Here is a 70838-nt window from a genome sequence, read left to right on the forward strand (position 1 = left end):
TTGGAAGAAGAAGAGGACAGCTTGAATGGGCCAGAGCATGCTGAAAAGAGGATGGGCAATGTGGGTTCTCCAACTTCAGGAAAATGATAAGAGCTTCTGAACCTTTTAAAGCCACTTTTGCTTCTTCACTCCAACTCAATCTCCTTATTTGACCCACTTTTGACCATGCTGTTTCCTTGTCTCTTAGAGCTACCATGCATGAATAAGGAGGAGGAATATGGACTTAAAGGGTCTTAAAGTTAACTTGATGCTTCAAAGATGGGTATATCATATATTCCCTATATGGATTGAGATCTGGGGACACATGTTTGGAGGTAGTAGTTGGGGAGGAGAACACTAATTAATAATCAAATTAACTTTCTCATTACTGTATTCATGCATGAAGAAAGAATCAACCGTCAATTATATGTTGATGTATTCATGCATAAAAAGAAAATCAACCATCTATTATATATTATATCAAAAATAAAGTTAATATATAAATAAACGGAAATTTTAGTTTAAAAATTAATTTTATAAAATTGAATTAGGTTTAAAATTTATTTTTTAATATAGAAATATATGTTTGTGTCACTGTTTACCATGATTTTACCTTATCTGGCTAGAACAAAATTGTTTCTTATATAGAGAGATTAAACGAGTGTTATACCAAAAAAAGTTGGGCAAGTTCAAGGATCCAAGGAGAAGTACAGTGGGCTCAGAAGTCACTAGCAAGGTTGTGAAGTGAAAGTGGAAGTTGCTAGCTGGTGAGGTATACCATAACCCCACCAATTATGCAAAAATGGAAGCAAAAGCATCAGTATCTGTTTGTATGGTCTTGATTTAACATTGAAAACAAAGTTGATGACTCTAGAATTGCAACAAACACTCTCACCACAACTTTGTTGTTATCTTCTTAAAACCAACATGTTCATCTCCCTCTGTTAAAGTCAAGTGGTGTTGACTTGGCAAGATAGGCTTTGGACCAAAATCAAGACTGCTGTCTCTTCACAACACTGCTCAGGGATACTGAATTTCTAATCTGCCATTCAGTTCCTGCTAATTATTCACTTCACATCAGCCTCCGTTTCCACAGAGGTTTTTGCACCTACACTTTCTGTAACTGCTATTCACATAATTCATTATTCCTAGTCACATATACAGCCAAGACAATAAGTTATAACATGTTCTTCAATTCCAATTACCAACTCATCAATTACTCATTCTTTTTTTATTTTTTTTCGGTTCAATAAAACATCGCCATTCAACATTTTTTGTTATTTATAATTTACTGCACCCTTTTAAAGAAATTGAAAAATAAAAAATTCTAAATATCATTGGGTACAATAGTAAGTGAATAATGCTTATTGAAGTCAGAAGTTTAAATCTTTTTAATGGCACTTGTACGAAAGTTTTTGTGATGAAAGGAACTGTTGTCAAAGATTATGATTTGATTTTGGCAGCTTATTCCTCCACCTCCATGAATTTTCTCTTGATGTAAAAATAAATAAATAAATAATTTGTTTTTGCCTTTTCTAGATTATAAAATTTGAAAGTCATTTTTACTAGGATTTCTTAATCTGAAAATGAAGAAGGACTTTGAGAAGATAGGTAAAAAAAAAATAGTTTCCAAATTACATACTTTTGAAATTATTTAGCTTTCAAATTACATAATTTTAAAGACTTTTTTACTTTCGATTTTGTAATTTGAAGGTTTTTTTAAAGATAAAAAAAAATTACTTCCATATTATATGATTCGAAAATCATTTTTGACTTTCAAATTGTATAATTTAAAAGTTATTTTTAATTTCTGAATTGAAAATTCTCAAAATCATTTTTACGCTGAATTTTAACTTTTGTAAATTACTTTCTAATTATACAATTAAGAAAAAAAGGAGAAAAACGAAATTTCTTATATTTTGTGGAAATGCATGAAGAAACATGTTTTATACAAAAAATTTGGGGAACGGAATTTTCAACAATGTTAACACCATAGCAAAAAGGCCCAAAACGAGAAGCCCATAGTGATACATGACAAACCGAACTATTTCTTACTCCATTTTTCTATTTTCTTCTTTCAACCTTATAATATAAAAAAAAAAGAGACTAATTTATCATTATTATAATATATTTGAAATATATTTCAATTGAACAAGTCACATAATATTACATAATCATCGATATAGTTATGAATCACGTAATAGAAAAGTATAATTATTTTGAATAGTGTTGAATTATAATCTAGAAATGTTCTACATTATTTATTTTAAAATATGATTTTTAAATTAATTATCAAATATTATGACAGATATATGTTGTCCATTTTTTTTATATTATAAGGATGAGAAAATAGAATATTACAGTGCGGGAAGAAAAACCCAATCAACAGAATATGAACTAGAGGAGGGATGCTCCCTCCACCACCATATCCTTCTTTTTGCACCTCCCAAATTTATTTTTTTCCCAAAAACATCTTTAGGTTAATCTTTTTTTTACTTTTACACTTAACTTTTTATGTTTTTAATTAAAAACCTTAATTCCTTATCCTCACCTTGTACAAGGTATCAAAATTATGTTTTTTAATTAAAAGTATAAAAATTTAAGGGTAAAAGTAAAAAAAATTAACTTAAGGATATTTTTGAAAAAATAAATAAATTGAAGAGGTGCAGGAAGAAGCTATGTGGTGGTGCAGGGAGCAAGACTCAAACTAGAGTTGGTCAAAGCCCAATGTACCAAGTTAAAGCCCATACAATAGGAATTACTTCCTACACCTTATCGTTTTTCTTCCTACATCGTAACACTTCCATAATATATTTTCCGAAATGTAAAATCAATTTTTAAATTTCAAAATGTATTTCATATATTTAGAAAACATATTATCCTATGTTTTTTTTATCAAAGTTTGAAAAAAAAACAAATTGGTGATATTTTATACTTTATAAATAAAAAAATTTCCAATACCAAATGATTCCTTCAAATTCTATCAAAACTTTATTTTATTTTTTCATTACCTAAGTTTAGAACTTAATGAGATAAAGGTATACCTAACTCATTAAGGTGAGGTGGTAGATAACTATAAAACCTAATTTTTAACTACTTCATATGCAGTTCTATTCTCACCTTCTTTTTCCATTTATTTAATTATTTTCAATCTATTTTAATGTTATAAGTTATCAATCTTTCTTTTGTCACTTTCACTTTTTCTTTTTCTGGTCATTTTTTATTATTTGTTTATTGGATGAGATCTACTTTAATTTTTTTAATCTTATTTTCTTTTTCTAAGTACCTTTTTCTTGTTACTCTTTTATTATATCTTTAAGAAATCTAAAAATTGGGGATTTATAACTTTTACTCTAATTTAATACCTAAAAAAGTTGTGCTATCACGTATATAAAATATTTAAATGATAAAAAAACATAGTGGAGTGCATTTTTAATATGAAAATAAAACATAATAATGTGGTTACGGTATTAGTTACTCATAGAAAGTATAAAAAGTGAGTTTGTTATAACCATAATGATAAGGATAAACAATATCACATTATTCAATTATTTGATTTATTTATAGTGAGTGTTGAATAATTTTTAAAACATATTAAGTAAAGTTATATTATTTGAATAATATATAAAAAAAAATTCTTAATCAGTAATTAAGTTTAAAAAAAAATTAATAGCGATTAATTTAAAATCTAATTGATAATTAATTATAATTTTTATTTATTACTATTTTAAAGATTAATAATCATTAATTTATAAATTAATATTTAAATTAGTCATTTTTTAAATTAATTATTATTTAATAGCCAACTTTGTCCCTAGTTTTGTTTACAAATCTCAATTTAGTCTCTCTTTAGAAAAGTGTTTGAAATTGGTCTTTACTTTTAAATTTGAGTCAAAATAGTCACTTCCGTTAAGTATAACCAAACAAAGTTAATGGGTTAATGATGTGGCACTACTTATTGATTACGTGTGAAAATATATTTATGTGTGTGCTTACGTGTTGGTTAATTAGAGAAGAAAGAATTTTATTCAGAAATTGGGTTTTCATACTCGGCCCATAACCCCAATCTATCTTCATCCTCTTCTCCCCTATACGCCACCCATCTCAACACAGAACCATCATCATTTTCATACCCCTTCTTACGCTGCCACCAACCATCACACTCTTCATCTTTACGTACCTTCACATACCAGTGCTGACAGCAATCCAGAACTCCCCTGTCAATAACTACATTCATACATATTCCACATCTTTCCCCTTCAATAGCTACATCATCCTGTTCATTAAGAAATACTGAGTGTTCTGGTGAAAGAAATATCGTAAGAAACCAACCAGTTGCTATACACGATTCTATCTTAGGCAAACATGTGAATCATTAAACAACATAAACGAAATTAAATTTTAAGATAACTTGAGATTATCAAAACCACAAAACAAGTGTAAGCAAGGGTTTAAGCAATACTTCATATAAAAAGCGAAAACCTACAATAATACAATAACTATAGGTGCAAGCAAAAATCGACAAGCTTACATTATTGTTGGCATCAAAAGCATCGTGTGTGAGTGCAAGCATATCATTGGTCACGAAATCCGCCTTCATTGAGAAGTTGATTTGAAGGCAGAAAATATTACACCGTGAGCTTGGCGCCAATTAAAGATATGGCCACGAGACTTTGGCACCAAACTTCGGCACAATTCAATTTGTGAAAGTTGCAGGACCTTGAAGAAGCGCCAACAGGATATAGACACAGAAATTGAAGGCGTAAAAGGAAAAAGAATGCGATGAGAAGAACTAATCACACGATAAGATAGTAGGGTGCTAAAGCGTCAAATGACTTAATCAATTGCTCGTGAAAACCCCAATCTATCTTCATCCTCTTCTCCCCTCTATGCCACCCATGTCAACACAGAACCATCATCATTTTCATACCCCTTCTTACGCTGCCACCAACCATCACACTCTTCATCTTTACGTACCTTCATTCACCAACATCTCTTTAACCTGAACTCAGAAAGCAAAGCAATATCCAGAGAAGAAAAACATTAAGTGGAGAAGACTAGCCAATAAACATTACACTCCCCAAAAATCAAATTCAATCTGCTTCATTTTCTTAATCCAATAAAAAATGAGGCAGAATCTACTCCCATCATCTTCATCAAATTTTAATGCAGGAACTCATTCCCCATTTCTCCAATTTCGTTTTGGTACGCAAAACCCTAATCTGCACCCTTTAGTGAAGAAATCCGCTGTCCAACGATATCAGAGACCGATCCTTATTAGATGACTGCTGCGTTCATTCGTGTCATTGGTGCTGAGGTTGTTGCGACGAGTTCCCTCGCCCAGAAGATTGGTTCCTTCTTCATTCTGAACCGCGACGTCGTCGGCGACAGCCCGACGAGTAGTATGGTGGTGCTCTTGGTGGCGGCGTCAGCGTGAGTGGTTGGCTGCTGCAACCGGCGCGGGTCTCAGCCAGCCGAAGGAGATGCAGCGGATCGAGGCGGAGAATCGCGACGGTGTCGATCCTGGTTCATGCCGTTGGCGTCGCAGGAATAGACGAGACTCCTCTCGCGCGCGAAAAGCAGGGACGAAGGTTTCGAGCTGTTGCGTCTAGCGTAGGTGGCATCGGCGGTGATGCTCTTGGCCGGTAGAAAAGAGGTGTGACGCCGCGAGTGGGGGAGAAGATTGCTGCTCAATTAAAAAACCCAATTTCTGAATAAAATCATTTTTTCTCTTATTAACCAACACGTAAGCACATTTTTTGACACGTAATCAAGAAGTAGTGCCACATCATTAACCCATTAACTCCGTTTGATTATATTTAACGGAAGGGACTATTTTGACTGAAAAATGTAAAAGTAAGGACCAATTTCAAACACTTTTCTAAAGAGGGACTAAATTAAGATTTGCCAACCAAACTAGGGACAAAGTTGGCTATTAAACCAAAAAATTAATAGCGACTAATTTAAAATCTAATTCATAATTAATTATAATTTTTATTTATAATAAAGACTATTTTAAAGATTAATAATCATTATTTTAATTAATATTTAAATTAGTCATTTTTTAAATTAATTATTATTTAATGATTTTTATAGTGATATAATTTAATGCTTATGTTATTCATTAGAGTTAAATGTCTTGATTAATCTTATAACTTAATATTTACATGAAGGTATCTCTTTTATAACTATTTACATATTTAATATGATAACCTTACACATTAAGTACTCTTACATTATTCATATTCACAATGTATAATTAATGATTTATGATTTATCATTAATCACACAAAATATTTATCAACTTATAATCAAATCAAGTTTATCACATGGAACCACTCAAACGAAATTCATGCAGAAAAAAAAAGTTGATATTTGCCTCATTCTCACCTGAATAAGATCACCATAACTTATGTAATCTTTATCACTTAAAAAGATGTGTTTGAATTTACAATTTTTTTTATGTAATTCAGACTAATATTTTATGTGCAATCTATAATTCAAGTTTAAAAATTTTGTAATTTTTATAAGTAATTTGTAATTAAAGCTTAAAAACTTTAATGATTTAAAAATAATGTATTGGTTACTTGACTACTTCTCGTCATCCTTTATTTATAATATATTAGTTTGAAAATAGAGAAATTAAACTCAAACAGAATTATAAAGCTGAATCATAATTATGTAAAAAGAGTTATTACCATTTAATCTTAATTTATTTAATATGATTTTTAAATTAATTAGTGAAAATATTAATAAAATAAAATACCCTACATAATAAGTTATAATTATATGAAAAATGTTAATATTTAAATTATCATAAATTGAAATAATATCTAAATTTTTCTTTTCCTGCATCTGGCTCCTGCTGATTATGTCCTTGCACACAGGGTACGGGCTCCAATACTTCTCTCAGAAAGATAAAACCTTTCTCTCTCTCTCTCTCTCTCTCTCTCTCTCTCTCTCTCTCTCCCTCTCTGCTTATCCATCACTGAACATTCTTTCTTTCGTCAGCCTCAATCAATCCAACTTCAGATTCTTTTCTTTCTAATGATCCAAGTTTTCCACTTTTTCGATTGTTTTGTGGCAATGAGGTGGTTCTCAATTCCTTCGCTATCTGAGATCGTAAAAAATGTGTCGATTTCAAGCTAGCCCATATGCCAAAGTTGAGATTTTTATGCGGTTAGAGGTAGGTCACTTGGGTTTTGTTCGGTGCAGCTTGTTGGGGTCACCTCTGATTCAATGTCGGTCTGATTGAATGTCTGTCTTATTCATTTGTTTGTATGAATTTAGGAGGGCGATGATAATATATGAGATTGTTCAAGTGAAATCAAAATTGTGCGTGTTTGTTTTCTCTCAAAATTGAAATAGTTAAACACTCTTTTTGTGATGCACCCCTCGTGGTTTATTTATCCTCAATTTGCATTTTTGATTCTGTTAGTTAGTGATACCTTGATCTTTTAGAAATTACAGTACCTTTGAAATGCTTCACAGATTAACTTATGGACTTCAATTCTGTGGCAACGTTCTCATCCGACTTCTCGAAAAGATGAAGATGAGACGAATTAAGTTTTTTTAATGGAAGAAGTCTAGTTCATTTTATTTTTCTTGAAGTGTTTATTAGAATTTTGTTCTCCGTTGTAAGAATTGTTTGTAGTGTGAAAGTGTGACCACTTTGTTCCAACTGAAATATCTTTAAATCATGCAGATGGGGTTGGATAGGTTGAGCGATTTTGGGTTGGTACTTGGTAGTTTGGTTTCATAGTTTTGAGGATTCAATGTGGTGGGACTTCTTTATTGGTAACCTTTATGTTTCAGTAAAGACAATAACTTTAAGATCGATTGATATGGGATATCTTTTTTGCCAGTCCCGATAAGATCGTGAGGCGAAAACAGATGGCTGTAGGCGGCAAAACCAGAAATATGTTTGAAGGTTTGGTAAAAGAAGGGTCATTTAAATGGTTGCTTGGCAAGAAAAGTTACTTTGATGAAGAATTGGAAGAGATGGAACATTCTCCTTCTGCTGGGAGGAATTTTATACGAGAGCTCTCTCCTGTTGCAAACCTAGTTGTTCGTAGATGCTCAAAGTAAGTGCGGTTCTGTACAAATTAGCTTGTTTACTCGGGAATTGTTGCTTCATAATCATTTTTCAAATTTTAGTTATGTTGGATTTTGTATGAGTATTTGGTAGCATTGGACCTTTCCCTGTTTTTTGTTTGACACAAGTTGATTGGAAATTCAACTGTAATGCAGAATCCTTAAGACCTCTTCAATTGATCTTCAGGAGAGCTTCAATCAGGAGGCTTCTGATTCTATAAAGCATCCATCACGATATGCAAGGCATTTATTGGAATATTGTTGTTTCAAGGCACTTTTCCTGACTACACAAATGACTGGTCATCTCTTTGATAAAACATTCCGGCGTTTGACATTCGACATGATGTTGGCTTGGGAAGTCCCTGCTGCTGACAGCCAACCTTTAACCAGTGTATGTTTTTCAGACTACACAAATGCCCTTTTTGCTGTTAAGACTGGTGGGCCTTATACAATAAAATGCAGAATATGGATCAAAGAAATGAATAACTAGAATTCTTAAGTGAATAATATATTTCTTTCTTTGTTAGTTATCTCTGTTCATTTCTATGGATGACCAGAAATTATACTCAAAATATCTTCTTTGGTCTTCTCTGAACTTGATAGTTTGTGAGTTTCCATTGTTATATGCATACAAATAGATATAATTAATAAGTTTGTATCCTCTTATTGATCTATATATGTCTCTTATATGCATACCATAGGTTAGTTTGTGTTATCTTTAGTAATTTGGTCTTTCTGAATATTGACGGGTGTCAAACATTCTAGAAGGTTGACGAGGAGGTATCAGTTGGTTTAGAAGCTTTCTGTCGAATAGCCCCTTCAATTCCTATCATTGCTGATGTCATCATTAGTGAAAATCTTTTTGAGGCGCTGAGTTCATCAACTGATGGTCGCCTTCAGTTCCCCATCTATGACAAGTACCTCAGTGGCTTAGAAAGGTTTGAAATTATTCCTTGAAAGTTAAAAATATAATGTATCTTTTTCTTGTCTGGTATTCCTTTGACTTCCAAGTTTCATTTATACTGGCCATTTTTCCTGCTTTTTATGTATGGGCATGTTTGATTCTTTTTTTCTCATTTCCTTTCTTCATTTTTTTGGGGGGCAGGGCATAGGACATATTTGTCAGTAGGAATGTTGACAAATACTCTTTCAGACATGATTCATAGTTTAAAAGGAAATTGACTGGATATATAGATGGGTAGATCGATTATCAACTCTTACCCTAGTTTTATAAAATTCTATTTAGGTAGTGTTAGACCTAGCAATATGGGCTTTATTTCTTTAAAATATAAACTCCTATAATTAGCTTCTATAGCAGCTCTGTTTTTTTTGGGCTTTTGTTCACCAAAAAACTACTTTTATTTTTTAAGAGCTTTGTTAAATTGTTTTTTGGCTTAATTTCTGCTTCTAAGGAGGAGGGAAGCGCAAAAATGTTGGCTGAGTTGCTACCCTGGCTCTAATAAGGATGAAGACATTTTAGTTTTTAGCGCGTGAAAGTGAAATTTTCGGGCAAAATTTAGACACAATTTTTACTTCAAGTATTATAGTTTAAGTGTTATGCATTGTTTAAGTTCCTTCTAATTGTTCTTAACTTTTTGAAGTGGTCAGTGGAATCCCTCCCATCTATTTTCTGCAATGATTATCCTATGAATTTGTAAGAGAATGAAACTGTGGGAGGATTGACTTACAAGAATATAGATAGTACTGCTCAGTTTTACTTATTCTTGTTGATGTTTCAAGTAAATTTTTCTGAAACAATTTAGTGGAATCCCTTCTGTCTATTCTTTGCAATGATTATCCTATGGATTTATAAGAGAATGAAACCGTGGGAGGGTTGGCTTACAAGAATATAGACAATACTATTCTTCTTTACTTATATAGGTCAGTAGTAAGGCTTTGTATAGCTATGATCGAAGGCATGACATTGACATCTCTGCAATTACCCCTTCTACTTTGGCTACTCTACTAGTAGCTATATGCACTTAATCGGGAAGACTTTCCAAATCACACAAGAATATACTACATAAATCAGCAATTTTTTTAGTAAGGCATCTTTGCTTTCCAAGTACTCCTTCTATTTCTTGTTCTTTTCATCCTATTTAATAAAATCTGAAATTTCTTTCCCATTCTCATTTCTTGGTTCCTATCAACATTAATAGCATAGATATTGAAAAAAAATCATTAAATTTTTTTAGTTTTACTTAAAATTAAGTGCAGTTTTTCAGAAGTAGTTTTGGAGAAATTTATGGACCCTTAGATTTAATGTTTGTGCCAACAGCACTCGGAAGATGATAGATTAGAGTAGTTGGTAATTAGAAATAGTTGTTGGTTAAAGTTGTAGAGGCAGGGAATTAGGTTAAATGTAAGACCCGAGAAATTTAGAGATTATAAATAAGAGGGTAGAAAATAAAGAAAGGTACTTTAAATAATAGAAGTTGAAGATTAGAAAAAAATAGAACGTTATGTTTTAAAATCACTTGAGATATTATAGAGATATTATAGGGAGCACACCTAGTTGGTTTCTTTTAGTTATAATATAATTTAATTTTAAAAGATAAAAATGGATTTATAAAATGAGAAATAGAAATAGAAGAAAGGGAAAGGGGAGCGTATAGTGATAGCTACGGAAAAACTGAGAAAGAAAAAGAGAGCACGATGAGACACATAGACCCAAGAGGAGAAAATTATTTTTGAGAAGATAGCAAGAATCTGTGATTGATTGATCTTTATCATGAAGTTTTATAATTGACTAAGTATGGGAAGCTTAACTTTATTTTATTGTTTTATTGTATGATGAATTTGGGGATATCTCAGATTTTTTTGGATGTATGGGAAGCTAATCCTATTTTATTATTGATAATTGTAATTGCTAATTTTAAATGCTTTGAAGAACAATGTGATGTGTGTGCTCTAATTGGATGATTCATGATGTTTCCTTTTTCTCTCTAAACAAATTTGAAAAGATAAATTTTTAAGAAGACATTTAATTAGATTTTTAAGAAGACATTTAATTAGATTTATGAACAGATTAAGGTTATGATTACTTTCTAATTATAATAAGAAATAAATTAAGGATTAAAGTTTTTATTTTATTTTATTGTAATTAAAAGTTGATTAGGAACTAGAATTTTTCTCATGATTATAATTTGACGAGTTAGGATTTTCGGTTTAATCACAATTATAATTATATTAGGAATTAGGTTTTTCTTCTGATTGTAATTAGGAATTAAGTATGGTTAGAATTTCAATTTGTAATCAATTGGATCCTAATTAACTCTATCATGATTAGAATCCAATTGATAATCAATTTCAATTTCTAATCGTGATAGGGTTAATTAGATCCAATTGATTACAAATTGAAATTCTAACCATGCTTAATTCCTAATTACAACCAGAAGAAAAACGTAATTCCTAATATAATTATAATTGTGTTTAAACCAAAAATCCTAACTCGTCAAATTATAATCATGAGAAGAATTCTAGTTCCTAATCAACTTTTAATTACAATGAAATAAAAAAACTTTAATCCTTAATTTATTTCTTATTATAATTAGAAGGTAAATCTGTTCATAAATCTGATTAAATGTCTTCTTAAAAATTTATCTTTTCAAATTTGTTTATAGAGAAAAAGGAAACATCATGAATCATCCAATTAGAGCACACACATCACACTGTTCTTCAAAGCATTTAAAATTAGCAACTACAATTATCAATAATAAAAGAGGATTTTCCCATACATCCACAAAAATCAGAGATATCCCCAAATTCATCATACAATAAAATAAAGGTAAGCTTTCCATACCTTAGTCAATTATAAAACTTCATGATAAAGATCAATCAATCGCAGATTCTTGCTATCTTCTCAAAAATAATTTTCTCCTCTTGAATCTATGTGTCTCACCGTGCTCTCTTTTTCTTTCTCTCAGTTTTTACGTAGCTATCTCTCTACGCTCCCCTTTCCCTTTCTTCTATTTCTATTTCTCATTTTATAAATCATTTTTATCTTTTAAAAATAAATTATATTATAACTAAAAGAAACCAACTGGTAGTGCCCTATAATATCTCAAGTGGTTTTAAAACATAACGTTCTATTTTTTTCTAATCTTCAACTTCTATTATTTAAAGTACCTTTCTTTATTTTCTACACTCTTATTTATAATCTCTAAATTTCTCGGGTCTTACCTTCAATGCATAAATAGAAGGAGGGGATAGAAGCGTGGGCATTCTGTTTGGTCATCATTTGAGAACTGGGCTTTAGCTCTATTGTTGAAAGGGAAAATCCTTAGAAGGAGAATTTATCCGTAGCTTCTTTGTTTATAATTCAATAAAGATTACTGAAGTATTTTTTCCCATCTTTATATTTCTTTCTCTGAAAACTGAGAAGCCTCTTCTAGGTTCCTTAACAACAGGAAAAGGGTTAGTGCAGTTTTACTGTATCCTTTAACATCGGTAAAAGGTGATGGTGTTGTTTAAAGACTCACGACAGTCATGCTTATTATTTGAGAAAGCCTTTCTCCCCTATTAGCACTTGAACACCTTATTAAGTTTGTAATGAAAATTTAGGCTAGTGTATGCACATAATTGTGATGGTTATTCTGACTCCGGCTTGTGGACTGAAGTTCAGGTTCATTGCTTCTAATCACACGCCAAAATTATTCAATAACATTTTCAGTTTAATTTTTTATTTTATATTTTGTAATTTCAGAGAGGGAGCTTCTGTATTTATCTGCGTCAGTCTCTGATGCAACAGTCTGTTGTTTTCTTGCATTATTTAGTATGCGATCAGTGGTATGCACAATTTTTTTTTTTGCATAACTTATTTAATTTTTATGTTTATTTAACAGAGCTATAAGAAAAATGAAGAGCAGTTCTGAGTCGTCTCTATTGGCTGCTGTAAGATTCTCTAGAGAAGAGAAGATTCTCGAGGTTGATGGAACAGTCACAACACAACCAGTCCTTGAGCATGTAGGAATATCAACCTGGCCTGGTAAGTGTGGGAAAAGGATAAATTTATTAGCTATGTTTCTTAAGCACATGCCCCACCAATTTATTATATATACTTAGTGATAAAGTACGAGTATACATTGTTTATTCTTAACTTTTCTCTTTGTGGCATGATGCAGGAAGGTTAATCCTGACAGATCATGCACTTCATTTCGAAGCACTTCGTGTTGTATCATATGATAAACCAAAAAGATACGACTTGTCAGAAGATCTTAAACAAGTTGTTAAACCTGAGTTGACTGGACCATGGGGTACTCGACTTTTTGACAAGGCAGTCTTCTATAGTTCATCGTCCCTGTAAGTAATTTAACAATTATAACTGCTGAAAATTTATCTTGTTATTAACTTTCAAAAGTACTTCTCTTGTAGATCAGAACCTGTTATACTAGAGTTTCCAGAACTTAAAGGTCATGCACGTCGTGATTATTGGTTAGCTATCATCCAAGAGATTCTGTATGTTCACAAATTCATAAGCAAATATGGAATTAAAGGGGTTGCACGGGATGAAGTGCTTTGGAAGGCTGTTTTAGGAATTTTGCGTTTACAAGCTATTCAGGATATTAGTTCCCCGATTCCTGTACAGAATGATGCTCTTCTCATGTTTAATTTATGTGATCAGCTTCCAGGTGGAGACTTGGTATTAGAAACCCTTGCAAATATGGCAAACAGAAGAGAGTCAGATCGTGAGAATGATTTCAAGGATGGTGGTGGAATGCGTTCTATCTCAGCCTTGGACATGGTTTCTAACTTAGGATTTGTATTTGGAACAAGTTCAAACAACTCAAATGAGAGCAGGATTGCTGTGGGTGAAATATCTGTTGGAGAAATGACTGAATTGGAAATAGCGATTAAAGAATCTAAGAACAATCATAAAAAGGTTATATCTGCACAAGCTACAGTTGATGGTGTTAAAGTTGACGGTATTGACACTAATTTAGCTGTCATGAAGGTACTATTTTAGTATGCTCTTTATAACCCTTTAGTCAAACTGTTATACATTGTAGAATGATAAATTTTAGAATAGTTAACCTAGCTTAAGTATTATCCTATTCTGATACTGATAATTTCATCTACTTTCAGGAGTTACTTTTTCCTATAAATGAACTTTGGAAGTCTCTTCAAGCTTTGGCATATTGGGATGATCTAAGGAAGTCTTCAGGGTTTTGTTTGTTTTTCAGTTACATCATTTACCGGTAAAACTTCTTTAAATCAAGTAATATTCTGTTGATCTGTTTTTTGTCAAGAGGCAGGAGATAGAAAATATATTTTTTATGAAATTGTTATAGAAATTTGACAAGTTATTTTCAGGGGGAAATTCTGGATGATTTGCTATGGGATACTATTGTAATAATAAATGGTGTTGAGAATAACTCAATAAACATTGAACACGAATAACTCAATAAGCATTGAACAAGAATTCTTTCTTGGGTTTGTTTTACACCATATTTGGACTCCGCTTAGGTAGAACTATGACCAGCAAAACTTTTCCTACCAAGTATCAACATTGAATAAGCATGTATGTAGCTTGGTAAGAATTCATAGATTCTGAAGTTATATGTTTGGTTTGTTGAAATTGTAGGCCTTTAATATAGAGGGGGGAAGCGTAATAGAGATTGAATAATTTGAAATTGTTGTTGATCTGGACTGATGCAATTTGATGTAATATAGAAGACAGCACCAGCGTCTAATTATATATTAATCTTGGGTTCCTTGAGAAAACCCATGCTAAAAGATCATGTAAAAATATTCTGATACATTAATAGTATTACAAAATGTTTTCTTGATATTTTAACATGATTCATATGAATCATATCTAAGCAATTTTCAAACTAATTTATAACAACTGTGATATTCCCTTACAATGATTTTCTCATAAATTGATCTGGAAACCAATGTTATCTGCCTTACCAGTACACCTCTCCATTTAACATGCCAGGCTCTAACACACCCTCCTCCTCTCTACCTCTTCCCCCCGAACTGTCTTCATTGCAATCATAGTGCTACACACGAATTTGGTGTACTCCATTTATCTAGTTCATAATCTTTGGTATGTATTGCCTAGTCAGTATTTTTGTACATGTTTTCATATGAAAAGAACTCGTTACAATGATCGAAACTTCCTTTATTTATAACAAAAAGAAGGTGAAAAATCCTATTCTAGGTGGTGTTCCATTGCCAGCCGAAGATCCGTTGTGGTTGTTAAAGTTGGAGGGTGGAAAAGATTTTGTTTTAGGGAGGCATGATACGCTTGTTTGCACCTTCTGAGTTGGCATATTTAGTGATTCATGTGAAAATCCAATTGTATTTGCTGTTTCATTGTTTTGATAATTTAAACATATAAGAAATACCAAATATTTTATGTGAGTGAAAAACACAGAAATACTGAATACTTCAGAACTTGTTTGATTTTTAAAAAATTACTTTTCTCTGTTTTATTCAAACAAAATAAGCCCTTCGGTTCTCATTTTCAGCTTTCTTTTTGGTGCTTGTTGTGATGACAGATTTCCCTTGTTTCATTAACTTAGATAATCGGATTATTGCAGGAATTGGCTTGGCTATGCTGCATCACTGATGCTTATGTTATTTGCTGTTTTTATGATAATTACCCGATGGTTTAGCCAAGGTAGGTCAGTTCCTGAAGTTAAAGTAATTGCTCCTCCCCCAATGAATACAATGGAACAGCTTTTGGCCGTTCAGAATGCTGTCTCTCAAGCTGAACAATTCATCCAGGACGGCAACGTAATTTTGCTCAAGCTTCGCGGCCTGTTGCTGTCCATTTTTCCTCAGGTGCTGTCTCATTCTTTCCCTTTTGCTAATATTCAATTCTTAATGAATAATACACACTGTGTACACATTCCAACCATAGTTTCTCTCTATGATAAGTCCTTATTTCATAAAAAAACTGTCTTAAAAGTCATATCTCTGATGGGTTGACAGTGAAAAACTTCTTAAAATGTTATTTGAGTATTTCATCCAATATATGATACCTGGTTCCATTTATATGGTTATCAGGCCACAGAGAAGTTGGCCTTTTGCCTTCTATCAGCAGCCTTGATTTTGGCTTTCATGCCCTATAAATACATAGTTTTGCTACTCTTCTTGGAGATATTCACAAGATATTCGCCTCTGAGGAAAACTAGCACCGAGAGATTGACGAGGAGATTAAAGGAATGGTGGTTCAGCGTACCAGCAGCTCCTGTTACAATTGAAAGAGATAAAGAGGAAAAGAAGAAAAAATAGATTGTTGCATGGTTAAATGTTCTGTGTATATGTTTTTGTTTAATATTGCTTTTCTCTTGTATATAGAGATGTGTGGAAGCAAATTAATTAATTAGAAAATGCAATTACACTTTCCTACGTAAAACTCTTGCATAACATCCAATCATGAAAAAACACAAACATAAAAAAAAAACACACACACACACACATATATATATATATATATATATATATATATGTATGTATGTATGTATGTATGTATGGTATCTGTCAACAAATAAAATTTAAATCTGTAAATGCATAGATTTTTTAGTTGCTGAGAAATGCATAATTAAATAATTCAAATAGCAATATTAGCTGACGTATGACTAAGTAATTTAGGTTCAAGATATTGGGTTGTATAGTGTCTATTAAATAAGTTGGTGATGTCACGGAATAAAACTATATTCGGAGGAGATATCTATAGAGTGTAGTGTGCATCCAAAGATTTTGACAGATTTCATTCTACTTGCAAACATGAATAATTTGTAACATCTAAATATTCTTTTAAGATATATATATTTTCCAGTATTTGAAATCGTTATGATTTTAATACTGATTTGTTGATAGCATAATGATATATACATTACGGGAAAATTCTCACCTCAAAGTTATCTATAGATATGCCAAAATTAAAATGACAGCTTAGTTTAAACTTCTGATTCACAAACTGTGGTCCTCCCAAAATATAAACTTTCGTCTTCATTATTTGTTTATTGTGTCATATGTGCGACTTTCCTAAAAGTGATGCTTGTTTGCTTAAAACAAACAAAACAACGTTCGAATAATATACTGTTGGGACAAGCTATTTTAATTGCTGCCATTGTTTCACGCGTCTTGTTCCTTTATAACTGTGGCCTGTCAGTTATGTTCTAACACTTCAAATTTAAACAAAAGAAAAAACTATTCTTTCTTATATTTGATTATCCACACAGAAAAATTAGGTGAGATTATGAAATATTTGCAACTCGTGGAAACCACCTAATACTTGAGAACATAACTTTTTCAGCTTCATGATTCACATCGTCTTTTTTCTAAAAGTATACTTGTTCACAGATTATAAAAACATTTACGTATGAAACCAACATGATCCACAAAACATGTGGAAGTTTTCTGAAGCTGTAAAAAGAAAGGATCATGTCATGCATGGCAAACATATCACATAGAAAGCTATATCTTTCTTTATTATTCTGAATTAAAATTCTATGAAACTGGGTATGAAAGTAACTACTGTAAAAATTCCTGTAGATACAACTTTTCTACAAAAACAAAAACCATTTATAATTCTTAAAAAAATGAAGTTCTATCCTGAAAAAACTAGAACCTTTATTGACTCAAACAAAAAAAGGTTAAACTATAATCAGCGATCACGAAACTCTTTCGTCCCTTCCAATGTGGCCGGTGATGGAATAGAGGCCCTCAAGTTATGTGAGAAGAACAAAGAATCTGAGTAATTCATTAATGGCGGACTCGAACACACGAACTTTGTGGAGCTCGGCGCCATCATTGTCACGTAAGGGGTCATCGGAGGCTCTATAATCGGTCCCTCCCCTGCCATGAAACAAGAGTTAACTTGGTTTTCTCCCATGCTGCTGCTACAATTATTTTCTTCTGTTATCGCCGACGATGCCTCATTTTCCTCGTTTCTCAAAATAATCATACTTTCTCTATCACTTTCCTTGTCTCCCATCACCGCCGCAAGGCTACCACCAGACTCCTGCTTCAAGGGTTGTAGCGGCGGTGGGTTGTCCTCGTCCTCGTCCTCTGAATCCGAACGAGAGAGGCCGGTGAGTTTTTGCACCAATGACATGAAATCCTTAGGTTGAGTGTGGATAACTTTTGGAGAATGTGTATAAATGATGACCGGGTGACGTTGTTGCTGCGGTCTGTACGATGATGCCGGCATTGCACTGTTAACCAGCGAGGTTGATATTGATGATGACGATGAAGATGAGGATTGTGGTGAGGATTTTTTTATGAAATGAGATTCCTTGCTGATTTTCAAAGGTGGTGGTAGCAATCCATTGGTGTTCTTGTTATTGGCGGAGGTGATTTCTCTCTTTGAATGGAAGTGTGAAGGGCTCATGGCTTTTGGTTTTGAAGAAAGGTAACAATCGCCGACAAGAGAAACAGAAGTTATGGAATCGGTAATTCAGTTTGCTTTAATTGGATCTGAGGTAAAAATAAAAACAGTGAACAGAAAAATGGAAAGAAGATGAAGATTATTGTTCTGTATGGAGACGATGGAGGCAAAGATTTGGAGAGATGAGTGTGTTTGTATATATAGAGTTTAGGTTTTGCATGGCCCATGCAAATGCTAGCCAGTGGGATCGTGACACGTATGCAGTATGAGAATTATGGATGGGTAGTTTGGGGATTTCCTTAATATGGAAGAAGTGATGAGGTGCCGGGAGGAGCGAAATGGCGCGAATGAGTTGATGGGTGAGCTCCACGCGTCACTGTGAGCGGTGTTTTTCTAAATATAATTTTCTATTTTGACTAAACGACAATTAATATGAAATGAAAAAAAAAAACTAAACTTGAAATTTAGAAATCATTTGAAAAACTAGAGTTAACCTCAGCTCCTTAAACGGAAATAATTTGTTTTACTTTATTCTTTAGATATATGTTATTATAATAATTATTATAATTGTTTAAAATTTTGGACAAAATGATAATTTTAAAAAATTAAATGACGCCTTCGAAATTTGCTAATTTCAAATGTTAATTTGACCATTTAAAATAAGTTATTCTAAAATATTCGATTAGTTAATTTTAACTCATACTTTGTAGGCTAGCTAAACAAGTGCATTACTTAAGATCTCTCTTCATTGTTGTTTTATAAAAACTCTAAAAGTCATGATCTTTTATAAAAAAAAAACAGTATATCACATAGATAAAAAAAGAAAAATACATTTTCAGAAAAAAGATTATTATGTTTGAATATTAAAATTATTTTGAAAAGGGTTGCTGATATTTTTCTTATAATCTAGAATAAGTCGATTTATGGGTCAATATAAGTAGGTGAATATTTAAAATAGTATTTTATTTTCAAACATAGTTTGAAAAGTAATACTTTTTTTTTTATATATTCATGGAGGCCATTAGTTTTGACCAAGTCGCACGCGGCTACACCACATGCATGTGGGTACCACCACAGGTCCAATTAATTGCAGCCGTTGGTTGCTCCAACTGAATTTGATCCAGCCGGCCAAGATCTCACTCACTATAAAATTGTGGCTGGGTCCCACCTATCATATTATTTATGCTTTTTCGTTTTGAAATATTACTTATGTTATCAAATATTTAGTTCAGTTAATTGAATAGAGGATTTGAATTATTGAAAGTTTATATATATATATATATATATATATATATATATATATATATATATATATATATATATATATATATATATATAACTCTTATGGATGAAAAAAAGGTAATGTTATTTACATCAGAAAATGTATAAATTTTAAAATTTATAAAAAGCTAAGAAATGGAGGAAGCATAAGAATATATTGACTAAATTTGTAATAATTAAGGATTTAATAATTTCAAAATTTCTTATTTTTACAATAAAGATTATTCTAATATCAAATTCATTCAATCGTTAGAATTAATCACTCTATATATACATATAAGATAAAATATTGTCTATTGTGTGTTTTATTTCAATTTTATTTTAAAAAATAGTATAAAAGATATTTAACTTTGTCTTAAACTTTAGACGTGAAATTATTAGATGTGATAATAATATATTTTTTACTAAATAAGTTGCATTAATTTTTTTTTAAATATTATCAAATTACATAAATTTATCCTATATTTGTTCACTTAAACATTAACCTTTTATTTTATACATTGCATTAGTATTTTGTAATGGTTTAAAAAATATGATACCATTTTTCCTGTGATGAGAATTGTAAGCATGTCTAAATAACTTTTGTAAAAATAAAATAAACATTTTCGCAAACTAAAAGTAATCTATGTGTTAAAAGTATTTTCTACAAAAAATATTTATAATTAACTTATATAAAACTAATTTTAATGTAATAAAATAAATTTTCTTTTGGATATTGATCTTAACGTGTCCTTTTTTTGTGTATAGACTTGGCTTCATTTCCTGATTCGTGTCTCCCACTTAGTTACTGTCAGATGTAATCTGATCTTCTATATTAGCTATTTTTTTTTTCAGTTTCTTTTTGTTTTTTTCCCAACTTATACAAAAAAAACCAAAATTAATAACAAATTTCGATTTCAAATACATTGATTTCTATAATGAATAACTGATTTTATTAACATATTATTTTCCCCCACAAACAAAATTGGAAACTATTTATTTCAAACAGATTAAGGTATGTTCGATTAATTTTATAAAGGAAAAAATAGTTTTTAATAAACATTTATTAAAATCTCAAATTTCTTTTAAAAAGTAACAGAACAAAATGACAGAAAAAAGTATATTTTTTTAAAGTAACTTTGTAGCGTCTATGAAGAAGACAGAAAGAGACAGTTAAAAGTATAAAAAAATGTTTATGATTTTTGTGGACAAAACTATCTTTCATAGTTACATGTTATTCCAACATGGTTATGTTTATCCTCTCACTATTTTATCAGTTGTTTTTAAATAAACTATTTTAATGAAGATACAAATACTTTTTAATATAAAAAAAATACTCAAAAGTAAATAACCTTTATTATTTAAAAAATAATATATTATTTAGAAATTGAATTTAAAAGGTAACTTAAATATATCTTTTTAACTTTTTAAAAAATATTTTTATAAAAAAACAAGTTGTTTAAACAATTATGTTACAATAAAAATTAAGAAAATCTAACTCCAATGTGCAACTCATGTTTGATTTTGTTTATTAGCCATATTATGTTTATCTAACTTTTAAGGCAAATTAAGACTATTTTGGCATTTTCTCATTTTTCATGTTTATTTTTTGTATTTATTCTTCTCATTAGATATGAGATGAGACATTTTATTTATTTTTTCTATGATAACACATAAATATATTTGTTTATAATGTTTAACTTATATTATCGTAACCCTATTTTTAATTAAAAAACAATGTATTTTGTTCACATGTTTAAGCCCAGAGGAAAACTAACAACATATTTGATGATACACATTTTTTTTAACACACTTTATTAATATTGATTAAAAGATATAAAATTAGAAGAATAAATGTTAAATGTAAAATAAAAGTCAAATGCTGTAGTTTCTATAAATTTTCATTACTAACAGAATCTATTAAGGTATCTTCAAGGATATTTCCATTGTGGAAACATTTGTTTATTCTGTATCCGAATTCATGCATAGATCCAAATTAAACAGGTTATTATCCTTAGTTTAGTATGCAGAACAAATGATGTGACTAAAAATAATAAATTCAATGTAGAAAAGTTGAAAATGGGACCCACCATTTGGAACAGGAACCTTTGCAAAGGTGGCTGAGGACACAATATGTTGCACTTTAGATTTGATTCAAAGTTTCCAACTTGTGAGCAGTTCATTTCTGTCCAAGGCAAACGTCCTCTTATGCTGCAGCATTCCCTCAGCTGACTTTTCATCTTCTCTCTTTCTTACAGCTTCTTCTTCTGAATTCTAATCTAACAACCCTTCAAGATTTGTCAACTCCCAAACATTCCTCTGTTTATGGTTTATTTTCCATCCTCATGAGTCTTTGGCCTTGGTCTTCTAACTGCCATGGATAGGAAAAGTTGACACTTGGGGAATTAAGAAAGCCAAACACCAAAATCTACAAAATTTGAACCAAAAAACTTCCCTTTTGTAGTTTTGGTGCTTACCAATAGCAAAACAATGACCTTGAAGAAAAGGGTCCTTTCAATTAACATTGAAGAGGCTGCTGTGGACTTTTTCAATCATCTCTTGCAGGAGAAGCCCAGAATTCCAGTTTTCATTCCTCTGATTCTGATTGCTTGGGCTGTTGAGAGATGGCTCTTCTCTGCCTCCTCTTGGGTTCCTCTTGTTCTTGCTGTGTGGACTACTATACAGGTTTTCAATCCTCACTTTTGATCATTACCACTGTCTTGTCATCTCTCTATGCTTTTTGCGAAAATATGTTTCCAGAAAATTTATTTTGTTATGGATCATCTTGCCTGATTAATCAATTTGATTTCATATTAAAATGCATTTAGTATATCTTGATTTTGTTTGATTGGGGCAATTTCACAAATGCATCAATGACACGTTTAGATTGTTAACTAGTCCTACCAAGCTTTTTCCCAATTATGTTTCCACAAAACAGTTACTTTGTTATGGATCATGTTAAGCATTTGTTACGACTGTTAACATTTTCCTACTCATAGTACTACTGCTCAAGCTTAAACTCATATCTAATAATTATAAAATTATAATGGTAGATGTTTTCACGAAAATCTATAAATATCTTAGGCTTTTCATTTATATTCATTATAGAATTATAGTAGTGTTTCCAATATTACATATTTAAAATTTTCTGTATTCTGTACTTGTATCCATCACAGATGTCAGTAACTTGATAAAAAATATGTTTTGTAGCGTCAAATTCTGTGAAAACAAATCTCCCTGATTTGTCATCTGAGTTGAGTTATTGACTGCTTTTTGATTGGTGTACTATACTAGTAGTTAATGTTTGAGGTGCTGCTTTTTCATTTTCAGTATGGGAAATACCAACGCAAACTACTCGTGGAGGACTTGGATAACAAATGGAAGAGGATCATACTGAATGTCTCGGTACTTTTTCCCCTACCTTTCCTCCTTTTCACCTTCTAGTGTGACTTTTGAAGTTGACCTCAAGTTCCTGTTCATATAGCCCATCACACCATTGGAGCATTGTGAGTGGTTGAATAAGTTGTTGACAGAAGTCTGGTCCAACTATTTTAATGCCAAGTTTTCAATAAGGCTATCTGCTATTGTTGAGGTGAAATTTCACTACCTTTTCTCATTTGCTACACATCGATTAGTTTTTCATCCTTATTCAAGAGACAATACATAAATTGTTGTTAAATAGGTTCTTCTTATTTGGCTGCACTACACATATATACGTGTATGTATGTATGTATGTATGTACAGCATATTACATACTCATTCTTTTTTCATCTATGATTTAAATGAACTGTGTAGACTGTACTTATGCTTTAAAAATACAGAGGAATTGCGTAGAAGTATTGAACTATCAGACTTATATTACAGTAAAAGAATGTAACTTCTATTGAGTGTGCATAGCAGAAAACTCTAGACTCTGAACTACAGAAGCTACATGCTTCAGACATTAGCTAACGTGGTATTTCATGTTGCGGGTCTCAATTCAAATATTGAATAAAGAAACAGAATGCTATGCTGATTATGTCTTCGCCGAAAGGACCAATAGTTACTTGTTTACCTTTCGTCATATAGTAAATAAAAATGGTCATATAGTGGATAAACTTCTAGTTAAAGATTCGTTAATGTTACATTTTATGGTCAGAATCCTTCATTCTGTTCAAGGCTCTCTTTAGACATGTATTTTGTATTTTGATAGATGAACTAAGCTAATTTCTAATTTTTGTGTCTCTAGAAACGTATAAAGCTCCGGAAACCAAGACTTCTTGTGAGTAATGATCTTTTATTCTATGATAGAACTTTAATTAGTTTATCAAAACGGCTTGAACACTTTATGGAGATTGGATATTTGTGTGATGTGTACTAAATACAGGAAAGAGTTGAGCTACAGGAGTTTTCACTAGGATCATGCCCTCCTAGCTTGGCTCTGAGAGGGATGCGTTGGTCAACTATTGGTGATCAGGTTTTGGTTTCCCTCTATTTCAAATGTCACTAGTAAATATAATTCTTATATATTTAATCTTCCCTTAAATCGTACTTCTATAGTAATTTTGGTAGGTAGAGAAAAAAAAGGAAAAATAGGGGAGGGGAGAACAGGAGTAGCATTTATATCATCATCTGTTTTTGTGAGCAGTGTGAGAAATATATTCTTGTCGGAATTTGTATTTTCATTTTTCCTTGATGTGTTTTGCACCATCACTATTACACGATTACTAGGATTTTTGGTACTTTCACTGTTTTTGTTGCCCTCTTTTCTTCTACTGCCACTGCTTTTGTGATCTATATGAGCAAGTGGTCGGGGAATTTTCTAATATGCATAGTTTGGAAAAACTAAAGCTTTATTAGATGCAAATTAAACATTGAAGATAGTAAGTAATGAATCTATGAACCTGTTGTCAGCTCACCAAATGCCACCTAAATGACTGTATTTGACTGTCCTACGTCTATTACCATTGCTTAATTTGCTTGTAAGGTAGTTTAGCTGTTCACCGTTCATTTTTCTTGAGGTATATATGACTCTGTGCTCTGTTGGCCTTTTGCAGCGATTTCTCCAACTGGGTTTTGATTGGGATACAAGTGAAATGAGCATTTTGTTGCTTGCTAAGCTTGCAAAGCCATTGATTGGAACTGCTCGAATTGTGATTAACAGTCTTCATATCAAGGGTGATGTATGTAAAGCTATCCTTTGCATTTTGCTTATGTAATATGTGAAAATATGTATACTAAAGTAAGACATATCACAAATTTGCTTGAATTTGAGGAAGTAGTTAAACCTTGATACTTTAAGAATTGTCAACCTATATTACCAGCTTATTGCAGTTACTATTAGAGTTTCTTTCTTTGGTTATTGAGCCTGGTCACCGATTTTCCTGCATTGCTAAGAAACTGGTTTAATCCTTTTTTCTTTTTATTAATCTAATAATCGTTATTTGCAGCTTCTTGCTACGCCAATTCTAGATGGAAAAGCACTTCTGTACTCATTTGTATCAACTCCTGAGGTGAGAATAGGAGTTGCCTTTGGAAGTGGTGGGAGCCAATCACTTCCTGCCACTGAATGGCCTGTTGTTTCTTCTTGGCTGGTGCGTTACCATCAAGTTTAATATCATGCTAATAGAAAAGTTACAAAGTTGTCTTTCTGAGCTAAATTCCCTAAATTATCTTATATTTATGGTGCTATTGTAGAAAGATACACACTTTTTGGTTGAACTGCGACTTTAGGAATTCATTTGCCCTGCAGATGTTGAACCTTATCCTATGTGTCAATGGATTTCAATCTGATGGGTATTTGTTTCCAGATGGTTATAGGCTTAATATAAGGACTGCTAGTCACAGATAACTCTATCAAAGAAGAGGAGATGAAGAAGTATTTTCACAATTTTTTTTTGGAGAAATTGTAATATAAATCAGGTTGAGTCTCTGTAAATTAACGAGAAATTTAAGCCAACATGAGAAATAGCTGATAACTGATAATATTGAAATAGCTTCATCAGTAAATAACAGTTTTTTTTTAATGGAAATATCAATTAGATGTTTGATATCACATGCTCAATGTTGTAAATTCTCTCAATATATTTTTATTGCTTTCTGTTTCTCCAGAGCAGCTTGTTATGTTTCATACTGATTGGAAGTTTTCACCTTTTGCAGGAAAAACTTTTTGCTGACACCTTGGTAAAAACCATGGTGGAACCTCGGCGACGTTGTTTCACTTTGCCTGCAGTTGATTTAAGGAAAAAAGCAGTTGGAGGCATTATATATATTAGAGTGATTTCAGCGAATAAACTTTCTGGGAGTTGCTTTAAGACATCTAGGAGGCAACCAAATGGGGCAACCAATGGTTATTCAGAGGAGAATTTTGATGACAAGGATCTGGAGACATTTGTAGAAGTAGAAGTTGAGGAATTAACCAGGAGAACAGATGTCAGACTTGGTTCAACCCCCAGATGGGATGCACCATTTAATATGGTTTTACATGATAATACAGGAACTCTTCGTTTCAATCTTTATCAGAGCCATCCGAACAATGTGAGGTGTGACTATCTAGCTAGTTGTGAAATCAAGGTACTTCCTTTGGTCAATGTTCTCTATTTTTAGCTAGCAACAGGAGAATAACATTACCTATAAGTATTATATTTGTTCAGACAGGAAATCTTTTTCTAGTCTTTATTTCTTTTCAACAAGTGCTTCTTTTGTCAACAGAATGAATGGTAAAAGATATGCAATTGTATATTTATTTATAACGATTATTCTCTTAATTAGGATCATTAGCTGTAGTAAATGTATATATTGCAGTTTAACTTATTTAGTGGGCTGAAAATCAGCTTGACAGATTGTAATAATTTGTATTTATATGAAAATTCTCCAGCAAGAGGAGACACAGTTTTTGGCTCAATCTTCTTTGAGTTTAACATCTTTGTCTTCTATACTAATATTGTGATAAATTAATATTTATGCCTTTGTGCAGTTGAGGCATGTAGAAGATGATTCAACAATAATGTGGGCCGTAGGACCTGATTCTGGAGTCATAGCAAAGCAGGCACAGTTCTGCGGAGAAGAAATTGAAATGGTTGTCCCATTTGAGGGCCCCAACTCTGCAGAGGTACAATATTTTCTTCATTGTTATAACCAGTAGTTATGTTTATGCATCATATCTCTTCTTCATTGTAAATAAGAATACTTATGTGTGTGCAATAACACAAGGAATTCATTATATTCTTTCTCAGTTTCTCTCTTCTCAACAGAGTCAAAGCACTATCATCTTCTAACGTTTTGTCACTAATATTTTCGGCATAACTTATATATTTATTGGACAATTTTACTCAATGCTATTTAATTTTCAGATAATCTAAATACTTCATTTGAAATATAACACAGATACCCTGGTTATCTTACTGCCTCAGAATTTTCTCTTCCAAGTTGACAAGGCTATTTTTTCTTATTCTTAACATATATCTTGATTAAGCACCGAAGAAGATATCTAAAAATGATTCACATTTTTCAATATTTGTTCTTTATGTGTGTCATAGGAACTTGATTATACCATCAGTCATGTTGGTTGATTTGTGAATAAACTTTGTGTTGTACTAATTATGTAAAATGGCTAAGAGTTTCATATTGGTAGTGTTTCTGGTGTAATAATGCTTGTAACTACACCAGCATTCTGCAATCCTCTACGTCTTGAGTTTATCCTATTAACTTGTTCTTTAATCGTCCTAAATTAAATGGCCATATAATGTACCATATTCTTACAAAAGGATAATCTTTTATTCTTCTCTTACTGGTTTCTAATCTTAGAGCTCAGTTCAGAATGCGCTTTTGTCACATTTTGTACTTAAAAATGCTCAGTTCTAATCTTTTATTCATTTCACCTCAATTTTTTCAGTTGAAGGCGAGCATTGTAGTCAAAGAGTGGCAATTTTCTGATGGTTCGCATAGCTTGAACAGTATCCGGAGTAGCAACTCTCAGCAGTCAATTAATGGATCACCAAATTTTCAGTTAAAAACTGGAAGGAAAATTAGTGTAACTGTCGTGGAAGGAAAGGATCTTGCCGCAAAAGACAAAAATGGAAAATTTGACCCTTATATCAAATTGCAGTATGGAAAGGTGAGTGGCACTGCATGTCTATGAGACAATACCAATTCTTTCATTTCTTGATTAACTGAGGCCGTAAGTTAACGGTTGTTGGTTTAACTAGTTTTGTTCTTAACAAATTGTTTAGGTTGTCCAGAAATCAAGAACTGGTCATACTCCAAATCCTGTCTGGAATCAGACATTTGAATTTGATGAGATTGGTGGTGGGGAATACTTAAAAATAAAAGGCTTCTCTGAAGAAATTTTTGGAGATGAAAACATTGGTAGTGCTCATGTGAATTTGGAAGGACTGGTTGATGGGTCAGTGAGGGATGTATGGATCCCTCTTGAAAGAGTGCGTTCTGGAGAATTAAGACTTCAAATATCAGTTAGAGTGGATGACCAAGAAGGATCGAAGGTGTGCTTATTCACTTGGAAATTAGTGATTCTTTCAACCATTCAGTTACAAGATGAATATAGAATGCAAAGGCTTAAACATATTATTTGCTTATCATCACTGTAAATAGTGATTATTTCAGTCATTTTACTCACGTTTTTTTTTCACTGCTTGGATATTCATGCTAACATTTTGCAATGGACAGGGTTCGGGTTTTGGCTCAGGCAATGGTTGGATTGAACTTGTTCTGATAGAGGGAAGGGATCTTGTTGCAGCCGATCTCAGAGGGACAAGTGATCCATATGTGAGGGTACACTACGGAAGCTTTAAGAAAAGGACAAAGGTTGGAATACTTCATCCTTTTTCATGAAATTGAATGTCAAGATGTAAGAGAATTTGGTTTCTAACTTAGCCCAATGACATCATGTGTTTCATATAGCCTATCTCAACTTCCTTTAGAATTTCTCAATGTTTTCAAACTTGATATATTTTACTACATGTTCTGAAGAGAAAAATCTCTTTCCTTTTTGTTCATATGTTATACCCTTGATTTTTCACAGTACTACACGTTTCCTTTGCATTTCCATATTTTTCATTACTTCATCCTTGTAAATTACAAAACTAAAATTACTTACCAGCAGTGGCACTGTATGTAGGTCATATACAAAACTCTTAATCCTCAGTGGAACCAGACCTTAGAATTCCCTGATGATGGAAGTCCCCTAATGCTTTATGTCAAAGATCATAATGCATTATTGCCCACATCAAGTATAGGTGAATGTGTTGTAGAATATCAAAGGTTGCCTCCAAACCAGATGGCTGACAAGTGGATACCTCTCCAAGGGGTGAAAAGGGGTGAAATTCACGTCCAAATCACTAGAAAAGTTCCAGAGTTGCAGATGAGGCAAAGTCTAGACTCTGAACCTTCCTTGAGTAAACTACACGAAATTCCTAACCAGGTGAGATCTTCATACACCATGACTGAAAAGTGAAAAGAATCCTTTTGTAACATAAACTAATTCAGCTCAAAGGACAAAGTGTTTGATTATTTTCAACGAAAATGCACATACCTTATTCTGTGAAGTTGTCCTTGTTATGATTTTCATTTTATGCTGCTATTCTAACACATTGTGTGAATTGGGGTTTACCAGATAAAACAGATGATGATCAAGTTCAGGTCCTTCATAGAGGATGGAAATCTTGAAGGACTCTCTACAACATTGAGTGAGCTAGAAACTCTAGAGGATACACAGGAAGGTTATATAGCTCAGCTGGAGACTGAACAAATGCTTCTTCTCAGCAAAATAAAGGAACTTGGCAAAGAGATCATTAATTCTTCTCCTTCCCTCAGCAGAAGATCTTCTTCAGCTGGAAACTGATCTGCATCTGCATAGTATTTATTATCTATACTGTTTCCCATGCACAACATTGCTTGTGGGAATCATCAAGGACATATTTTGTACATGTTTTCCTAAACTAGATAGCCTTCACATACCACCACAGATAGAGCTTGTACATGGTTATTTGATAGTTTTTTTTTTTGTTTCTCAAGATCATTTCTGGGTACAGGGATGCAGAATAAATGGAAGGAGATACCTTATTTCACACTTGCATAGGAAACTAGGTTCTTCTATGTATTTCTGTAATTAATTACTATATTTTATTGTGGTTGAAAGGAACGATGTTTTGCAAATGAATGTAAAAATATTTTGGATGCGAAAAAACCATCGTTCAAAATGAAAAAAGGTTATTCGAAACCATTTGATATTTATGTAATGGTAAAATAGTTATAAAAAAGGTAAACTTTTATATTTGTAAAGAAAAAAAGAAAATAGTGGATCATAGCTACGTGGGTGTCTTCCTAATGAAAAAAAATGTTACGTGATACTTATGGAGAGATAAAATAGTCATGTACATCTTTGTAATAGTAGAAAAAGAAAATTGACAAGTAATGAAAAATGATTTAAATGAAGGTAAAAGTATTTTTGTGTCAAACATACATCGTAAAGAAAAAGATATTTGACATTCGACAAGACACTTATGTAGAGGTAAGATAGTCTTAAAAAAAAAAGAGTGAAAAATAATGGATGATCGTTTAAAATAGGTGTACAAATATTTTGAGCTTTAAAATAGTCATAAAAGTACTTATCTAGAGGTAAAAAAGGTCATAAAAAGTTTTTTATTTATTTGTAAAGTAAAAGTGAAAAGTAGTGAAAGGTGATTTCAAACGAGAGTAAAAGTATTTTGGGTTTCAAAATACCATTGTTACAAATGAAAAAGAAATGTTATTTGACACCGTTTGACACTTAGTTACGTAAGGCTAATATAAATATAGGAAAAGTAAATTTTTGTATTTAAAATGAAAAAGAAGAGGTTAAAAGTAGTCAACATATCATGTCCAAAAGAAAAAATGTTATTTAACATCTTTTTACAACCAATTGCCAATTATGGAACGGTAAAGGAGTTATAAAAAGAGTAAAATTTTTGTATTTAGGAAGAAAAAGTGAAAAATAATGAATATTATGTCAAATAAGTGTAAAAATATTTTAGGTGTCAAAATATAATTATTTTAAATTAAAAATATTATTTGATACAATTTCATAAAAGTAGTGAAAGAATAAAATAGTCATAAGTTTTTTTTATTCATAAAGAAAAAAAGTATAAAGTAGTAAAATGTGGTGTCAAATGAGTGCCAAAGTTATTATTTGACATTTATAAAGAAAAAGAAAAAACGGAAAGTTGTAATGAGATAAATGAGTGTAGAAATATTTTGGGTTTCAAAATACTATTGTCCCAAATGATAAAAAAATGTTATTTAAATCTTTTTACAACATTTGACGCTTAGAAGTAAAACAATTATAACAAAATTAATCTTTTGTATTTGTAAGAAAAAAAATGAAGAAGTGAAAAGGGGTGTAAGAATATTTTGGGTGTCAAATTTTGTATTTTATTTTTACAAACTTTAACAATTTCAAAAAGTTTAAATTATAAATAAAAATTATAAACATTGTATAAATTATGGTAAAAAGAAAAGTACAAAAAATGCCTTAAAAACAGTGTGTATAAAACTAAAATACAATTACTTGCTTTAAGAAATATGATTACAAAAGAATGAGAAAGTATAGAAAAAAGTAATAATATTTAATAATATTCTACAAATACAAATATATAAAAAATTTCTTTGTTCTTCTGTGTATCCTATTTTAATTGCAATTCTATAATATACTTCATTCTATTTTTTACTTTTTATTACAATTCGGCACTTACATTGATTTCTAATTTATATTTTTTTTCTTTTTTCCTTTTTCTTTTATATTTAATGGACTTCTTTAATGTTAATTAAAATCTTTAAAATACAGCTTATTTTTCTTTTTTATATAAAAAAATTCTTTTACATTTTAATATTTAATTGATAAATTGAAAGTTCTGTAATCTGAAATTTAATTATTTAAAATAGTATTTTAAATTTAAACAAATCTTAAATAAATATTAAAATTATTAAGAAAATTAGAGGACTAATATTTAATCTATCTTAAATAAATATTTAAATTAATTAATAAAAATATGTTTCTTTAATATTTAATAGTTTAAAATTAATTAATTTTACGTAAGTTAAAAAAAGTTCTCAAACAAATACATCTTATCATGTTACCTTGTGACCCTCCTCGTCACTCTCATCCTCTGCAACTTTCTCTTCATCCATACTCAAACAATGTTTCACAAAAACTAACACTAACACAGTACCTCAACAATGGCGTTCTCTAATGCTTACAAACTATCAGAATTTTCTTTCTCAGCACTCAATCCTCCTTCTCCTCCTTATCGTTCTTTCCACAAATTCCCATTTCGCACACTCACCTTCGCTTCTCTCCCAACCCCTAAATCTAACGTGTCTGCACCCTGGCTAACCAAATCACCTTCTCCCAAAAAGGTCACCGAATCCCTCACTGCCGACGACCCAATTCACCGGACAACCCCAAAACAACCGCAGAACGCCGTCGAGAGGATCGTCCTTCGGTTGCGCAACTTGGGTCTGCCTTCAGAAGAAGAAGAGCAACAAGAACAACAGGAAGAACTTCCGGCAAGTAGTACGGCGACAGTGACCGGAGATGAGAGGCTGAGCGAGTTGCTCCGGCGGGAGTGGGTTCGGCCGGACGTTGGACTGGTGGGCGAGGATGGGGAGGATGAGATGATGCTGCCGTGGGAGAGGGAGGAGGAGAAGGTAGTTGTGGTTGGGAGTGGAAGGGATGAAGAAGGGTTGAAAAAGAGGAGGGTTACGGCTCCTAGTTTGGCTGATTTGACCCTTGAGGATGAGTTGCTGAGGAGGTTGAGGAGAGAGGGGATGCGTGTGAGGGAGAGGGTGAGTGTTCCCAAGGCCGGACTCACTCAGGAGGTGATGGAGAAGATTCATAAGAGGTGGATGAAGGAAGAATTGGTGAGGCTCAAGTTTCACGAGGAACTTGCAAAGGATATGAGGAAGGCTCATGAGATTGTTGAGGTTCAATTCTTATCCTTTCTCAAACACTTAACATAAACACATAGCATGTCATAGACACCAATTACTGTTTCAAAAGTGATTCATGAACATCAAGTGTGGGAGAACGAGAGTGAAGTTTAGATGTGAAAAAAGTGATGTATAATGTGTTTGGTTCCTAGATATGGTTTTTCATGTTTACTAAAAGGCTAGTAGTTATATCTTTCACATTCTCTATGGTTTTCCAAATGCATTTATAATTTGACAAGAAATGAGATAGAGATGTCAATTGAGTGTTTGCATTGTTGGAATGTCCAAAAGTATTATTTACGAGTTACTTGAGTTCATTGTTGTTCTTGTCCTAGGCTCGATATAATGCGTTGGAGAAGAAAATAAAAACCAATGAATTGAACTTCTTCTAGAAGTTTAAATGAGCTCATGTACATTACTATTTTACTTAAGTCAGAGGAGAGAACCTTTATAAAGTTTACATGCATAAGTTGAGCTTCTTGTATTTGCTTGTGGAGATTTCTCTCCAATTTGGGTCTTGGTGAGTTTTGAGTTGCATTGTAAGTGTGCATTTGTTTTTCTTCCTTTTCTGTCAATTTAGAATGTTGCTACTTGCTGTGTGATTCTATGTATGTTTAATGCTGATGTTGACTTTGTATTTTGTTTGAGGAACAATGGACTGATTAGTTGTAGTGTGCAGCGTCGAACTGGAGGATTGGTTACATGGAGGGCAGGGAGTGTTATGATGGTGTATCGTGGTATTGATTACCAAGGGCCTGACTCGAGGAAGGAAGTTAATGACAAGAAAGGTAATGACTTTTTTGTGCCTGATGTCTCATCAGGAAGTTTGTTGAAAAGTGAAGTCAGTAATGCAGTGTCATCTCTAGAAAAGAATGACGTGATGGAGAGGGAGCAAGAACAGTCTAAGAATGTGACTGAGGCGGAAGCAGAGTACAATGCACTTCTTGATGAATTAGGTCCCCGTTTTGTTGGATGGTGGGGTACGGGGATACTTCCTGTTGATGCTGATTTATTTCCAAGAACCGTTCCAGGTTACAAAACACCGTTTAGGCTTCTTCCTACAGGAATGCGTTCTCGGCTAACAAATGCAGAGATGACCAATTTAAGGAAACTTGCAAAATCACTTCCTTGTCATTTTGCCTTAGGTAAGTTCATCTACTGCAATATTTATTGAGTTTATTTTCCTTTGTGCTTATTATATAAATCCTTTTCTTAATTTTATGCTAGGGAGAAATAGAAATCACCAAGGTCTAGCATGTGCTATTCTTAAGCTTTGGGAGAAAAGTTTAGTTGTAAAGATTGCTGTCAAACCTGGCATCCAGAACACAAACAATGAACTGATGTCTGAGGAGCTGAAGGTTTGGTTATTTGAAATTTGGAAATTTTGACTAGTGCAATCATGTGCTTGTGTCAGATCTTATACATTTCATTCCATCGAGGTCTTGACCTTTCAATATATACACACTTGGATGTAAATCTTATGTTAAGTTTTTGGATCTAATCTAATTGTTCCTTGAAGCTGCTAGCTTTGCTTTTATTCAGCTACAGTCCTTCACATTTTCGGTAATTAAAAGGCTACTATACTCTCACAATTAACAGGCCTTCACTTTTTTTGCCAAAACATTATTCACCACTAGAGCTATTTTATTTTTTAATGTTATCCCAAATCAATTATGTGATATTAAAGATTTAACATATTCTCTGGGCTTAATCTGTGTAATGTGGCTAATTTTTTTTTCCCACCATGTTCATTTTATTGCTTAGACATGATGCACTGCTAGCTCTGTCAATTTCAGTTTGTAAAGAGTGATTTTTTCTTGTTTTGCTACAGATGTTAACAGGAGGTACCTTGCTGCTAAGGAATAAATATTTCATTGTTATATACCGTGGGAAAGACTTCGTTCCAACAAGTGTGGCTACTGTTTTAGCTGAAAGAGAGGAAATGACAAAGCAAGTACAGGATGTTGAAGACAAGTTCCGGTGCAGAGCAGTTGATGCAATTCCATCAGGGAAAGGTGAAGCAACAGCACAGGCTGGGACTCTAGCAGAGTTCTACGTGGCCCAGGCTCGATGGGGAAGGGAAATATCTCCTGAAGAACGGGAGAAGATGGTGGAAGAAGCTGCCAAAGCCAAGACTGCTAAGCTTGTCAGAAAAATTGAACATAAACTATTTTTAGTAAGTATCTATATATTTCTATATGATAGTGATAGTACTTGGTTCATTTCACCTGAAAGTCAGACTTGGTTTGTAGTGCATTGGTGGATATAACTTATTCACATTATTTATTTTAGTAGTCCTCAGATTGGAATTCTGGATTGATTAGAATATAAATCCTGCCAGTTTTTTTCACCTTTAATTTTAGCTATGATTGTCTGGTTGCAGTAGGCTGTAGTTTATTTCTACAATATTCGCGCATAGGAGTGCAGCATAATAGGATAACAGTTGTTTGTTTGGTTGTCTTTACAAAACTGGACTTTCTTTGTTCATCATATTTACTATTCTATTGTCTGAACAGGCCCAGACCAAAAAGCATAGAGCAGAAAGGATCTTAGCTAAAATAGAAGCGTCGATGGTTCCAGCTGGTCCTGATTATGACCAGGAAACAATCACAGATGAAGAACGTGTTATGTTCCGTAAAGTTGGTTTAAGAATGAAACCATACTTACCACTTGGTGAGTAATTTTGAACTATACAAAAGTTGCTCTGTCTAGCAATGCAAAGCTGATATCTTTCTTTGATTATCTCCAGGCATACGTGGTGTTTTTGATGGTGTTGTCGAGAATATGCATTTGCATTGGAAACACCGAGAACTTGTAAAATTGATGACAAAACAAAAGACTCTTGCTTTTGTGGAAGACACAGCAAGGTTACTTGAATATGAGAGTGGTGGAATACTGGTTGCAATAGAAAAAGTTTCCAAAGAATTTGCTCTTATTTACTATCGTGGAAAGAATTACAAGCGGCCAATTAATCTAAGGCCAAGAAACCTTCTAACGAAGGGAAAGGCACTAAAGCGACATGTAGCCATGCAACGACACGAGGTTCCTGTTTTCTATATGAGAATTACTGATCTATTTCTGACTTCATATCTATAATGTTACATTTGGTCTTGTGTGAATTGTGCAGGCTCTGAGTCAGCATATTACTGAACTGGAAAAAACTATAGAACAATTGAAAAAAGAACTTGTAAGTATTGTTGACTTATCAGAAATTATTTAGTATTATTTTGATGTAGTGGAGAGGTCACTGCTAACAGTTAGACAGAAATGACTTGATTGGTCACTGTCCTTAAAAATGGTTTCTTCATTATCACCACTTGACAAGACAGCAACTACCCCCTCCCAAGAATATCTTGATTCTGCATATTTCGAGTTATAGACTCTTAAATCAATCTTAACCATTGAAACCCATCTGCTTCCTGTGCCTAGACTGACATTATGTTACGGGGTCTGCTTTCGATATTTTGAACATGTGAGATTGGTCATATTATGAAGCCGTCAAGTGGCTCCAGACTTAGTTTGGAATGGTCCATATCTGATAATCTTATGTTCTTAGCCCCTACTTCTTCTTTGTTCCAATCGTAGCATTTGTATCTTTCTAGAATTTCACTCTGCTTAATTAAATGTGAACTTGACAGCCTATTAATAGGTCAGAACCGTGGTTTATATACGCCCTTTTGATTCTAAGTTAGGTAGAATTGATTTTTGAGGAAATTAACTTTGAACAGTTGAATGTGATTAGACGCATGTCTAAATTAATCTGAACTACATATGCACATTAGAATGTGCTTTTCATTGGAAAATGTGAGAATTGATTTTCTAATTTTAAAATAAAACAGGGCTATATTAGCTAAGTTTTTTAAATTTAATCAGGATAAGCCTCAAGACTTGGAAGATGAAGATGGGGCCAGCGCAGAGGAAGAGGATCTTAACCAAATAGACAACATCTCAGAATTGACCCTAGTAAGTTTATTCTCTTGTCTGCTTGATTTTGGTAAGGCTATCAAATAGCTTTTACCAATTTAATACTATTTCTAAATGGTAGCTCGGGCATTTACAATTTCCTGTATTTATAATTTTCTGTACTATTAAATGATTAATATGGAATTTGGTACTGCTTATAATAATTTTTACTTTTTATCAGTTGAAAGAGGGTAAGGGGGAGAAAAATTGACAGAAAGAAATAAGAGCAAACTTAATTTTTAACTTCAATGACAACTAATTTGTCCAGTTATTTGGAATGCAGAGTGAAAATGAAGATTCTGATGGTTTTGATGATGAGGAAGAAAGTGACTGGTTAGATGATGGGGAAGAAAGTGATTGGGAAGATGATGAAGACCCGAGTTTTCCAAATTCATAAGTGATGAGCATTCTTGAAGAGCGGTTGACATATTTGTATTGAAGTTCCTGGATAACATATTCCGTTACATGTGGCTTAAAGGTATTAGCTTTGATACTGATCATGTAGCTCATAAGTTTGCATTTGCAACATCCTTCATTTTAGGAAAGCATAATAATCCCGAGTTATGCAATTTGGATGCCATGCCATAGCTCTGTGATTCTTTCATCGTCAATACTAAAAGTAGTTGACCAAATGCGCTGGTTGTAATTCTCAATTTTTCTCTACGGTTGAGGCATTTTTTTATCCCTTTATAGGGATTAAATGCAGTAATTTTCCCTACATGTATGTAGGATAATCAAGAGGCAGGCTAAAAGCAACTTGTATGGTTCTTCCTCTATTAGCGCATTCTTTTGAGATGAGAATATGGTGTTCATTTATTCAAACTTGTACAAAGATGTGCCTAGATTCGTGGTCTTGCAGCAGCAAAAGTTCATCATCCATTATCTACTTCTCTCTGGTTTTCTACTACCATCTTTCAGCATGCTGGCTGACTTTTGAGCTGCATGAGTCTATGCCCCGACATTGTGGCTGAGCTGATTATTGTAAATCTTCACATTGTAATAGGCTATTTGGTAAAGGATAATTCTTTTCCTGTACTTACTATATTGATATTATTATGCCTTACTGAGTTTTTTTTGTTCTTTCAATTCAGTTAAGTAGACAATAAATGTACTAGGCTGATTTAATGGGATAAGATGCACAATTTTGGTTATAGCTATTAAACATGCTCAACTGTTCATTTTTGCTTACAATTTTTGCTTGACTCTTTGTTAACATTGGTATTAATGTAAAAACTATTAAGAGAAATTTAATGATAAATACTGAATGTGAAAGAAGGCACAAAGGAATTTGGAAAATAGGTTCGTGCAATAATCAACCATAAACCTGATCCCTTACTAGCTTAGGTGTCCAATTCCCAGGTGTTTTATCATAATTTTGTATGGAATAACTAGTGATTGCCCGTGCACTTATTGAAGATCAAATTCTCCAAATGTAATTTGATTACACATGCTAAGCTGGCTTATTTGTAGTAAAGACTGTTATACAGATATAAGTACCGGAGAGAAGAAGGATGTTCAATCTAAAGCTGCATGTTGCAAATCTTTCAAAAAATAGTATATTATTAAATGTTCCAATTTTGATTGTAAAGAGTACTAAAAATACTTGGTAGTATTATACATAGTTGTCTGTCAAAGCTACTTGCAATATGTTCCTGTGATAACTATTGATGAATACTAACAGAATCATCATCAGAATTAGAATAAACAAATACTAGCAAAGTGGGCAGTTTTGATTCCCCTTCATGTTGAAGACCTTTGATCCCATTTGAAGTGCAAACTGAGTCAAGCCTTGGTTTTCTTTGCATTCATCTCAATTTTAGGGGCAAAAAAATGCCTTGAAATATACCACTTTTTAAGTCTTTCTAGTATGTAGATGGTACTTTATAGAGGGATAACAAGTAATTTAGATAATCCTACAAGAATTTAAGGAAATGCATATCAAAACTAGAAAGGTAGAAAAGGTAAATAGCCCTAAACCCTAAAATAGAGACTATTTTTTGAAAAACAGAAGCTCAACTTATTTTAAAAGAACCAAAAATATATCTTATCAACCCTTTTCTTTGCTTTATTTTTCTTCTTTTAATTTATTTTTCCTTTCACTTACACTTACCAAAAAAGGGTGTACGTACATCATTTTCATACTCTAATTACGTGAAAAGCAAAAAGGGTTGTTTGAAAGTGATCAACCTAAAAGGAGTAGTATAGCATGTGTTTGGATAAATGTAAAAGCTACTGCTTACAACATAGTCACGCTACTTAGTTTAAATATGATAAGAAACCAAACGCACGTACTCATTGTCACGGTATCATGCAACGTCAATTGATTGGATTGAAACCAAAGAAGAGAGAAAATCGACATTCAAGCAGCCAAACACGTGTAAATTGATATTCAAGCTTCGAACATTAAAGTCTACATTTGATTGTTTATATCTAGTCCATTTAACCTTCTAATTCCCGCAATAAAACACTACATAAACTGAATTTAACGGCTACTTTTGTGGCAAACCAGTATGCTAAGGTCCCTGATATGTGTTTTTTCTGCTGCTATGCTCGTCAAGCCAAGCTATAATATCACCAAGCACGTGAAATATAGTTTCATCAGGTTCACCTTCAAGTAGAGTATGGAAAGCATCCTTATAGAGGCAGAGTTTCTTGTCCTTAACTTTAGCTTTCTCATACAAAGCCTTGCTAGCTGATGGATCAGTAATTATATCAGCCTCTCCATGCATGATCAACAATGGCAGAGAAACCTAGCAATTAAAACTCTTCCGTCAGTCTCTTTACCAGAAAGTTCCACCAGAACCATGTCCCCTATCTCAAGGAAGTTATTATTAAAATGAAACATGTGCAATAGCTCAAGGAAGTTACAAGACTTTGATACCACAAGTTTTTTCCTATAACTATGCATTAGCTTTGGTTTATTCGTGCAATCACCAAAATATCAGGAAAATTACAACCAACTTGATATGTTGTTTGCTTGTTTCTTTTGTTTTAAGGAATTTGGTTGTTTGTTTACTTTATGAAATCTCATTCAGCATTTCAAATATATAATTTATCTCTTCATATTAAAAAGAAAGTCAAGGGGAAAGATATCATATACTTCTTCCAAACGCTGTTCTAGCTCCTGTGTGGCTTTCAACAGCTCCAATGCAGTTCCCAGTCTTGGTTTATCCTTGTAGAGTAACACATTATAGGGTGCCTGGAGAAAATCACATAAAGATCATGAACAGAAAACGAAATGGGTTATTTACTGTATTTAATTTCATATAATTCAAACATGATGTGGTACACCAACCAGTTTTCTCTTGTTCAGATCTCTAAATATATTATCTTTCACCTCTTCCTTTTGTGGAACTAACTTAGTTTTGGGAAGAACTTTGGCTACACCAATTAGTATTTGCTTCACCAACCAATGTGGAATCATATCCTCAGCAAACTACTCAAGAAAACTGGTTAGTATTCTTGCATATGGATAGAGCAATCAAGTAATAATTATAGTTGTTTAAATTCAAACCTTGCACAAAGGTGCAATAAGTGCAGCACCATTCCATGCAGTAGGTTGTTTGAAGTGAATATTCAAGGCAATGGCTCCTCCCATTGATTCACCCAACAAGAAGCTTGGCACATCTTGATACTTGTTTTGTTCTGTCATCCAAATTCAACGATTATTACACGTTATAGTTAAGAAGTGGACTTTAAACTTAACTTAACTCTACAAAATCAGTTTGTAAGGTGAGGTTTGTATACACTTATATATTTTAAATTGGCCTTATCTCTAGTCGAAGTGAAACTTTTAACCATTATTCAACTGAAAATGACAAACCACTGCATGGATTTGTGCTAGGACAAAATTTAAATACAATTCGTTAACTATTTCCAGTGTTGTTCTTCAATTAGCATTAAACTTCTTAAATAAAACTCTAGTTATGATTTGATAGAATGTGATAGTGCTAAATGTTGTAAATATTGTCTGTGTTGTTCTTCAATTATACTAAAGTTTTCTAATTAAAAGTTCTAAATGAATGACTTCATGTAACATTTGAGAAAACCCATAATGACACTATAAAGAATTATTTGAAATAATGGAAAATTAGATCTTACCCTTAATTTTTGAGAAATGTTCGATGACATCATTGACTAGATTTTCAAAGCTAGGAATATAACCATGAAGACCATCTGATAGGCCAAATCCAGGGTAATCCAATGCAAATACTCCATATCCAGATGATGCTAACTTCCTTGCAACTCCTAAAAACAAGAAACACATGATGATCTATCTCTTTTTCTGCATAAACATATTAAACTAATCTCTCATTTATTATAGATCTTTTCATGCCTTCAAAGTAAAATGTGCAGGTGTCTGCGTATCCATGACAGTAACAAATGATTGCTTTCAAAGGAGAACTTTCTGGAAGCCAACTTTTAGAGAATATTTTTATTCCTCTGGAGTTCACTTCATAAACCTGTACACAAACAAATATTTGAAATTATTTCATCAAATTAATGATAAGTCTTGTGTCATACTATTACTTAGAAATTCATAAAATGTAATTAATGACTAAATATGCTTAATTACACATGAACACACTTTTTTGTATTGGAAATTTCTCATCCCACTTTTATAATTTGTTCTTCACCCTCCAAATTTAAATTCTAAGTCAACTTTAACTAGAGCCATAAAGATTGAGCATAAATGGAATGAGAGCATATAAGAATCATAGTTCTTTACCTCTTTCGTCTTCACCCCATCTGATGGTAACTGCAGCAAATTTCAAAAACAGAAATGAGCTACAATAATATTCTCTATTTTTTTTTTTACATTTTATTGTAGGAAATAAAAGTATGAGCTACAATGTGATGAAGTTAATATGCAGAATATCATCCTTTTTGGCCCTCATTGTTCTAAACAAAAGACGTACAAGTAGATGAGTTTGAGCATTGTTCATATAAGTCTCTTTCAAAATTTAGTACATGTTTTTGATAAAATTAATTTTTATCAAAGTTGATTTTACATTAACTTATGCTCATATGTTTTCATTACAAAAACAAATCAGTAACAAATTTCAGTAAAAAAAAAAAATTATCAAGACAAAAACTGTATAATGTTGTATAATTTCAACTCAAAATTCATTTTTTCAACCAAAGCAATGTACTTGGACTAGTTTCAGAGTGATAAATAATCCATTGTTTTTCATGATGAAGACAAAAAAGAAGTTAGTTCAACTACAATATATGATTTTGTGGAATATGTTAACCAACATTACTTTCAAGAGGATATTTTAGAGAATATAAGTGAAATGAAGCATAGCTTAATGTGATAAAGAGAAAATACAATACTTACCCTAAGCAAGCAATGATCAATGGCAAGTTGAATATCCTTAAAAGCCTCACGAGCACGCCTTCTAGCAGGTGCCTCATCCAAGTTGGCCAGAAAAATGGTTTGCAAGTCATCACTCATATATTTAATTTCTTGGTTTTTGCTTCCAACCATGGCTCCTCTTCTCTTGTTATGGTAATGTATGTGAAGAAGAAAAAGAAGGAAAAATTTATAGTATGAAGGAGTGAAAGAGAGGTTCCTGAAGAAAAGGGTGACATGCATTAAGTTACATTTGGTTAGATGGTAGTGGCTAGGTCAGTATATCAGAGGAGTTTGGTTCCAGAATTTAATTACAAGCTGCTGCGGAGTTAATATTTTCTCACCTTATTCATTTATTACATTGGATCCACTCTTCTTCACCACTCTTGCTAATTAATGTGCTACCTAGCTCTTTACGTACTATATACTATATATGTATAAATATCAAATCACTAAACATCTTAAATGCACTCTATGATTACTATACTATTTCTGTAATTTGGATGTGCATGTATCAAGCTCAGTACCTTTTGTTTTTTTTAGATGCATAAAAGAGGAGATAAGGAATAAGAGAAAGAAATTGAACACACTTTTAGAAATTTAAGAATAAGCATACAATGTAATATAATATTATATTATATACGTGGTATTCGATCATGTTACTTATAGCTTTTAAATATAATACCGTTTACTGGATACCTAGTACTAGATTATTGTAATTAGTAAAACTGAGAGGATCACTATCAGATACTCTACGATAAGTTACTGATACATATGGAATACTTACGAGGGATACTTTGGGTTGTACGTATGAATGGGTAAGTTTAATATTCACTAGTAAGTGTGAAATATCGGGTATTGAATATTATGTTTTCCGAATCAAAGATTACATCCATTCTTTGGGTTAGGATATCGTCTATTGATATCTATTTCTACGTGTCCGAGATATTTTCACAATGAATAACTTAATAAAAAAATAAATACAATTTTTCACAGATGAGCTGACCATTAGTCTTTGGACCAATAAACTCATAACTAAAATCATCGCCTATAATCAATAAAACATTCCTATAAATATTATCTCAATCATACTTTAATTTCACTTTTTGCATTAATTCAAATTTAACTAAAATATTTGACTATAATACTAATTTGTATAGGAGAATTTTGCCTATATTCCATCATTTGATAAAAAGACTTAAAAAAGACTTAAAAGACAAATATTGGATAATAAGAATTTGCGGAATGAAAAACAATTTTAAAAAATACGTTCGATCTTATAAGAATATATATAAAAACGTTCATAGTGCATTCGTTTAGGATATTAAAATAAAAATAATATCACAATCTTTTATTATGACTTTGCTCATAATTCGTTAGTGTTAATTTTTCTTTATGTATATCTTCTTACAAGAATCTAAAATAATATTAAAGTTCATGTTTCGTTTTAATGGTCGACACAGATAAATAATAAGTAAAAAATTATAAAGTATTGTTTGTTTGGCTTTATAATATTAGTGTTAGAATAAAGACTGAATTTAATAATAAATAATCATATACAATGCATTCTCGTCCATCTACCTCTGTTGGCTTATTAAAAACTCCACCCATTTTAATTTAACCATATACAATGCATCAAACATATGTATTTACAATTTTTATTTTGTAATCGTTTATTTAGTCAAAAGTTTGATTTTAGAAATATTTTCATTTTTTTCCCAATCAAACACATACTTTATTTTTCTTTATTGTTTCCCAAATACTTCATAACACTTAGGGCATACAATTACTTCACACTTATACTATAAAAATATGTGATTTTATTAGAGATTTTTTTTTCATATTATTAATGGTTTTTAACTCTGATAAATATATTTTTCATGATTAGAAAAATTAGCAAAATAAATTATTATCTGTAAAAATTTCCGATGAATTTGTTTGTAACCGTCAGAGAATTTTACAAAAATTATCGTCACTTACAGGAATTTCTAAAGTGCAGTCATTTACGAAAGTTTTCACTCAGTTTAAAACAGACAGAAAATAACCTCTATTATATTATGTTATTTTTGTAGTGTTAATTCATGATTAAAAGTCAGTAACTAAAACAATTTCAACATAAAAGTACAAATTATAAATTATGAAAGAATTAACAACTAACTTAAATTATTAAAATATTTTACTCTATCCTTTGAAAATGGAACCTTTGATTCAGATGAAGATGTCTGAAAAACTGACACTCTGAAGACTTTTCTGAGTTGGTCTGAGCATGCATGTGCTTCCATCAGTAATCAATTACTGTAATTTCCTTATTTAGTGTTGAGAAAGACATTGTATTATTTTTTTTCCATTGATGCCATTTTCATAGGTATTGTACAACATTACTATTTATTGTATATATTCTTCCCAACACCCTTTTTTTCTTTTCTTCAGTTTGACTCAGCTCACTGCATTCTTAATAAATGCCCTTATCTCCCTGTAGCTAGCTTTCAATTATGTGTTTCTAGAAATGAGTCATTTTAAAACCTTAGAAAATTGAAATTGATTAGACATGTTTGATTAGGTGGTCAACAAAAGTAACCATATCTTGAGGCTGGATTTATGATAACGATATTTTGATAACGTCTTTTTACAATATTTTAACATCATTTACATGTCATTTTGTTATTGTTTTATATTAGTATTTATGATTATTATTATTCATTATGGAATAATTTTGAACAAAAACATATAGATGGTGTTAAAATGTTGTAGAAAAAGTGTTGTCAAATCCTTGATTTAATAGTGTTTTTAGTATGATATATGAAAAATATTTCTTCATTAAATTTGACTTAAATGTACACATGTACTTCTACTTAACAATTATTTCATGTATTTTTTTTTCTAATAGTTCTGAACACTATGAATTATACATTTATTTAATTTTTTTTATTGGTTTCATGTGTTTTTTTATTTAAAAGTAAAAAGTTTTTAATCATTTATTATAAAAAAGTATTTTTCTTGGACATTTTTCTAAAAAAAATTAAAACAAGTTTTTGATGATCCTGTGCTTATTTTTATAAACACTTCACAATTATGGGCCATTACTTTATCAAATAATTTGGCTCTGGTCTTAGTTGCCATTTATGATTTATATAATTTAATATAAAAATTTAATAAATTATTTGGACCAAAGGATAATGTATTGCTTAAATTCACGGAAAAAGCACCATTTTAGTAATTTTTTAGAAAATTTATTGAAACAGACAAATAAAAAAAAATCATGAAAGTAAATAAGATGACACAAATGTGAAGAAATTAAGTGAATATAACACAACTTTAGTTTAAAATATTTTTATAATTAAAGTTATGTCAAAGGTGATACAATTTTAAATTAAAAATATTTTAAACTAAAATTATATTATCTTGATACAACTTTTACTAAAATTCAACTATAAAATTGTATCAATAAGACTTCAGTTAAAATACAATAAACTAAAACCGTGTTACATCAACACGACTTCAATTTAAAAATACTTTACACTAAAATTGTTTTCACCTATCATTAATGAAATGATGTCACTCATCAATAATTTTTTTTTTCAAATCTATCGATTTCAATCATTTAAAAAAAATCACTAAAACAGTCTTTTGCCAAAATTTACCCATCTATAACAATAAGTTACACTTTATAAGACATTTAATAAAAAAAAAGTTATATTATCCCCATTTATCTTTAAATTTGTCCTTCTTATCTAATTTAGTGTTGATATGAAAACATTTAGTTATTATATCTCCTTTCATCCATATCTATAACTAACACTCATACTTTCCTCTTTTCTATCCAAAAGATTAATGTTCGAGATCAACTTTTTTTGTTTAACTTGTATATTACCAAATTTATTATTATTAATTGACTTTCAGTCTTTTTAGTTTTTGTTTTAAGTCTTAATCCTTCTTTTGTTGACCCGTATCATCTCCCAAACCTCCTTAATTAATTATAGATTAAAATTCCTTCTCTTTAACCAGCAGTCCAAAACTTTGAAGGGTTGATAGATCCGCCAGTGTACACAATATTAATACAAACAAATAATAAACATTTCTAAATCCAAATCTCACTTACCTAATTATTCTCTCTTTCAACATCCCTTTCAGGATTTATATTAAATTTCTCTAAAGAAAGTAAATTTTGATTATCCAAACTTCTTTAATTTTTTTTTTGTAATTTGTATGTAATGATTTTAACTTACATATATATAAATTTATTTTATTTTTTTGAATCACATAAATATTCATCCATATCCTTTATTTTCATATGCTGAGGTTACAAGATAGAAATGGATTATATGGTTGTTAGAACATCATTTTCCATTTTATGAATTATTTAAATATACGAACAAGTTTTTTTTTTCTCTATTTTTTATGTCGAACTTGATTCTAAAACATGAAATTTCAAGATAATTGAAATACTCTACGTGATAAAACATTGAAGGAGTTTAACAGTGATTAAAAACAGTCTATTTTTGACACATAATTACAATAGAAGAGACAGGTTTTACAACATATCAGTTTGGAAATGGTGGTGTTTTATTTATGGAAATTGGAGGATTGATGTAATTACACAATGTTAGTTTCCTGATTTAAACAGATTCACCAAATGGAGTCCAAATTGAATGGTTGCTCCTGTTGCTGCTGCTGTGGCATACATTCTTGAACTTTTGAAGAAGATGCTGTCAGATTTGAACTTAGGTCAGTTCCAACTTGGGAAACTCCTTGACCCATAAATGATGCAAATTGATCTGTAGCTGCTGCTGCTGCTGCTGCTTCTCTTTGTTGATAACTTCTAAGTTGCAATGCCTTGAGAAGCAAAGAATTTACAGAAGAAATGCTTGGACTTAGCAACCCAGAAGGCCATGGTAGTGATGGAAGAGAGGGGACCTGATGAACATCATTTGCAACTGCCCAATTCATTGCCAAGTTCATGCTTGTGTTAACACTATTACTCATATCAGCATTCATGAAACTGTGTCCTGAAATATTGTCAGTGAGTCCACCTGAAGAATTTGCAATGCTATTTAGATTAGGAAGCTCAACATCACCAAATTCATTGACCACTGAGACTGTGTCACATGGAGAATCTGGTTGTGATGAGTTTGTTTGCTGTGGTTTCTTCACCAGTAAGCTCTTCTGGAAAACCCTGCAAACCACCCATTCATCCTACAAAAGGAAACATATCATAGCAAAAGTTGATTTCTCAAACCACAAAAACCTAATGATCATATATGACTTGAAATATTATTGGTGAAATCTGATGCATGCATGAAGTTACTAACCTTGGAAGGTCTCAAGTGATGCTTGTTTTCGAGTCTATATTCGTGCATGACCCAATTACTTTTCTCTCCCCTTGGAGCTCTACCTCTATAGAAGACTAGGGTTTTCTTCATTCCGACCAAAACACCAGTACGATAAATTTCCTTGTCTTTTCCTGTTGTTTTCCAGTAACCTGATTCAGTCGCTCGGTTTGTCCGAAGTCCAGTTGGATACTTTCTGTCTCTTAAGCTAAAGAAGTACCACTCTTTTTCACCCATTGAAGCCTTACCTGTTCCATCACAACATCAATATGTCAATCATCCTTATCATTATTTCATTATTTTATGTTCTCTCTATAATTAAGAGTTCAAATAATATATATATATATATATATATATATATATATATATATATATATATATCATATGCATGATTGGTAAGCCACGCCGCAGAAATAGAATGGATCAAACTTCTATTCTATGTTTTGTACATATGCATCAGTTAGAAATTTGAAGTTTCTGGGGTGAAAGAAACTGAAAAACTATTATGAAATCAATGACTTCCTTCCATTCTGTTTTTCCGTTGTAATCAATTTCAAATTTCTCTCTATAAATATTTTTAAATTAACAAGTTACGTCATAAATATACAAAGAGATTTTGTCCAGAAAAATCAAAGCCTCTCATCTAGCCATGTACAACAAAATACAGAAGCTAGCTAGTAATTGAAGGAGAGTTAGATAAGAAGAAATCATGGATAGATATAAGAGGAGAGATTATGCTGAGAAAAGAATTGTGATGTGAAGTTAATGACCTGGTAGGTCCCATGGTTCAGATTTGTTGAGATCAACGACTGCTATAGCTTTGGATGTGAAGCTAGAATCAGAAACCTTCTTTGTAAGATAACATGTGATGAGTTCTTCGTCTGTAGGATGGAACCTGAATCCAGGAGGCAGATTTTCCTCCATCAGATTGATCAAACCACCAGCAGCAGCAGCAGCAGTATAGCAGCTTCTGATACCTCTTCAACTGAAGAAGCTATAGTTTAAAGAAAGTGAAGAGGGTGTACCTCAAATATATGGGAAAAACACCATCAAAACCTTTCACTTTAAGGTTTTATTATTCACCCTTCAACCAGAAGCATTTCACACACACTCTTCTTCATATATCTTTGTTAAATATACAGCTATCACATTCTTAAACATTTATGTTCCTTTTTTGACAATAGTCCAACAAGGGCTTAGATTTACCTAATTGTTGCTTAGATTTTCGTGTATTTACTGAACAAACCTAAACATTGACTGTATCAATGTTGTGTGTTATGTGTCATTTCAATATTTATGTACATACGTAATGTGAAAAGATGTTATATTTTTGAGAAATTTTAGGGAAGACTAGTGGATATGATAATGTCTGTGCACGAGGGGGTTGAGTCTCTGTTACACCATATTTGAGATATATTAATTTCCACAAATATATTTTCTGTGATCCTGTCCAACCACCTTCACCCATTTCTACCCACCACATAAATCTTTCACGCTAATCCCAATGGGAACATCGACTCATCTGAATCATATTCTCTTTAATTATTTTTTAAATATTGAACTTTTATCTTCTGTGTTGTCCACACTCACACCGTCATCAGGGAAATTAAAATTACAAGTTTTGTATTTATTTTGACGGTGTATTTGATACGTAGAGAAGAAAATAAGTCGAGAAGAAAAGAAAAAATAAATAAAAGGAAAAATATATGTGGTTTGGTTTGAAAAATAGAGAAAAATAAGTTAGAAAGATGAGATAAATCGAAGTAATTAACTATTATGGAAAGATCAAAATCAATTTTTGTTTTTTAAAAAAAATCAATTTTAAAGTTTTTTTTATGTGTTTGGGATTATGGGTCAATAATTAAGTTAGTTAATGAATTTGATTAATTATTGTAGTAAAGTTTTAATTTCACAATAAATGCAATCATATCCTTCTTTACCTTATATCTATATTTATAGGTTTCGAACTAGACTTTTAATTAGGATTGATCCAATTACGGTCCAAGAGTTCATAGACATGTTTAATCTTGTTAAACATGTTGGATTTATGATGATGGTTTTAATATGTACTACTGATCGGTCATGTGTGGAAATGTTAACCGATCGATCAGTGGTGCTCTGGGATTTGAAACAATGTTCATTCTTTTAGAAGAGTTGATTGTTCGGTGAGCAAAAAAGTACGTTGTCTGAAGAGTTATACTATACACTATAATTAAAAGTTACTCGTAACTTATCTATATTTAACAATTTTCTACTACTAAAATTTTCATTTCTTCTTCTCCAACAAATCACCTAAACCAGTAATTGATCAGATAATTTTTTTTCCAAAGGCTGTTTAATTTTCTTAATTTTATATATTCAGTGAAGGAAAACTGCTGATGTATATCACATATGTCCCAGATTTCTAACAATGTATCAGTTATGATTAACCAAAGTTTAAACAGCAACTTATATAAGATAAAAATGATGCATGCATATATTGTATGGGAAGCATGTACAAACAGAAATGTAATTAAAAAGAGACAATGTAAAATCAAACAAAAAGACTATGTGAAAAATGTCGGTATTACCTACGAGAATGTTGATTTCCTGTTCATATGTACCTAAGTTTTTTTTTCCAATGTTCATGTGCGTGTTGTGACTAATATTACCGAGTGGTTAAAATGGTGACCAACCCGCGACACTGTGTTCATATTCTTAAGGTAACCCTTTCTCTTTGACCAGGATTTCATGTGTTAATATTTAACTATGGCCTCTCCTAAAATGTCAATCCTAAACAAGGAATTTGTGAGTGTTCTACGTAATCATGCATACATTAGGGTTTCTAGAAGAACACATGTATCCATACTCTTCTCTCTCTCTCTAACAATAATACCTTTATTTTTTTAATAAATTTGGCAATTGGGAACTCAAGCATAAACCACAAAGTCAAAAAGCCAGACATCAAATTAGGAATTGTTCTATTTGGCACATGTTTGCTGGTAGTTCAAGCTGAAATTAATCATACATCTGTCCTTTAGTATTATATATCGTGTTTACAAATTTTAAACCTAATTAAAATTGAGCATTAGTTGTAATTTCTTCTTCTTAATTTTTCACTTCCTTCTATCTTTTTGTCTTCATTCAAGTTTTCAAACATTCACCCTTTCTCTCTCTAGATCTCTTTCACTCTCTATCTCTTTCGAAGTTCAAATTAAACCTATTAAACTACAACAAATCTTCCTTCTATCAGCTTAATATTGTACTTTTTTTCACCTGAAATTTCGTCAAACCGTGTTTCATTTTATAGATAATTTTTTATTGTTATTATATTGTTAATGTCTTGATTTTTTATTGTGGTGCATTTTAAGTGCTCATAGACATGTATGTATATGTGATATTATATTCACCTTTTGTTTTCAGTACAGATAATTATAATATCAAAAAATGTTTCAAAGTTCAAAGTTTGAATATTTATGCACATTCACCAATCAAAATAGTTTTAAGCTTCAAAGTAAGCATCCACGCTAAATATAAGTTTCATTGTTATTTTTCTATATATGATACTTGGCATATGAAACATATGTTGTTTAAAATTTTTTATTATTATCAACAAAGAAATATATAATTATAGTTTGTTTGTTTGTTTTTGTACATTTTTATAATTATGGACATGGGTTGGAGTACTTTTAAGTACTATAATTGTATTTTATTTTTTTGTCAAAAAAAAAAAAGAAGTTTTCTATGAGCAGATTTGAGTTTCTTATGTTAAACTAAGACTTGTTGAGACTTTGTTTAGAATTACTAGAATTTTAGTTAAGAAAAACTAATTAAAATTTGTGAGTACTTTGTGATAGAAGACCTAGATAATGTGAGTGTAGCTTGATATAATGATGGATTTTGAGCAGGAATAAAATATTATTGTGAACATTTACTGGATTGTATTTCGAGATATTAATATATAAACATATATAAATGATGAGATTATGATGATGACAATTTAATGTCTTTTTTAGATGGTGGATAAATATATGAATTTGTGAACATGTTTTAATTGTGGTGAAAATTGTTAGTAGTTTTAGAATGGAAATTAAAACTTACAAATGAAAAAGCTTATGATGTTTGGACTTTGCATATTATGTAGTAAGCTTGAACAAATACAAACTTTGTTGAATTGGAAAATTGTTGAGTTTGTATAGTTTAAAGGTTAAAACATGTTTGTACTGGTTAAGCAAAAGAAAAAAGAAAAAATTGTGGTTATTTTTTAATCGACCTATTTGTGGGAAATGATGTTATCTCATGTAATTTTCCAGTGAAATAAAAAAATAGAAAATAAATAAAAAAAGAATTAAAGAATGAGATGAAAAATAGAGGCTGAGAAATTAACAAAAGAAATGAACAAACTCATAGACTTACCTTTCCAGGCTGAGAAATTAGCAAAACCAATTGGATTCTGATTTCTGAAAACAATTTTTTAATTAGAAAAAGAAATAAATAAAAAACAGCTGAATATATATACCAAACATTTAAAATAGATGACTTGTTGATTAACTTTTGTCTGGTTCTGAAATTATGTATATTATTTTTGTATGGTATGATTGTTTGTTTGAATAAACACTGATAAGACGATATGATTAAACAGTCATATAGTACAATTTTATTTTCATTTTTTTTACACAGTTTTAATTCCTATTATCGGAACATTGTGGTGCTAAGGAGACTTTGTCAAATACACAAGTGAACCCAACTTTTTCATTTTAAAAGTAGTAAACAAAGTTGTGTCAACAACTAATAAGCCAGACAAACTTTATGAAATAAAATAAAATCACAAAATAATAATTAGGTTTAGTTAAGTTTTAATTACTATGAATAAGTGTATAAATCTATAAAATTAAAAAAAAAATATTACTAAGAATTCATTTCTCAGAAAACAGAACTTTAGTAGTAAATAATCTGTAAAATTAACAAAAAAATATTTAAAATTCAGTCTTTCAAAAAAAAATTGTACTTGAACAATAAAAAAATTAGTTTAGAGAAAAAAAATTCCTAATAATCTATAAAAGTCAATAAATTAAAAAGTGGCCATTAAAGGAGTTTCTTAATAATGCTAAAAGCACTTGCAATTGACGTCGTCTTTTTGAAAAGGCTTTTATTCCTTCGGTAGGTAAAGATCTCACTCAAAACTCTACACAGACAAAACCTTTGCCAGACAAAAATTTTAAGATATTTTAATTTGGTGAAAAAAAGCATTTAATACATAGACAATGATACTTTAACAATATTTTTTTGACAACATTTTAATATTATTTACGTATCATTTTATAATTGATCCAAAATTACTTCAGAATCAATAATAATAATCCTAAACACTAAATAAACCAATCACATACGTAGATATTATTAAAATATTATTAAAAAATACCGTGAAATATCATTATCCTTAATATATTTATGCAAGCGTGCCGAATATACAATAATTTTATTAAAAACATATAATTCTTTGTACAGAGTAAAGTTCATACGTGTCAACCTTAGTGTATGGTTTGGTTTTGGTCTCTTCTTTCTGCATTTGTTTCTGTACGTGACACATAAAAATAAAAGTGCACTGTTACAAACTTGGCTATTGTGTGCACTAAAAACAATATTTACCCGTTTTTTGTGGAAAGTGTTGTCGAAATTATTGTTTTTCCTTTTCTTTTTTTCCTGCTAATAAGGAAAACTGTGTTTCAAACCAATTCCTAAGTCATGGTTTAAAATACAAAAGAGAAAAGACTTGAACATAATTATGTAATACCATATGGCCATGCACGAGTCAATATATACTTTTATATCATATTACCTATCAATTTTATTCACGAACACATCCACTTTGATTTTTAATTTCGTTATTCTTTTTTTACTAATAAACACTTGAGTTAAAATTCTAATATGTAATTATATCAGCACATGATAACTCAATTAAGTGCTAAAATCTTATAAGTAACTAGAGTCTGTCTCCAACAATTTCTTAGAGATTTTACTATAAATTTCACATATTCACACCAACATTTTACTCTACTTTTTTTTGGTAAAATATTTCTTCGAGGAACTTATAACTATTTTATGAAACTCATTATTATTTAGATAGAAAATACAAGAAAAAATATAATTACCAATAACAAAATTTTGTCAACAATAATAAAATTTTCTAGGTAAAATAAAAATTTTAACTGAAAAATAACAATAAAAAATTCATCAATAAAATATTTTTCAATAAATATCATAAATTATTTTTTTATATATCGGTAATTACTAAATATTAAAATCGGTTGATAATAAACCTTTGGTAATTATCTTAATTTGGTTATTCTTCTTCTTTACTCTTTTTTCTCCTTCTCGTTAGGTTTGACGTTTATTTTACTCATGAATTTTAAAATGGTCAAAGCTCAAAAGTAGGAAGTTCAATACTTATTTTATCCACTAAATTTACAAACAAATTACTAAAACATTTAATTACTAACAAATATTATAAACAAATTTTACGAACAGAATTTACTAGTGTAAAAAGGAATTTTCAAAATATCAATTAACGATGTTTAACAAGCCATCGTAGTAAAAAAAATGCATAATGACAAAAGTACAATTTCTGCTAACTTTTTAACAATAATTATCTAAATAATCATTGTTAAAAATAGAAATGATGACGATTATATAAAGATTCATTGTTAAAAGTGGGACATATAAGAAATAGCGACCGTTATATACATATTTGTCATCGAATGTGCAATACTTTCATAAAAAAAACACATGCTTCCTTATCCCTTCACTTTCATTTTCTCTTCCTTTGGCATCTCACAATTGTCGCTACTGCCAATGGTGAACCTATAAAAGCATCTACTAGTCACAAACTGCTCTGCACAAATCTCTACAATCGAAAAACACTATCGATCTCTCTACACACCACAAGTTTTTGTCGTATCGTGCTAGATGTAAAACCCACACCATGAGGCTTCTTCATGAAGCTCTCCACACTACGATGTGAGACTCCTCCACCGTGCTGCAAAACCCTCACCGTGAGTCTCCTCTTCATCACCTATGGTGGTTGGAACTTTATATTTATTAAAAAATGTTTACTTATTTCTAATTTATCTTTACAACTTCACAAACAAGCAAATGGTTATTCCATGAAAAATTTATGTGTCAAATGGAGATGTTTTATTGTTTTACTCTAGTTGGATTACCTTTGTTAATCTCATTTTGATATGCAAGGCGTTATTCTTTTTTTGTTTCGGTGACTTTTAACGACAGATCGTCGTCGTTTAAGACTTTTAACAACGAATATTTTAACCGTTGTTATTTTTGTTAAACTTTTAACAACGTCAACATTTACGATGATTCAAAAACTATTATTAAAGAACTGTTTTAACTTTTGTGGAAAGTCCATTCTACAACGGTGTACTCACAAATTTATTATCGATAGATACCATTAGTCAAAAAATCTAACTTATAAATTTTACTAACTGGTTTAAAATATATCCGTAGAATTCATTAGTGAAAATTTGATTTACTAGTGAATTTTTTTCATAAATAATTACATAATTTATGGTAGTGAACATGAAGACAATTAAAAAATTTGACAAGGAAACTCGTATATGAATTTGGATACCTTTATATTTATTTTTAATTTATTGATTAATCTTTTTTCATAAAAAAAAAACTTTTTATGAGTGCAAAATAAAAAATAAACACAAAATTGATATAAATAACAATATTAGATCATGGTTATGCAACTCTACCAAAAACATTTAACTATACAAATAAGATTAGAAAATTAAATTATAAATGGTAATATTCTAACATATAATGTCATCAAGATAATTCCCTTAAAATTTATAATAAAAAGACTATTTTATTTATTTTGTTTCTGATGTATATTATAAGTGATGATACACTTGAGTTTGTAGTATACACCTACCCATTGGTATAATATTTTTATTTTAGCTATAAAAGGGAAAGTATTTTTTTTTTGTTAGATGGTGTATAGGTATAGAAAGAATGAAGGGTGCCCATCTAAAATTTTTAATATATAATGGTTAGCAAAATTTACTTCTTTTATAAAGGAGAAATATTCAACACACACTTATCTTACAAGTGAAAGCACACTAATGAATTCTCAAATTTGCTATTGTACAAGGGAATGTCCTTCATCATATAAAAGGCATATCCAAGTCCCAATATATCAGCTGTAGAAGACCAGCAGATCATACTGTAAGAGAGGAACCACAATTGTCCAATCTTCTAAACATGGAGGACAACATGACAGATTTGCCCTTGTTCTTTCATCTTACAATTGGAACATAAAACCACATGTGGGGATATACTAGACACTTCTGTTGTTTTTTTTTACCTATGTTGCCAGAGAGTGATAGATGTTAATATGTTAAGGAAAGCAACCAAGTCCACTTTTTTTTTAGTAGTTGCTTTGCTTAGTGGAGGAGTCCTTTGGATCAACCACAAACAAAATGCCATGTTCCAAAGAAGAAGCTCTTGTTAGACTCTTCTACAATGTCTCTAGCTCCTTCCACCTTCTCTTTCTCCTCCTCTTCTCTTCTTCCCTTTTGCTTATCAACTTCTTGAACTTCATTGCCAGCTTCACCATCTTCCAAAGGTCTTCTTATGCTCTTCTTCTTCCACATCTTTCTCTTCTTCACTTGCCTCCACCACCTAACTCACCTTTTCTTTTTGCATGTTGCAGAGATCACCACTATGAGTATGTGTCTTCTGAGTACGATGAAGAAGAAGAAGAAGAAGAAGAAATTCAAGAAAGATACTCTTATGAGCATGATTCTGGTGAGTCAGATCACCTGGTAGCTGACATCATTGGTGGTGGAGAAACCCTTTTGTTTGTGCACAACGACCAGCCTCTGAGGACTCATTCTTCTTCTGATGAATTCACAAGCCCCCGTGATAGCCTTGTTGAAGAAGAGTTAGAAGAAAACTATTCAACAGAAACCTTGTCTTTTCACAAGTCACCTGTGGTCTCAGACATAGAAAATGTACAAGAGGTAGAAGAATTTCCAGCTGAAGATGCTGATTCTGTTCCAAATTCTGTCCCTGATGAAAGCAGGCCCACATCGCCCATCACCCTGAACCTCTACAAAAGTGACTCACCAGACAGTGACAAAAACTGTGACGGTATCTATTACGTACCATAGTTTGTTACATTATTCACATGCAACATTATCACACGGTCCAACTCTTGCTGATTCTATTTTCTGTGCAGAAGATCGTGTTGGAATTGGAATTGTTGAAAATAAGAAGCTGCAAGAGGAAAGCCTCACACGAGATGAGAGATTCTTGGTCTATGATCGTACCCAATTGGAGGCCAAGAAGCTCATTGTTCAGGAAAAGGATGATGAAGAAATATTCGGTGACTCATGCACTGTTGGATCCACTTCTAAGAGTTCCTCTGAGTGGAGGAGCTCTATTAACTGCAGAGATTCTGGAACTGATGACCCTTTTTCTTCCTCATCAAGAAGAAGTTGTCCCAAGTGGGAATCATACACAGTTTTCCAAAAGTATGATGAAGAAATGTCATTCCAAGATAGAATTAGTGCACAGAAACTTCAAGAAATTGGTAATTTTTTCCCATTTTTCGGTCCATTCACTTCTAAAAAATATCAGTATACCGATAGAAATATGAATTATATATGTGAACAAATAAACCACATTAGTATAGTATAAGAATTCTTATATTTGGACACTCAAATCGTTACAAGCACTTAATTAACATACTTGATTTCTTTTTTTATCATTTCATTATTATCTAATCATGTAAATCAACTGTCTTTTTTTTTCTTCATTCCTTGCTATTTCTCTCTAGATGTTTAGAACAAAGAAGATCTCCACCAATCTTTTTTCTTTAATGCATTTATCATTAGATTAAATAAAGGATTATATTGGTGGAAAGTGATCTTAGTGCCTTACTTTTATCTCACTGTCATATTAACAACTTGATTAATTTCAGAATCTTTAAGGTCTATCAAGGTATCTCCAAGGTCAATTTCAGAGCGCATTGTGTTCAAGTTTTCAAGTATGAACAAGAAACCAAATGATACACGTAACAACCCATATCATGAACTTGAGGCAGCATATGTTGCACAAATTTGCTCAACATGGGAAGCTCTTAATTGGAACTACAAGAATTTTCAATCCAAGCGAGCTTCACGAAGTCATGATGTTGATGTGGGTTGTCCAGCCACCATTGCACAGAGATTACAACAATTTCAAGTGTTGTTGCAGAGATACATAGAAACCGAGCCTTATGAGCATGGTAGAAGACCAGAGATCTATGCTAGAGTGAGGAATTTAGCTCCAAAATTGCTACTAGTACCAGAATATCGAGGTAAAGCTTTTGTTTGGTTCTTGAGACTGTCAACTTTACAAAAACTATCATTTTAACTAGCTTTAAAACTAAAGTCAAAAGTTGATATATATACACAATAAGTTTATTATTGTTTATGATAACTATCTATGGCATTGTGATGCATGATTAACTAATTAATGACTTCCTTTTGTGTGTGCTGTAACATAGAATCAGAAGATGATGAGAGAGAAGAAAACGGTGTTCAGTCAAAAATATCATCAGCTTCATTTCTTACGATAATGGAAGATGGGATCAGAACATTCATGAGTTTTCTGAAGGCTGATAAAGAGAAACCAAGTCAGATATTCGCAGCTTACTTTCGGAGAAACCGAAGACCCTTGGTTGATCCAACACTTCTACGCCTCATCAAGAAAGTTAATCAAAAGGCAATTAATTAACTAAAATAATAATTTTCTTAAGTGCCATACAGATCAGTATTCATATCATTATATTTATATATATTATCTGTATAACTTTATATCCTATAGTTTAATAATGATAGCTGACATGAACAACTTTTGTGTGTGTATATGCAGAAGAAGATGAAAGTGAAGGAGCTTGGACGTTCGAGAAAATGCTTGAGGAAGAGAAAGCTGAAGGGAGAAGAAGAGATGGAGATTTTGATGGCACTGATAGACCTGAAAGTGGTGTCAAGGGTTTTGAGAATGAGTGAGTTAAGTGAGGAACAGTTGCATTGGTGTGAAGAGAAGATGAGGAAAGTAAGAGTGGTGGAAGGAAAACTACAAAGAGATTCTTCTCCACTTTTTTTCCCTGCACATTGACCCACAAAAAAGGTTTATGTATATTGCTTGGTGACTGGATCATGAATGTGCATGGCTGCACCAAAGGAATATCCACAACACACCCTTTTGTTTTGTAAATAAAATATATGTTTGTGGTTAAAGAGAAGGACCCTACAGATCAAAGTGAAACATGTGGGGTGGCATGGATTTTGGAGCCTGAAACTGAGAGGAAAAGAAGGGTAAAGATGAATGCTTATGTCATTTGATGAATGTTGAAAGTGAAAGAGCAGAGACAAAGCAAGGAATCAAGATAGAGACAAGAATGAACAGCTTTAGTGTGCTTTAGCTTTTAGGGTTTATCTATAAGGGTCTTAAGCTGAATCAAAAGAAGAACGAACAAGACTGAAGCACATGTAGTTCAATAAAAAGTATAGTCTTCCTCTCTTGGGAAAAAAAAAAGTAGTATATCATAAGATTAAGGAATGGTAGGGTTAGTGATTCTTTTTTCTTCAAAATAATATTACAGAAGGTATGCCACTTAGTTCTGTCAAAGAGATAAAAGTTGGTGATAATAAAGGAATAAATCATGCATCAAAGTACGTAGCATGTAGGGTATCAACTAATATATATCTATGTCATATACATTTTTTCATGTCGCTTACTTTTTAATTAAATCTATAAGCAAAATCTTTCATTCAAGTTTAGTAAATGAAAAAAAATAATAATAATTAAAAAATTCTTAGAGTATCAATGAGATTTCTCAACAAAGATTAAAAAAAAACTATAAAATGTAACAACTTAAGTACTATATTATATCATGTTTCACATTTTGAATAATAGTGCATAATCTTATTTATTACTTGAATTAATTAGTGACCAAGTTTTTTTTTTCTTAAATCTATATATTGTGAAATGTTTCTTATGTATTTGAGATACTCAGACTTCCATACTTTAAAATTTCTTCACTGTTTATAAAACAAAAGGAGCAACAACAGCTCCTTGTAGGAGCTTTTTAGAGAGCAGCCTTCAATCAAGTTCTCTTACAATCTTACATTTCTTTTATCTTTCTTCTTTAATCATCAAATCACTCTTTATCTTTATAAAAAAAAAATCTTAAATATATTAAGTCTGAATTGCCTGCAACCAGAAAAGTAAAAGTTCAATCAGTGCCCTTTATTTGATTCCAAAACCATGCAAAATTAATGAAATATAATTATTTTTTTATCAGAAAAAAAAAATATTTAAACAAAAAACAATACAAAAAAGAACTGAGACGGCCCACTGAGGCCCATCTTTAAACCATGTTTTTCCCAGCCCACAAATGTAGCATTGTCTTCAAGAAAGAAATCGTCCTTGAAAAAAGCTTTTAAAAGTGTGTTTAATTTCTACTTTTTCAATTTATTTTTAGCTTTGAAAATATAATTAAATAATCTCACTTTGAAAATTCACAAAATAAAATGGAATGAGAAATAAAAAGTGAAAATAAAATATTTAGTTACATATTATTTTGTTCATTTTACTATTTAAATTTTGTCCAAGCATTTTATTATCAAAATTTTATTTTCATACACTTTATTGTCCCATTAATTTCTGAACAGAATAATAACGGGTCATGAAAAATATAATGTACAATTAACAAGGTTAATATGACGTCCATTAAAAAAATAGTAACTAGTAATAAAATTATGTTTTCATTTTCTTTTTAAACTTCTTGTCCTGTTAGAAATTTCACAGATCAATAAAAATCGAAAATTCAATAGTAAAATACATGATAAAATTTATAAAAATATAAAATTAAGAGACATAAAAAGAAAATAAATAAAAAACACTCTAAGATTGGAAACTCTATTTATTCGTTCAATAGGACTTATTAGGAACATAATTTTTCTATGATGTTATATGATATGAAGAAATAGCTTTTTGGAAGATATTTAGATATGTAATGATATCTGAGGTAAGATTTCTTGGATTTGTGTACTTTTGGTTGAACAAATTTTATTTTTATAATTTTCGGTAAAAATAAAAGAAATATATAAAAAATGGTAATGAAACCCTAAACGGAACAAGATAATATTTTCAGTCTTCAAATTAGGTTTTCCAATCAAACTTTAAAATGATTTGTGAATAATTTTGTCCCTTAGCTTTATAGATTGAATAAGTAAAAGTACGACCATTAAGTCAAAGAAACTCGACGAAATTATTGATTCATTAGAATATTAAAGCACGTTTGACTCTTCCAAAAGTGCTTTTGGACTCAATCTAAATTCCACTAGCTTCTTTCTAAAAATAATTATGGACTTTAAACAACACTTAATTTGATGGACGGAATCTAATATTCAACTAATTAGATCTTACAAATCCTTCCAACGTGCTAGATGATGGCCCATCAATTATTTAGAAAAAAAAAACTAAAAAGAATTTCATTTTAAATAAGAGATATTAGATTTAGACGTGTCACATTTTATTCTAAAGAACAAATATAATAAACAATAGGAAGTAAGGTGGGTAGAAATCTATGGAAATGTTGCCTATATGATAAAAATAATTAAGAAAAATCTTCGTAGTACGATAAACTTAAATATTTTTTCGAGACAAAGATTAAAAAAATGAAATACATTAATCTTAATTATATATTTTGCCCTCAATTATTCAACTTCTTTAACAGAATTTATAATTAAAATTTTCATTTTTTACATATTTTCTCAATTAATTAAAATTCTTATAATATTAGAATGGTTTGTTTGTCCTTGAAAAGTGTTTTTTTTTAATAAAATAAGTATATATCTAGTTTAAAAAATAAGTACTCAATTTTATAAAATTTACCTAATAAAGTTTGTTTAGATTAGTCCAATAAATTTAAATTTTGACTATCATAAACTTTGAATGGTTCATATTAAAATAATAGAATATAAGTTTAACTCAATATTAATTAGATAAGCTTAATAAAAGAAGTTTGTCCCGACTATTATAAATTGGTTTAATTTTTAGATATAGAACTTTTAAAACATTTTTTTAAATCAAAGACAATATGTGTTCACATCGAGAACATTGATCGTGAGAATAAAAAAGATTCAAATACAATTGGTAAGACAAAGTGAAATTGTTATTAAAATAGGATTTAAATTATTCTGATACCATATCAAAATAGTAACATGATTTTAACTTATGTAATAAATTGCTGTTTTAATTTTGTTAGTACGAAATTAAAATGATATCATTATTTTATTATTATTTGCAAAAGGTACGTTGTTTTACTACTTGTTTGAATGTTTTCATGAAATAAAAATGTTTTACTATCCGTAGAAATTTAACATAATAATAAAAATTGTAAAAAATGTGTGAAAAATAGAATAATAAACATAATAGTTATAATATAAGTTAGAAAGTATTAGGTGAAAGGTAGAAAGGAAGTTGTCCCTAGGAATTGAATCGATGTGAATATAAAAGCAACAGAAAAAGAGAAGAAATGGGAGAAAAGAAAAGAGTGTGCATTCGAGAATCACATGCCATTGCCAACATTCAAAGTGCTATTTGTCATTTCATTTCCACTTTTGAAATAGAATATATAAGCCCCACTTTACACTTTGGATTCCTTTTCATGCCTCATTAATATCCTTCATAAAATAACTTATTTTCCTACATCTATATATCTATATACAATCTTCTTTCTTTTTTTCTTATTGTGATTATCATTCATGTGCATATTAGAAAGGGTGTGAAGTGCAATCATGTGAGGTGTTGTTGGGGTAGAAACATGAACTTCAATCACCTACCTAACATGGTGGACTCATTTCTTAGCTAACACAAGTTAGGTCTATGCAGTTATACATCATTTTGTACCATCACATTCTTCTTTATTCCACACTCAATTTTCTTTCCATGTCAAGCCAAATAATCACATTGCTTCTCAAACTTTTCCATTGTTCATTGCGCCCTCTACTTTTTCCTTAAAAAAAAGGCAAGAATTTTAAATCGAAAAAAGAATTCATAGATCACTACTAACCATTTTTTGTTATACCAAAATATACTAAATTTGGAAGAAAAGTGAGGATAAGGAATAATATTATCTTTAAGCTTCTGAATATATTATAATAAAAGAATTTAAGGAAAAATTCACCAAAAATACAGGTCGATAGGTAGTCAGGTAGACTTATAGACCGACAGATAGTCGAACAAACCGTTAAGTAGTCGAATAGACAAATTAGTAGTCGGACAGATCGATTGGTAGTCGAACAAGCCGATATGTACTCGGTTAGACTACTTAGTAAGGAGTTCACTATTAGCTTTGGTAGGCGAAACATGATCCTAGTAGGTGACACATGATCCTAGTAAGTGGCACATAACTCTTGGTAGACAATACTTGATTCTAGTAGACAACACATAACTTTCAGTAGGTGATAATCCTCGATAGACGACACTTAGGATATATTATACATTAAATTGTTTTAGGATGAAATCAATATTAATATGACCAAAAGTAATTGGTCATATACATTACAAAAATTGTGATAATTTATAAAAAAAAATTCATTTTATTCCTTTTTTATTCTTTTTCATGACAAGAGTAAATTCTTTCATCAACTATGTGTTTCTATAAATTTTTTATTTTATTGTCAATCTTGATTTTTTTTCTTGAAAGGGTCAAAATTGACCAACATATATATATATATATATATAATGTGTAGTCATTAAATAACTAACTTGTAGGATTAATATATTTCTTTAATAAGAAAACATATGACTCTATAACTTTGAGAGAATCAAAAGGAAAATTTGTTATAGCAGAAGGCTTTTACTGTTGGTTATTTATCCATTCACCTATTTTGGTTGTTCGATGATTGACTTACAAGAACTGTTCGTTAAGAGTAACATGTTTAATGATCTAATATATTAGTAAAATTGAGAATCTGAAATGCAGATCTTTGGTATAATGATGCATTTTCTGCTGTTGGAGACATGACAAAAATATTGCTATTTTTATATCAAAATATTGCATTTGAAAAAAAAAATTATGCACATCATATTAAAATGGATTGTAAAAGCTTCGATATCAATTTGATGGAGTGTAATTAAGAATTTATTAGTACATATATTGCAACCATAAGTTCAACCAATCACACATGCTATTTTTTACAGTTTATATAAATAGTCCTAAACATTTTATTTTGTTTTTAATTATCATCTAAGAATTATATAATTATATCAGAACACTTAGAGTGTTATAACTTATTTAGAAAGTACTTCAAATGTTTCTCATTTACATCATATTTTTATCAAAAATCCAACATCATGATATTTGTTGTCATATATCCAAAATCTCTTATGATTGACAAATAAAGCACTCTAAAGGAACAAACCTACGAGAAACTCTTAAAAAAATGTTTTGTATTAGGGAGAATATTGAACATAACACGAATATGATGAAAATTTTGTATTAGGATGTTTATTCCAACTCCAAGGTTTAGTATTCTAAAACATCAACACCTTATCCCCTTAAAGATAATATTATTTCTATAATTTCATATAATTCATATTACTTTTTTCACTTCTTTCACTTCTGTCCAATTAGTATTCTAAATTTTGTTAAATGTCTGGATCGTAAATATAATATCTTTTTCTATTAGTTTTCTTTATCAACAAAATGATCACAAGTAATTAAAGAGAATCTAACAAAAAAAAAGTTTTTAATTATGGTTGAAATAAGCTATTAGATGATACTAGTCAAATTATTGTTGATTCAATTGTCATTCAAAATTTATCAAAATGACGATGGTTTTAACTTCCATATAATAAGTATTTTTGCAAGATTTGTTAAAAATGAACTTTAAACTTAACTCAACTCCACAAAATCGGCTTGTAGAGTGAGGTTTGCATCCACTTATAAAGTATGAATTAGTCTTATCTCTAATCGACGTAGGACTTCCAACAAAACTGGTCAAATATTATTGTTAGTATTAATATGCTGAATAACCATATAACAATGTATTTTAATAAGAAAATCATACAATCATCAATTATACTATATGTCGAAATTAAAAAGTGATTTTAAATATGAAAGTCTTTATATATCAATTGTGTATTACCTCAAAAATTAATACTTAAGGAGGCTGTAATTGATAAGTTTTTTCTTATGAATAAATTAATACCTCAAAAATCAATACTCATTTCGGAGTATTGGATTTAATGAGAGGGATGAAGACTTTAAGTAGTATCTCATATTATATTACTTAAGTTTTTTCTTTTCTGTTTGAAACTTGATTCTAACCAATAATTTTGTTAAGAACACCAATAAATCAAACGATCTAAAATGTGCAATAACACAAAGGCTGGAATAGAAAAAATACACAATGGACATTAGGTGCATTATGAAACACAAAATGTCCAAAATGGGTGGTCGAAATTTTAACGTAACATTAAATGTAACGTAAGAATAAATAACATTGAAATGCTCATAGAAACAATTTCAAATGCTTTACGGTGATATATAGACAATTTTATATTCAAAAGACTTATTGTTGAAAGCTTTCCATGAAGATTGTAGTACTTGCAAAATTAAATAAAATATATAAAATATAAGAAACATTGCAACACTACAATTAAATTAGACTAACTGTTAAATTAAACTTAACACAAAACATTTGAAAGCTATCCTTGTCCTGGTAATAATGAGAAAAAGTCACACACATATACATTAAAACTCAACCTTACAAATTCCAATAACTTCGATAACTAAAGTGTTAAGTTATAAAGTTGAAGATTCATCAACTTATTGTCTTAAGGTTTTGGATAAAAAATGGTGTCAATCCCTTAAGACAATAAGTTAATGGATTTTCAACCTTATATGGTTGGACTCACACTTGAATTATCAACATATATTACACTAATAAATTATAACATGTAATCACTATTTTTAAAATTAAATAAGAGAACTAAAATAAAAGTATATTTATAAATATTATTTCAATTCCAAGTCTGACATACTTCTATTTTGGAAATTTGTTTATTACGATTTTTGTCTTTAAAAAAATGTTTTAAAAAGTGACTAGAAATAAAAGTATATTTAACTTTGACTATTAAACGATGTAAGACTATTGACTGTGATAAGTATAATTATATTTAAATTAATAAAAATATAAATAATCCGTAAAAAAAATGTCATTATTATTGAACATGTAGATATTATTGTTTTGGAATGGTTTACTTAACTGATATAATTTGTCTATTTGTGGAACCTAAACGAAAGATTGGTTGATATGTGAAGCAAGCTTTTTAAACTAAGCACGGATGCTACTTTTGCCTTTAATTTATGCGACCATGGTGGCTTTGGTTTTGCAGATAAGAGATTCGATGTTTTGCATTTTGTTTTTTTGTGCTTGGTGTTCCCGCACTCCTCTACTCATTATTACATCTTCAATTCAATAATATTGTTGTTTTTACAAATCATTCTCAGTATATTCTTCTATAACAAGAAGAACAGAAAAACAAAATAAAAAAATAAAGTAAAATACAGAGTCACATAAAGAGAAATTAATTGTTGGAGTTTGTATTGATTGGACTTCAATGGCTTATTATATAACATGTAGTGACTATTGATATGTATTTCCTAACATCTGGTTGTTGTTTGGTTCCTTTTCTTCAGTACATCACACATTATATATTATTGCTTATAATATATATTCATTTACCATATGGATCGATTGTGTCTATACAACTTCAAAATTAGGTACAGACTAAAATAATAATAATAATAATAATAATAATAATAATAATAATAATAATAATAATAATAATAATAATAATAATAATACACTTATAGTTCTTCACATCATCTTTAGATATCACATTATATAATACACAGTTACTCTCTAACTTCAATGATTCATAGTTTTTACTCTATTTTTTAAATTTACTAGTTAAAATGAATTATTTATTAAAACCATGCATGTATAACATTTATTAACTCACATTGACTTGTTTTTTCAATAATAAGTTAATAGTAATTACAGTTTAGATATATTTCAAGAATTTTGTATTATGATTAAATAGAGTTCAATTGTTCAAATTCATATTATTTTAAGTTTATTTTAATAAATTTATCTTAAATCAAAAATTATATTTTTAAACTTTTAATTCAATTTAACTGATTGGATTTGAATTTGGTATGGATTGTATAAATTTTTCAATTTTGAAAATAAAAAGTTTAAATTATAAAATGTTTAGCATTTTACATAAACGACACAAATAGGTTAAGAGGTGTTATACACCCGATGTGATTGTTTACAAAATTGAATGTGCTTAATTAATGCTTTTTTTTTCTTTTCAAATATACCATAAATAAATTGTATAATGGGTTTGAGAGATTTTCTTTCTAAGATGTAAGTGTTTTTTGAAAGAAAATAAACAAGTTAAATTTTTTATAAGCTAAAATATTTTATAAATAAATAAAAAATAAAATTTTGAAAAAATTACCTAAGATATTACAAATCAGTTTACACATAATTATTTTTAAATTATAAATAATTTCATTTCATTTTTTTTGTATTTTTTACACATATTTTAATTTTCTTTTATAAATTTTTAAAATAATTCAAAAATTATTCTTTAAAATACAAATTTAAATAAAAAATTTATCTTAAGATATAATACAAAATAAAATTAATTTAAATATATTTATTTTTGTTAAAACAATTTTAATTTCATTAGTTTAAATATCATATAAATTAGCAAAAATAAACTCTAAGTATAATCTTCAATTGATGATATTTTTCCCATTATAGCAACTTTATTCTAACTATTTATCGTAAAAAATATACATAAAATAATTAACAATTAATGTAAATATAATTTTATAATATTAAATATATATATATATATATATATATATATATATATAAATATATAACGTGTGACTAAACAATTTGATAATTGATAAAACAATAAATCTAATAAAAAACTTATTATAGACTCTAGTTTATAATTTTGATATCATGTTAATGTTAACGTTAAAATTAAAATTAAAATTTAATTTAATATTACAAAATCAACTTAGCTAATAAATAGATTAAGAATATTTGATATGAAGATGAGTTATATTTTATTCCTCCCGTTTCAAAATTACTTATATCTATTATCTATTAATATTTTTTTATCATGATAAATTTTATTCGAAGGTACTGTGTATATAATTATTTTACACGTTATTGAATGTGAATAATAGTGTCAGGAATTAATTGAGTCAGTAAATAGAGTGTAATTATATTTCCTTTTCAGCTACTACTTTTTATAGATATATAATTACATCTTTCTATTAGTTTATACTTATATAATTTGCTCAGGATATATGAAAGGAAAAAATATATTAAATCTTCAATTCTTGTGAAAAATTAGCAATTAAATTTAACATCAATGAAGTGTAGAATGTATTAGAAGGTAAATTAATTAGAACTTATAATAGATTACAATGCCTTTTACATAGATTAATAGTGCATATAATCAATTTAGCATGTTTTAATTAAAAGGAAATGTCACTAAAGAGATTTGATAAGCATAATTTCCTTTATACGTTATGATGATGTTTCCAAAATTGTCATCAGCAAAAGATACAGACAACTCAATGCGCACTCTATATAGTTCTTTCTCGTTTTAAATGCTTATAAAGCAAAATAATTATTAATGTTTTCCAATTACATTTGTTACAATACGAAAAAGGAAATTATTAGTTGTAAATAGAGTAATTTAGCATGTGTAGTAAATCCGAATTTAAAATACCTTGTACGTAACACTTTATATTTATTGAATAAATTTTTGCGAAAAAAATTGTGTTAAATAATTGTTCAATTTATGATAATTAGATTTTTCATTATTTTTTTTTTATTTCTCAATCTCATATTAAAAATTGTTAGTATCATGTAAAATTAAATTTATATTTGATGTGAAGACATAGGTCTAATCTACTACAATCAGAGTGAATATATAAAAATAAATGTTAGAAAAAAAAGGTTTTATGATATTAGGAAAGAGCATCTTGTTGTCATTGATATCTCTATATTTTGCGGTGTTCCTTATGCACCGTACAAGAAGAGGACAGAGAACACAACACAACACAGAGGTTCATGAATGTAGGAAGGTCAAAAAGGAAAAAACACACACTCCCTGTCCCTTGCCATTTCCATCACATGTCTCATCTATTGCCACGTCACCCTATCAAAAGTCTAACCCCACTATTGATTTATCACATGGTCTATGAATGCGGTCTCATGTTATAACCCCTGCACCCTGTTTCACTTTATCATTCTCCCGTGTTTTTCTTCTCTTTTTCCCACAGTCATCTGCTATGAATACCCAGCCACCTCTTTTCCCTTTCTCGCTCTGGTTGTTCCCTTGATACATTCACCCAGTTTTTCTGTCCTCTTTTCCTCTTGGAGGAGCCTCTGAGTCTGCTCAGGTACTCTCTCTCTCTTTTTCTCTCTCTAAAACTAAGGCAGCTTTTGAAAGCTTATGCTTTTGCAAAGATTTCAAATCTGGGTTAAGGTTGTTGGGAATATTTTGTTTGCTTCAAAGTCTTGAATTTAAAGGCTTTTAACAAAAGGGTCTTTGAGTATTTTGTTATTTGTCTCAAATTCTACGATTTGGTTGTGTTCTAGGAGTTTTGGGGAGAAAAGAAAGAAAATTTCGAAGAAAGGGGTTTCTTTGTGTGTTTTGGTTGATGAATTTTTTAGATTTGGTTTATTTTTGTTCAGATTTGAGAGCAACCTGGGGAAAAATAATTGATTTGTTTGTGTTTGATGTTGCAGGTGTTCCTTGTCAAGATCCTCGGTTGAGTTGTGAAGGGAAAAAAGGAAAAAACATGAATCAGTGTGGTTATCAGCAGAAGAAGACCTTGACAACCTGCGAGGAGATGAGGATGGAATCAGTGGTGTGCCCTAAACCTCGAAGATTGGGCCTCATGAACCACTCAACCTTTGATAACCACATCAGACCCTTCAGGCCACCCTTTATCAAGTATTCACTCTTCTGTTTTCTTTCTTTTTTTAATTAATATATATATATATATATATATATATATATATATATATCTAATTTCTTAATTTTGCTGTGGATTTTTTTGGTCTAATCAATTCATTTTGTAAAATTTCTGACTTTATATTTGTTGGCTAAAATCAACAGCTACCAATCAGAAATTGAAGATTCAGGAGTTGGGGCTGAGCTTATGGACATCATTCTCCCTAAGGTATATTTTTTTTTCTGTCTCAATCTGAAAAGAAAGTTTCTTTCTTTGAGATAACATCTCCATCATGTGGTTTGGGTGTTGTTTTTGTTGTTGTTGAGTGAAAGAAGTGTGAAATCTAACGAAAGATTGGTTTAATTTGGTGTGTTTTGCAGAGATCTGGAGGGCAATTGGCCTCATCACCCCCATTTTACTGTGGATCTCCACCCAGCAGAGCCTCAAACCCTGTGATTCAAGATGAGCAATTTGGTAATGGTATTGAGAATTTTGGTCCATTCAGCTTGGCACCCCTTTCACCATCTTCCTCAGCCAGAGGTTGTGTGAGGATGAAGTTTGGTCACACCCCAGCTGCAGTGAGGATCGAAGGTTTTGATTGCCTCAGCAGGGATAGGCGCAACTGCAGCATTTCTGCCGTTGCTTAATTCAATTTTAAACAGAGAAAAAGGAAAGCAGAAGAGTCAGAAAGGAGGATTAAGAATCACCAAAGTTCTAAGAGCAGAGGAGATTTTTGGGACTAAGGAGCTAATCTTAATTTTAAATCTTATTTGTATTATATGTATATACTGGTCTTATGGAAGTTGTTGATGAGTTAATTAAGGTGTCGTCATGTATAATTGAGAGAGATGGTGGAAATTTTCTCTTCTTCCTAGTTTTATCCTTTTTGAAGAATAATAAAGAAAAGGGAACAACAACAACAACAAATCAAGGAAAAGAAAAAGGCAAGCAAAAGTCTTCTTCTTCTCTCTTGTTAGGTCTATATATATGATGGAATGAAACTTTCTTGTGAGTTTCATGGATCCAGAGTTTGTAACTTTCATGTCATTTCAAGCTCAGCTCCTCCTTTTGTAATTGTATTGTGGAGGAGAAATTGAGGACTTATCTTTGGAATCTTTGTAAAATATATTTTTTGTGGGTGCCCTATTTGCAGGTGTCACCTGTTTCAATATATGAAAGAAATATTGTTCATACTTTATTCATGGTATTCCTTTAAAAGATCAAAACTTTAAGATCAAAAGACAGAGATGAATATTGCTTGTCTTACAACTGGTAATGGGTCATTAGTCTAATGAGGAAAACTAAATAATCATAATAATAATAATGACTTGTTATTGTAAGAGAATCATAGGAAGCTTCATAGACCATGATATGGTCAGCTTTGGAGGCTTTTGTCTGCTAATATTTTATTCATTGTCTGCA

At 30.7% G+C, this 70838-nt stretch overlaps 8 protein-coding genes across 12 annotated transcripts; 5 read left to right on the forward strand and 3 right to left on the reverse strand.

Annotated features, from left to right (window-relative positions):
* The first annotated feature begins 6858 nt into the window (after positions 1-6858).
* On the forward strand, positions 6859-16441 carry LOC108345991 (uncharacterized). Of its 3 annotated transcripts, none has more exons than XM_017584893.2 (10): positions 6859-7165; positions 7845-8063; positions 8230-8464; positions 8839-9011; positions 12918-13060; positions 13197-13374; positions 13447-14026; positions 14158-14270; positions 15621-15864; positions 16090-16441. In XM_017584893.2, exons 2-10 carry the CDS (start codon positions 7873-7875, stop codon positions 16315-16317), a joined length of 2085 nt encoding a protein of 694 aa, XP_017440382.1. In that variant the 5' UTR covers positions 6859-7165; positions 7845-7872; the 3' UTR covers positions 16318-16441. The 3 variants fall into 3 exon arrangements, with proteins under 3 accessions (XP_017440382.1, XP_017440380.1, XP_017440381.1); XM_017584891.2 differs by lacking the exon at positions 6859-7165 and adding an exon at positions 7628-7759; XM_017584892.2 differs by lacking the exon at positions 6859-7165 and adding an exon at positions 7628-7759 and having other exon boundaries at positions 8842-9011.
* A 1254-nt stretch (positions 16442-17695) lies between these two features.
* Positions 17696-18555, reverse strand: LOC108343992 (VQ motif-containing protein 20). Its single transcript, XM_052867929.1, has one exon. The coding sequence runs from the start codon at positions 18419-18421 to the stop codon at positions 17696-17698; it is 726 nt and encodes a 241-aa protein (XP_052723889.1). The 5' UTR covers positions 18422-18555.
* A 3281-nt stretch (positions 18556-21836) lies between these two features.
* LOC108343690 (synaptotagmin-5) lies at positions 21837-29830 on the forward strand. Its single transcript, XM_017582021.2, has 14 exons — positions 21837-22363; positions 23009-23083; positions 23163-23270; positions 23907-23939; positions 24045-24134; positions 24715-24840; positions 25108-25251; positions 25817-26230; positions 26634-26768; positions 27552-27773; positions 27889-28158; positions 28343-28480; positions 28794-29096; positions 29289-29830. The coding sequence occupies exons 1-14, from the start codon at positions 22169-22171 to the stop codon at positions 29514-29516; spliced, it is 2481 nt and encodes an 826-aa protein (XP_017437510.1). The 5' UTR covers positions 21837-22168; the 3' UTR covers positions 29517-29830.
* A 1945-nt stretch (positions 29831-31775) lies between these two features.
* On the forward strand, positions 31776-37795 carry LOC108343991 (CRM-domain containing factor CFM3, chloroplastic/mitochondrial). 2 transcript variants are annotated; one of them, XM_052867207.1, is made up of 11 exons: positions 31776-32635; positions 33321-33429; positions 33508-33786; positions 33869-33999; positions 34473-34817; positions 35158-35314; positions 35391-35683; positions 35769-35828; positions 36515-36604; positions 36888-37082; positions 37334-37795. In XM_052867207.1, exons 1-10 carry the CDS (start codon positions 31889-31891, stop codon positions 36999-37001), a joined length of 2325 nt encoding a protein of 774 aa, XP_052723167.1. In that variant the 5' UTR covers positions 31776-31888; the 3' UTR covers positions 37002-37082; positions 37334-37795. The 2 variants fall into 2 exon arrangements, with proteins under 2 accessions (XP_052723167.1, XP_017437941.2); XM_017582452.2 differs by having other exon boundaries at positions 33321-33786.
* Positions 37796-38923: 1128 nt separating this feature from the next.
* On the reverse strand, positions 38924-42198 carry LOC108345247 (caffeoylshikimate esterase). The gene is made up of 8 exons (XM_017583834.2): positions 41946-42198; positions 41334-41363; positions 40941-41067; positions 40706-40852; positions 40119-40249; positions 39900-40040; positions 39705-39803; positions 38924-39354 (listed from the first exon to the last, which is right to left on the reverse strand). Exons 1-8 carry the CDS (start codon positions 42093-42095, stop codon positions 39118-39120), a joined length of 1062 nt encoding a protein of 353 aa, XP_017439323.1. The 5' UTR covers positions 42096-42198; the 3' UTR covers positions 38924-39117.
* Positions 42199-46415: 4217 nt separating this feature from the next.
* On the reverse strand, positions 46416-48357 carry LOC108343813 (NAC domain-containing protein 92). Its single transcript, XM_017582204.2, has 3 exons — positions 48058-48357; positions 47270-47535; positions 46416-47153 (listed from the first exon to the last, which is right to left on the reverse strand). Exons 1-3 carry the CDS (start codon positions 48209-48211, stop codon positions 46587-46589), a joined length of 987 nt encoding a protein of 328 aa, XP_017437693.1. The 5' UTR covers positions 48212-48357; the 3' UTR covers positions 46416-46586.
* Positions 48358-55505: 7148 nt separating this feature from the next.
* LOC108343812 (uncharacterized) lies at positions 55506-58942 on the forward strand. 2 transcript variants are annotated; one of them, XM_052867208.1, is made up of 6 exons: positions 55506-55913; positions 56001-56440; positions 56532-56882; positions 57273-57650; positions 57840-58057; positions 58208-58942. In XM_052867208.1, exons 1-6 carry the CDS (start codon positions 55768-55770, stop codon positions 58451-58453), a joined length of 1779 nt encoding a protein of 592 aa, XP_052723168.1. In that variant the 5' UTR covers positions 55506-55767; the 3' UTR covers positions 58454-58942. The 2 variants fall into 2 exon arrangements, with proteins under 2 accessions (XP_052723168.1, XP_017437692.1); XM_017582203.2 differs by having other exon boundaries at positions 55507-55913; positions 56529-56882.
* Positions 58943-68701: 9759 nt separating this feature from the next.
* LOC108343788 (uncharacterized) lies at positions 68702-70620 on the forward strand. The gene is made up of 4 exons (XM_017582175.2): positions 68702-68858; positions 69208-69415; positions 69581-69644; positions 69797-70620. Exons 2-4 carry the CDS (start codon positions 69261-69263, stop codon positions 70061-70063), a joined length of 486 nt encoding a protein of 161 aa, XP_017437664.1. The 5' UTR covers positions 68702-68858; positions 69208-69260; the 3' UTR covers positions 70064-70620.
* Positions 70621-70838: the final 218 nt, after the last annotated feature.

Source organism: Vigna angularis, chromosome 8 (genome assembly GCF_016808095.1).
Source record: "Vigna angularis cultivar LongXiaoDou No.4 chromosome 8, ASM1680809v1, whole genome shotgun sequence".
Classification (NCBI taxonomy): Eukaryota; Viridiplantae; Streptophyta; class Magnoliopsida; order Fabales; family Fabaceae; genus Vigna; species Vigna angularis.

Bases quoted from the DNA above. Each gene is read 5' to 3' on its own strand.
- LOC108345991 (XM_017584891.2), top strand. The intron at 9,012-12,917 runs GTTTGAAATTAT...TTTATTTAACAG, and splicing joins TACCTCAGTGGCTTAGAAAG to AGCTATAAGAAAAATGAAGA. The intron at 15,865-16,089 runs GTGCTGTCTCAT...TATGGTTATCAG, and splicing joins TGCTGTCCATTTTTCCTCAG to GCCACAGAGAAGTTGGCCTT.
- LOC108343992 (XM_052867929.1), bottom strand. From the start codon at position 18,421: ATGAGCCCTTCACACTTCCATTCAAAGAGAGAAATCACCTCCGCCAAT.
- LOC108343690 (XM_017582021.2), top strand. From the start codon at position 22,169: ATGACCTTGAAGAAAAGGGTCCTTTCAATTAACATTGAAGAGGCTGCT. The intron at 25,252-25,816 runs GTGCGTTACCAT...CACCTTTTGCAG, and splicing joins CTGTTGTTTCTTCTTGGCTG to GAAAAACTTTTTGCTGACAC. The intron at 28,481-28,793 runs GTTGGAATACTT...CACTGTATGTAG, and splicing joins GCTTTAAGAAAAGGACAAAG to GTCATATACAAAACTCTTAA.
- LOC108343991 (XM_017582452.2), top strand. From the start codon at position 31,889: ATGGCGTTCTCTAATGCTTACAAACTATCAGAATTTTCTTTCTCAGCA. The intron at 34,818-35,157 runs GTAAGTATCTAT...TTGTCTGAACAG, and splicing joins TTGAACATAAACTATTTTTA to GCCCAGACCAAAAAGCATAG. The intron at 35,684-35,768 runs GTTCCTGTTTTC...TGAATTGTGCAG, and splicing joins TAGCCATGCAACGACACGAG to GCTCTGAGTCAGCATATTAC.
- LOC108345247 (XM_017583834.2), bottom strand. From the start codon at position 42,095: ATGGTTGGAAGCAAAAACCAAGAAATTAAATATATGAGTGATGACTTG. The intron at 40,853-40,940 runs GCATGAAAAGAT...TCTTGTTTTTAG, and splicing joins CTGCACATTTTACTTTGAAG to GAGTTGCAAGGAAGTTAGCA. The intron at 39,355-39,704 runs GTATATGATATC...TTTAATTGCTAG, and splicing joins TAGAACAGCGTTTGGAAGAA to GTTTCTCTGCCATTGTTGAT.
- LOC108343813 (XM_017582204.2), bottom strand. From the start codon at position 48,211: ATGGAGGAAAATCTGCCTCCTGGATTCAGGTTCCATCCTACAGACGAA. The intron at 47,536-48,057 runs GTCATTAACTTC...GTGATGGAACAG, and splicing joins TGAACCATGGGACCTACCAG to GTAAGGCTTCAATGGGTGAA. The intron at 47,154-47,269 runs GTTAGTAACTTC...TTCCTTTTGTAG, and splicing joins ATCACTTGAGACCTTCCAAG to GATGAATGGGTGGTTTGCAG.
- LOC108343812 (XM_017582203.2), top strand. From the start codon at position 55,768: ATGCCATGTTCCAAAGAAGAAGCTCTTGTTAGACTCTTCTACAATGTC. The intron at 57,651-57,839 runs GTAAAGCTTTTG...GCTGTAACATAG, and splicing joins ACTAGTACCAGAATATCGAG to AATCAGAAGATGATGAGAGA. The intron at 58,058-58,207 runs GCAATTAATTAA...GTGTATATGCAG, and splicing joins TCAAGAAAGTTAATCAAAAG to AAGAAGATGAAAGTGAAGGA.
- LOC108343788 (XM_017582175.2), top strand. From the start codon at position 69,261: ATGAATCAGTGTGGTTATCAGCAGAAGAAGACCTTGACAACCTGCGAG. The intron at 69,416-69,580 runs GTATTCACTCTT...TAAAATCAACAG, and splicing joins TTCAGGCCACCCTTTATCAA to CTACCAATCAGAAATTGAAG. The intron at 69,645-69,796 runs GTATATTTTTTT...TGTGTTTTGCAG, and splicing joins TGGACATCATTCTCCCTAAG to AGATCTGGAGGGCAATTGGC.